The following is a 72089-nucleotide window of genomic DNA, read 5'->3' as shown; positions in this document are numbered from 1 at the left end:
ACTGATTTGGCTAAAAATATCATCAAGTTTAATTGTTTAATGTAAGTTCTAATATGTAAGTTTTAATATAAGTTTCTCCCAGCACTCCTCATTTTTTTTAGGCTTACGTTTTAGGCTTTTTGCCTGTAATTGACAGAGAGTTATCGAGACATGACAGGAAAAGCGGGTAGAGGATGACATGAAGCAAATGGGCTGCAGGTGAGAGTCAAACCAGCAGCCACTGCAGAGGACTGATAGTCTCAGTATTGATATTGAGTGTTGATTTTTGCTCTAATATGTTTTTATAACTTTTCATTATAACCCCTTGTTCATCCTGACTACAGTAGAGGGCACAAAATTGCTCCATTTTGTGCAGAAAAAGTGGTCTATTGTATGTGATCTAGTAGTAGCTGGTGATTTTTTTCCCAGGGGGAGCTATGTTGAAAATCAAGGAAAGTATCACATCAGTGTATTTTAGTATATGAAAAGACCTTTATTCGAGCTGAAAGTCTCTGGGAAGCTACAAAATGCTACAAACAACAAAAAATAATGGATCCACTCTTTAAAAAAGCAGTTAGCTCGAAGCAGTGATATTCACAACAGCTAAAGAGACAAAGGAGCGCCAACAGAAACAAAACACACGGTTAGATAAGCAGGTGATCTCTGTGTTGCGCAGAAACACCACAGAAAGGAAACCAATAAAAACAGACATCGTGCCAACTCTATCAGAGAGCTGTGTTGCAGAACTGTGAGCTTATTTTAACTCAACACTACAGGAAATAACAGAATCGCTTCTACTCCACTGGATCATGTTCATTCACATATTACTGCTGCAGCTGCGCTCGTCTCGTGATTCATTTGTCTGCTGCAGGCTGCAGCTCACAGATATCCAAGGAACGGAAAGTGGTTTCTTTAACTATGAACACGGCTTAATGTAATCAAAATGACATGTTGTGTTGTTCAGGCTCTGGGACACTGAATTCCTTGACAAATTGGAGCAGTCCTGTTAAACAGCAGCGCCACACATGTGGAAATGTTTGATAATGATGGAGCTCCAGCTGAAGCAGTTTGTCCTTCCGACAAATGAAGTTTGCAGTCGGAGTGGTTGAATAAAAGACAGAAGAAGAAAAAAGAGCGTCTCCTACTCGACCTTCTCCTCCTCAGAACATATTTAGACTGGCCCTCTGCTCCTGCTCTTCAGGATAAAATCATTTACAAGACAACAAAATGCCGCCGTCATCTAAAAATAAACTCTGAAGACAATCCCATTGTCAATATTCCCTAATAGGCTCTGTCAGTTAACGTGGAATAAGAGCTCTTCGTCCAAACAAACAGAGGACTTAAGCCTCTTAGCATGTTTGTCTCATTATTAGATTATTAAATGACTCACTGGAAGTATTTGAACTGATGAAATCTGGTAGAAAAGGACAATAATCTGTGTTTTTTGTCCGTATTTCTTTCCGCAGTCCATCCTTGTTTTAATCCTCCTCCTCCGTCATCCCTCACGCCTGAGCTGCTTCTGCATTCTCTGTTTGGCTCCAGGGTCTCACACGCTGAGGTCAAAGGTCAGCTGACCTGTAATTTTTCCTCTCTCTCATGCATGCTAATGAGTCCCCTCTCAATCTGCATTACTCTTCATCTCCCTGCTTCGCTCTGGCTGCAATGATATGAAGAACTTTTTATAAACGTTCTCATTTTTTCAGTGGGAGCTCGACTTCCTTTATAACCAGTGACGAGTCGGTGGCTGCTGGTAATTAAAGAATGTAAGAATTACATAATAAAGGCTGGTGCTGATTAAAAGCCAGACAATAAGGACAAAATCACCGAGGACAACTTCAGAGACCCGCACCACTGTCCTCTAATGAATGATCCAATCTGCAGGCAACTGCAACAACACATTAACCTCACAGTGAAGATACTGGAGGATGAAAATTTTATCTTATCACTGTAGATGTTTAAGATTGTAACATACATGATGTAACCATAGAACAAATTTAACACTACGATTTCTCATACAACAACATCTAGTCTTCTTTATTTAGTATTTTATTTCATTTAAATACAATTATTTGCCATGGACAGATGACAAAACATCAGAAAAACCAGCAGAATCCTTCCACATTGTCAAGAAACAGGAAAGGAAAAGGAAGAAAAAGTCCACTTAATCCACTTTTTCTCATTTCCGAACCTTTTTTATTTAGCAGTGGATGTATGATTAATCTTCATCAAAAGAAGATCTACGATGGTCTGTTCGTCCTCTCCACTTACCGCAGAACATCTCTGCAAGAGGTAAATTGTTGCCATGGTGACAAAATGCATAAACTAGAACAGAAAATGGGTTATCTCTGCAAAGTGAAACCAATATCAACCGACCATTTGGGCACATGAATCTGCTATAGGAGTTCATTCCATATGGATTTATATAACAGTAGAAGCTCGGGTGGGCCATATTCTGGAAAAATAAAAAAAAGTCAGCTCAATAAATTACACAAAAAGAACAGAAAATAAAAGTTATCGCTATTCAAACAACAGCTGTTAGAGTCATTTGTTTTATACAGTTGCAGTTCTGCAATAAAAAAAGAGAAAATAATGTTATCTGTTTCAATCTTTGTTATTTTATTTTTAAATTATCATTAGGAGCAGTTGGTTTTACATCTGGAACAAAACCATTATGAAGTGATGAAAGCAGGGTCTGTTTACATTTGTGAATGTGAAATTTGCAGAGTGAGGGTGATGAGCGACTGAATTATAATCATTTTCACCTCACTGACCAACAAAACACAACAGCACATCAGATACATCAATGTCTGCATTAGTGCACATTTTTTCTTTTGATAAAACTCCACTGAAATACATGAGGGTAAGGAAATAACAAAAATATCCAACCTAAATCTTCCCAACACTTGCTTTCAGGGTAAATGCAGTGTAGATTAACAATAACATATCTTTGACCTTATTAATAATGCAGTTTTATATGTTTTACAGCAGGGATCTTCAAGGTTTTTGAGGCTGTTGACCACTAATTTGATAGAGATATGGAGCAGGGACCCTCTAGTACGTATATTTGCAATGCATATTTTCAGGTCTTCTCTCGTTCGTGCATTCCTGTAGCTACTAATTCAGCAGCATGGCTAATGTTAGCTCGGTTAGCCTCATGGAGCTACAAAAGTCTGGAGTATTGTCGGCAGTTTTTGAGGTGGAGGTTATGTCTGGCTTGTAAAGGTACAACACATTTGGGAGAACAGTACAGCTAATCATCAAATATGTTTCAATAATATGTAGTTAACTAGTTCACTGTTATGGACACGTGCAGCACAGTGATTCAGTACGTTAGCTTGCTCATGACTCATATGTAGCTTTTTGTCAGTGTTGTGTAAATTAAATGCTTTGGGGTTTTTTTTTTTTTGTTTGTTTGCTTTTTTTTTTTACAAAATAGGCTGATTTGTCTTTGCTATGATGGATTCATGTTACTTTCAGACAATTTGGAGGACCACCAGTGTCGCAACTGATCAATCAGCCAGTACCGCCTGGTATTTATTAGTTGTCGTTCAGTGAAACCAGAAGCTTGAAGCAGCAAATGAACTCCTGTCCTCATGTGAAGGAGCTACACTTCATGTTCCACTTTTCTTAAATTATAATCAAGGCTGAGAGTCTGCAGCTGCACCAGTGGTTCTGTGAGGCACAGCTGTGCTCTGACCTGCAGCATGCTAACACAGTCACAATGACAAAGCTAACATGGCAATGATTAGCCACTATGTTTACTACGTTCACAATCTTAGTTTAGCATGTAGCGTGTTAACATTTGCTAATTAGCACTAAAAACACAAGTTTTGTGCGGCTGATGGGAGTGTCATTAGATTTACAACAAAATAAACTCAACATTTTCTCCACTGGATCTCTAGATGGCGCTTAAGCACATTTTGTCCACTGATCTGTTCTGAGGTCGTCAAAATTAGATCTGCACATGGTAATTAAAACTGCAATTTATACAAAGGTCTGCATACAAAATTATAGAAAAAAGGTACATTTTTGTTCCTAATTAAAAAGACTTTCTAGGCTACTTAGTGAACCACACATCTTTAACCTCTCAAGCTCCATGACATTGAATCATCATTGTTCTTTTGGTTAGGCAGAGTGTGTATAGGCCTTCTCTGTTTGGTTGTTAAAAGAACAAATGTTAAACTTATAATAGAGAAGAGATTGGTCCACTGAAAGGCCACCCTGTGCCCCCCCCCCCCCATGTCCACCAGTGCTGGCAATTTGGAAAATACCGGTTAAAGCTTCCATTGCCTGAGGCTGAGAACCATTTGGCCCCGGGCTAGTTGCAATGTGAAAAGCCCTAAAGGTTTGCATGTAATCCTCACATCCGATTGTCTTTTCATTTTTACCTCGTTTCAGTTTTCACAGATTGATGATTGATTTAAAAAAAAAAAAAAAAGGTAGAGGAGTTAACAGGAAATTGGAGCCTGATTATACTGTTTATTAAACGAGTGAAACTGAATGCAAAAATGCCATTTGCAGTACGACACTGTAGTTTAACAAACCCTGAAGGGTCGGGGTGCATTAATCTGTTACAAGAACCATTTTCTTAACCGTTCTTGTTGGACAGTAGGACCTTGTTCAGTGATCAGTGTCACCAGGACTTCAGTGGTTGCCTGTGATTCCATTTGCCCTCCTGAGAGGAGCTCAGGCTCAACTTTTTGTCGCTCTTCTGATTCAGATTTTTAGCAACGAATCCAAAGTTAGCAGGTAACGAACTTTGCTTCCTTCTTGACATATTGTCCTGACTTCAGGCTACTGTGTCTGCATTTTTTAAGTGTGATGATGATGATGTGACATGTCCATCTTCCCTGTGTCTCTCCAGGAGACAGTAGTAAGCACAGGGCAGCTGGATGATGTGACCAGCGTTTATAGTGCTGACATTTATTACTATTCAAAGTCACCTCATGTAAGTTTTATTAGCGATTGTGTCTGAGTCCACCTGGGTGTTCCTATCTGCCGCTCGGCTTCTCTCGGCTGGATGAGCCATCTCGAGTTTCTCACCGCGACCTGCGACAAAGAGACAAGTCATCTCTGCTGATCTCAGAGGAGATGTTTTGTGAATCACCGAACGAACGCCCTGCAAACTGTCACACCGTCTCTGTTCAAAGGCGACCGCCGTGTAAGTTATCAGCATTCAGCCTCCTGTCTCTGTTAGTGGGACCCGAATGTTCCTGCTTTTAAGACTAATTTCAAAGCTGTAGTCCCTGAAGGTGCCGGCTTGTTCAGGTAATTAGAAACAGACAGCTCGGCTTTGAGGATGTTAAGTGTGATGAGATTAAATACTCGTGAAATTTAGTTTTCAAGCACTGTTATGCGGCCAATCGGCCCGAATTCCAGAAAACTCTGCTCTTACTTTCTTTGTATTGTTGTAATTTTTATTAGATATAAGTCTTTGTATTCAGAGATCTGGAGGCATGGTGACATTCCTGTAATGACATTAGAATTTCATCATTTTAGGGGTATTTTAAGGCCATTTGGCCTTTGGTGTTTTCAACTTTTTTGAGGGCACACAACACTTCACCCACTGCATAATTTAGAACAGGGATCAGGGGCCATTTTTGTCTCCGAAAAAAAAAAAAAAAAATCCGGCAGCTACTGTTAAATTCTGTTTTTTCCCCTCAGTACTTCTTTTCTTTCTCAAATTTTTGAGGAGAAGAGGCTGTGCCAGAGACGCAGGCTGTTGTGCACATTTTAGTTGACGATATGTTAAAACATGATATTTGGTTCATTGGCATTTTCACAATTGGAGAATGTAAGAATTACTTTGGGCCACAACGATGATAAATTTAAATCAAAATGCTACAAAAGATGGCACCTTGGTAGCTCGTTTGGCAGAGTGTGGTCTGATATACAGAGGCTCATTCCACAAAAATGGCCATTGGTTCTATAGACCCTTTTACAGTTTGTGAACAATGAGAAAGCTGCACGAGCATTTTGGCAATGGAAGTATGGCGAACCACAACAGCTTGCAACATGAGCTCTTTTGATCACGTCCTCAGTCCAGTTAACACGTTTAACAGCTTGCAGCCGTAGACGCCACTGATTGCTCCAAGACGGTCATGATCCTGTCGGAATTCGGAAGTCGACCAGTGGAATATCGATTCTGAGGTATCATACACACAATGAACATTTAACTCAACCTTATCTGGATGAGACTGTGACTTCTGTTGTTGAAATGTGCGCAGGTGTTCGCTGATGTCGGCTGTAAAAGGGTCAATACCTGTAGCCCTTTGCTGTGTATCTTCTCTCCTCTGTATCTACAAGCTGTCCTGTCAAGTATTTCTGTGGGAGAATGAATGAATGAATGAGTGTCTGTTTGAGTAGTATCCAAATCAGGATCTATAAATTCTTGATGATTCTCTTCTGGCTAACTCAGTCTGGTCCTTAATGATGCAAACCAGTGCTGAATTATTATTTCCTGCTGGTTGATTCCCTGCTGTGACCTTGGCTTATTTTTTGACAGACTTGTTTTGTAATCCAGGGCACAAACACATAGCATCCAGGCTACTGAAAGTGCATGATTGCATTCACCCAGTGGGTGCTGAGGCAGCTTTGACCAACATTGCGTGTCATAACAACCAAGTGCAGTTGGACTGTTTTGATTGTGTGTCGCCTCTGAGCAGCCCTGCTGGGAGAGATCAGCCCTGACGGCCAGAGAGGCCGGGGGAGGGGGGGGGCAGCTCCCGACCTTTCAGCTGAATCTGTGCGACAGTCAAAGAGCACAGCAGAGGAGAGAGCCACACTCCAGCGTTAGCCACCTCTAATGCAAACTAAAGCTACAACCTGTGTAGCCGCCGGCAGGACTGAAGCTGCAGCATGGTTTGACCAGAGGAGGAGGGAAGATAAGGAGGCAATGACTTTTAAAAATGACCAAACAAGACATCACTTAGGGTGACAAAATAGTTTTTAAATTCAGACTGCATTTGTCCCACAGTGATCTGATTCTTAGGCTTATTTTATTGCTTTCTGGGGGGACTTTTATGCTGAAAACTGGCAGAAAAACACAACCAGAAATGGTTTAATCTCAAAAATGTATGACTGGCCTTATGGAAGGCTTTATGTCAACCTAAACGCAGACACCAGACAGGCCGAAAGGTGAAAAAAGAAGTTGATTTAAGAGGATTAACAGGAATGCTGAGAGGGAGGCTGGCAGGAAGGTTTGGTCGAGGTGTGGGGAAAGGTATCAGAGCATGGCAGAAGGAATCCTGGGACTGAGAGCTGGCCGGTGGGCTTCGTAAATTGGCAGGGCAGGTTGGCAGACAGGTATTCCTGAAGACAGGGAGAACAGGCCAACAAACTGACAGACAGGTAAGATGGGCAGGCCAGCCGAACTAGTTACTGAGTTAAAGAAGGGTGCGCACACAAATCATGAACGGCACAGGGATCCGGCTGTTGGTGCAGACATTTTGCAGGAAAGAGGTCATGGCTTGATGGCAGACAGGTGTGCTGATTGCAGATGACAGGCAGGTGTGCAGTGAGTGGTGAAAGGGAGAGAGAGAGAGAGAGAGAGGAGGGAAACAAGCAAAGTGACTAAACCAAACCACACCAAACACACCTCAGCCATACAAAATATTGAAAATAATTTGCATTTAGTATCACCTCCTGTGCAGTAACATTTGCTCCAGGAATGTGTCTCCTAATGACACTGACTTCATGTTTCATGGCTGGGACAAGTCACGCCAACTTTCATTTATACAGTCCAGTATTACGAATGTGCAACAAGTTAATGCAAATTCAGCCAATCCCTGTGAATTCTGTGTGACTTTGCAGTTTTGTCCAAATTCCACAACTTTTCCACAAATTTGACAAATGACCGTAGCTTCCCACGAGTTCCACCAATCACAGCAGTCCCCTGCACAATGAACCATCTCAGTGCTTTGTTTCATTTGTATATTTATTGTTTTTATCTTATAATTTACTGCTCTTTTGACTGAGTTTGAGCTCCAAAAAGATTTTGCTTCTAAGTGTAACACCATCCAGGAATAAATAAACCAGATTTTTTTTTTGTATTTTTTTTTTTATTTCTGAGTAAGGTTATTTAGAACACTCAGAACATGGTGTGCTTTTATTCTCCCTGGAACAAGTTTCGTTTGATTTTTAATGAATTACACAGAAAAATCTCAACTTTCTTTTGTAATTTTCACTTGGTCCTGCAATTTTGCAACATGCATTGCATTAGTAGAAACTGGGCTGTTATATGCAAGATAAATTGGATGAAATATTCAGGGTCTTCCTTAGGCAGGGAATTGTGTGCGTCTGAAGTCAGCTGTATGATGTGAATTGTAAACACTTCCAGCAGTGTGCATTGGGTCTATTCATAGGGTGCTTTTCATTATGCTGAATTATATCTCCTTGTCTCCTCTCTCCTCCATCGACCTGGAAGTCGTTTCTCCTCCACCATCACAAAGGATCTTCCATTTCCTTCAGTGCACCTGGAGGAGGTGAGGAGAGAGGAGAGAGGAGGCTCCCGGAGGAGCCCAGAGCGAGGATACACCGGTGTATCCTTTGTTGAAGTCTTTTATCAAAAGGAATGATGTTGATTGGACGGTTTCTGTGATTGTCATCCTGCATCATCAAAGAAAATCAAAGTCCACTGTCAAAGTCCAGTTTCTGCAGCACTTTGATGATTTTGATGTGAATATTTATGTTATTTGGTGTCACAAAGAGCTCATGAGGAAGCATCTTTCTGGTGTGTTCACAAACGGCTCAGGCAAACCCCACTGATTCTACCTTTAATGAGACACTCAACCGTGATATTCGAGATGCAGTTTTACTATTTCAAGCCACATCTTCAGGGGCTTGAACGTCACACAGGCTGGCCCCGATCAGAAAGCCCTCATTTTGATGATCAGACCTCTCAAACTGTTTGGTAGCCAGAGTAAATAAGGGATTCTGATTTAGCCAGCATATAAAGGAGACATTTCCATCCTGGGCTCCATATACAATAGCTCCTCTTTTATCCTCTTCACTTCCTCGCTGACCTCCCGATGGATGTCACATATGTAGGCTGAGGGAGACATTGTGGCTGAGTTATGTCCCTGTTTCCCGCTTCCTTCAGGTTGATTTAAGCCCCACGTCCTGTGAATCAGCCATAATGCACGGCCACTGTTTCTCAGATGTGTCACATCTCTATTCATGGGAGCGATTCGTAATGAGACTGCAGCGGAGACCTGAGAATCTATCACGGAGTATGGCTGCCCCGAGGGGAAGAGATTGGAGTGGACGGCGGACAGCGCGCTGCTCATATCGGGAGTTCACCATTATTCTCCAGGAGTGGGTGGCTCACGGCGAGCCGCTGCCACACGCCAACGCCGGCTAATCACTATGCTAAACGGCTCCAATAAGGTGCTGTCACTCGCCGACACCGAGCAACTTTAATGTCAGCACACAGCCTGGCAGACAAACCTCTGCCATCCACTCAACATTTAGACAGACAGTTGAATTCTGCAGGAGAGAGTTGATGGAGGACACAGCTGATGGATTCTGACACTGACTGGTGAAAGTTGTGTCGCCCTCTGAGTCAAACACCAGGATATTCTTTAGCATGTTTCTGCTCGTTCACCCCTAATTATTGTTGGAAAGTAACTCATTATTGAGTTGAATGTTCAAGTATTGTGAATATTGTTTTAGTCACAACCAGATGTGTGACCAAATCATTGTTTTGCAAGTTCCAAGCAAGTCCTAAACTTTGAGTTTTGAGTCCTAAACAAATCATAATAAGAAAGTGAGTCAGCATTCTAGGTCACTAAAAATGTAGCTCTTTAAAATCTCCTGCCAAGATGAAGATGGCACGTCTGATTATAACCACCTCCCTGTTCGAGGAGCTGCTTCTGTCTGGTTGCAGATGCAACCTGTCAAGATTTAGAAATCTGGTGCAGGACTTATTTATCCCTGCTGTCACTGTCTTTTTAAATAACTCAGTGTGGTCATCATATTGTATTTACTGTTTAATGTTTGTGTGGTTATGTGGTCGCAGTTGGCTGTACAACAAAATACCCCTTGCAATCGGCACACCTGGCATCAACTAGACACGGGTCAACAACTAAATCTACCCTGAATCAGTGCTCTGCTAGGAGAAGAAATCATTGTTCTGTTTGCTCTGCCACCAACCAAATCTGTGTTCCCTTATGCTTCTTAAAAACCCACCACTTGATGATGTTAAAAGAGACTTTCATGTCAAAAAAAAAAAAGAAAGTGGAATCTCACTCTGTTAGGTTATACTTAAAATGACAATTGCTTTCTGCTTGCAGTATCTATTTATTCTGTCTGAGTGTAGGTGTTTTTGTCCTTGTCTAAAAATAAAACAATATATTTTTTATTTTGCTTTCAGTGAATAAAATTGGACATAACAACACCATGGCACGTAATTGTTATCTTTAGTTGTAACAGGTCCACAGCACAAGACATACATAGCAGCCAGTGTCCGAACCGTCTGATTCTTGTCTGAAAAGCCGCCATAAATGTGGATGACAGGCAGCAAAAGGCTGCAGGTGGGAGTCAAACTCTTGGCTGCTGCAGAGGACTGACAGCCTTAATGTATGAGGTCCTTGCTCTACCAACTGTGCTACTAGGCCAGCATAAAGTTCAGATATTTGTCCGGGTATTTTATATTTATTTATTTATTCCAAGCACTCGTAAATCAGACTGCTGTGACAACATCTTGTAGTAACCTGGGGCCTGTACTACGAAGCAGGTTCAGCATCATCAGGGTATTTTTCTTGATGTGGCTTCACTAAATCTAAAAAATGCACTCAAGGATAAGCAGTTACACGAAGCTGGTTGTCAGCTCAGTAAATGAGCTCAGGCTTTCCAAATTTAGACCTGATCGCGTTCACGTAAATGAGGCGGGGTTTGCAGCATCTGACCAATCTCAACATGGATGAGTCTACTGGCCGCAGCATCTGAGCTGAACTTAAAACGTATCAAATGATATATTTCTGAGTGCAACCGTCCCTTCTTTACACGGATACATTCACTTAGGATAAATGACGTCAGAGCGCAGAATAAAACAGACTTAGGAGCGAATAAAAAATAAATATGAAAACATAATTCAAAGCGGTCTGTAGGCTTACTTCCTTATATTTTTCAACTAGTCTCAGTCTGTTACAGGATGATACTGGTAAATAAAAACAAAATGAACTAACACTTATCCCTCCTCCCTGTCATCTTGCCCGGCACTGTTTAATACATTTTCCAAGAGAATTGATTGATCTGTAGTTGGTGCTTTTATCAGAGTTTATCTTACCTTGAACATAACCTGCTGCAGAGCAGGTTGGTTGTTCACTGTAAGTTTCCATGGCGATGTACCCTGATAAGAAGAGCCGGCGTTGCAGGACCGAAAACCCAGAGATGTGATCCTGAAAGTTACCTCGCTAACCATAAATCTTTTATGCCTTTAATTTAAAGGACAGCTGAAGATATGACAGGAAAGGAGGAGACAGGCTGAGGGAATGGTGGGCAGTACAGGGCAGTAGGCGGGCGTCAAACCCACAGACGCTGCAGACGCTCTACCTACTGAGCCACCAGGACGTGTTACGTGTGCAAACAAAGTCACGGTTGATGGACAGTGTTTCCCAGATTAACTTTTTATATGAAGATGTTGACTATATTATCATCATCACCTCATTTCTGCTGTTTACATTCAACCTGATGCAAATTCAAAAAATGCACTACAGAATTATTTCCTGGGTGTATGTACATGAATTACTTTATATCTTGTTTTATATTTTATTCTACTCTGGATGCATTCATTTTCTGTTTTGTGCACACAAGCAGGAAGGAGCTACAACTCTCATTTTGTTGTGTAGCCCTCTATTGATGATAATAAATGACCGTGACACCTTGATATTTTCTACAAACATGTTTGCCCGGTGTAACCTTTGGGTATCTAAGAGATTAATGGGAGCAATAAAGTGTTTTAAATGTTCATCTGGTGCCTCGCAGAGATCTGGACAAGAAGTTGCAGAGCTGCTTAACCTGCACTACAGAACTTAAATGTCTGAGACAAGTACATTTGGAGGCTCATTTGCCCAGGGAGTGAAAACACTTATGGATAATGACACTTCTTGTTTCTGACCCCCTCCCCGCCCGCTCTGCTCCCCGCCACCCAAGTGCTGTTTGGTTGCCCTTTAACACCATCATTGACATGCATTGTATACAAATGAGAGCGCGCCCCTCCCGCAGGGCCAGTCTCAAAGGTTAGCAGCTGCACACCGCATGGCAGATGAGGGCTTCTAATGAGCAACAGAAACCCATTTGATTAGTGGGCTGAATTAGACCCTTGGTCTGTGCTACCCAGGGTGCAGAAACAACAGGAGTCACAGGTCAGTCGACTGTAGAAGAAGCACTGAGTTTTGGGATAAGATTGGACACCTGCTGGACTTCTTCTAATTGGGCTGAAAATGTGAGAGTTACAGGCCAGCGTGAAGGTTTAACGCTGACGCTGCCTTTTCTTAAATGTATCTATATGCAGTTAGTAACAGTTGTTAACTTGCATTAATTCTCATCTCAGTGTTGAAGCTAACGGACGTTCACTCACATACACAATGTTGGGCAAACAGAAGGAAAGACAGTGATGCAGTTGTTGAGGACTGTTTTCAGCAGTGGATGAACACATGCATCAAAATAAATGTGTGCATGTGTGATACTCAATACCTCTTTTGATATCACGGCAAAAAAGGAGAAAAAGTCCTAAGAATGCACATTTTTTTTCCACTTTATCAACCTGCACACAGTCCGGTTTTGTTAAGCTGGAAGACAAATATCTGGCAGGAAAATAAATACTGAACTGAACTCTCAGTGTTGAATGAGCACGTAGATACGGTTTTAATCATTTCTGTACTTTTGATACTATCAGATATTAGTATTGCGTATTGTCTTTAAACACGTGGTATTGAAAATTAGTGAGTTCTGGACAAGGCAACCAGTTCTGGAATGAGTTCTGAAAATCTGTACTCAAGTAGAAGAACTGTTACATTACTAAACGATTACTACAACTACAAGTAAAACTACTGGAATTAAAAAAAATACTCAAGTACTGTAAACAAGTAAGAATTCTTCTCAAAAACACACTTTTACTTTTTAACCACTGCACTCAACCAAATGGGTTTCTGTTTCTCCAAATCTTCAGTCTACATTTTAACCAACTTCTACAGTGATTGTTTTTCATCTGTGTTCCTGGTTTTCATTGACGTGTTTGTGATCAGATCGAGTTTTATTGGCTACAAAAATGCAGATGAAAGGTTTGCACATTATTTCAAATTGTAGGCATGCTCAGTACTCAGATTTTAGAAGTAACTAAGTAGATTCTATAGTGTAATGTGAAATTACAGACTTGAAAAATACTTGTAAAAATACAAGTACTCTGAAATGACTTTACAGTAATTTGAGCAGTTGTAGTTACTTCCACTGTTATCCATTGTCATCATACTTCAGTGACCTTTGTCGTGGATAGTTTCTGATGTGGTTGCAGTTTGGTGAGGTTTGTATTTAAGTAGATGTTGGCTTTTGGACTACGACAGCTGACATTTTTTTCTTCTGACTTTAACTTATTTCTAAGATTCTTTTTAGAATTACAACATTTTCTCTTAATGTTAACTCTAAATCTTGGTAGATAAAAGTTATTCATAAAGCATCTTAATCCTTGAAAGAGCTCCTAAAAGTTAAAAACCACAGTAGAGAGTAAAGAGAGTTCTTTACTTTATTTATATTGCGCTCCTCTTAACAGCGTTACAAAATGCTTTATAAAAAAAAACAGACATGGCAGATAAATCTCCCACCAAACACAAAATGCTATAACGCCAGAACTCAAAGTGAATCACAACATTTGATGACTTCAGTCACGACCTTCATCATCAGAGCGATCACACAAACAGTTACAGCACTTTCACAGTTCATTCATTTCCACTGGATGTCCACGCCTCGCAGGCTCACATAGCAGACACTTCTGGTTGATATCAAATATATGAAGTATTAAAAGTACCAATAAACTTAAGCAAGTCTGTGTTTTTTTCTGCATTTTTTTCTTTTTATGGATCTTTTTATGGATTTTTATTATTTGAGGTTCAGTTAAATGTTTTGTCCACTATTGTCTTCTGCACTGTGTCCTCTAACAGCAAATTTCTATTTATATTTTAATGCATCTTTGTCAAGTGTTCTTGTCGCTGCTGCACAGTGACAGTTGACTACATGAACACAGTCTGACATCTTTTTTTCTTTTAAATTCCGTCACAATAACATGAAGTTCATTACAGTAATTGATTTTGACCGTTAAGTGTGTGCTCTTTGGGCTTTGTGAGGGCAGAGAGAACATTGGTGGGAGAAAAACAGCACTGGATGTCTTAAATGCAGCTGTAATGAAACCTTGTTGTCTCCCCTTGGGGGTTAATTTATGTGACATAAGATGGTCACTGCTGGCAGCTCTGTCGCTGTCACCCACAGTGATTTCATTTGTGGCTGAAACATAATGGTGTTAATTGACTGTTATGCAATGTTGACACTGACAGTAGTGAACTGTAGGACTGTGTGTGTGTGTGTGTGTGTGTGTGTGTCCGCTGACAACAGTTTAAGCCAAATCTAATTCTCCAGTCCTGTTACCAGCTGTGTCTCACTGTGTCCGCTCCAGGCCTCCAGGTCTCTTTTTCTTCTGATGTCTTGTGCATCATCACGCATTACACATATTTTCATAACACACACACACCTAGTTTATCAGGTCCACAAACTAACATGAATTAATCTCTCACAGCAGCCCTGCATTAGTTTCTACCCTTCCTGAAGGTCCCAGTGTGTTGATTCAGCTCTGTAGCTGTAGTTTGTGATGCTGTTCAACATGATCTTGAGGGATGGTGTATAAATAGCGTGCTACTTTTAAGGACATTTTGCTTGTGTATGTATTTTAAGCTGTTTGTCTGTCATTGAAGTGAGGGATAATGAACAGTGAGCAGGTTGTTATTGTGAAATAAACCAGGCTGTTGCAGGTCTTGAATCATCCTTAGGGGGTTTATTTCACAATAATGACCTGTTCACTGTACATTATCCTGCGTATTACATAGCTACTTACCTAAAAATAATAATTTGATACAAAATATTAATGTTAAAATGATTTTAGAGATTTAAGAATGATTTTTTTTTTTGCTCCTCCAGAGTCTTTGATCAGAACTGTGTCCATAGCAATGATCTGTTCTTCATAACAATGTTCTGTTATACATGACAACGGTCTGAACGTAGTAAATGACCAATCAGAATAGAGTATTTAACAAAGCCATGTAATAATGCTGTTTGGTTGGTCATTGATGAGTTTTGGACACAGTAACAATAAAATGGATCACCAACAACAACTGTCACCTCTGGTTAGACAACTGCCAGTTGATTTGACATGTTTAAAGATATTTAGTTAGCACTACTGACCTGATGTTTTTGCTGTGCTTATTTAAAGCTTATTTCTGCACTAAAATATCTAAAAATGCTAAACATGTATAGTTTGTTGAGTTGGGTGCTTACACAAAATTTTTCACATAATGGTCAAATGATACAAAATGTGAGCTGACTTTTTTGCACACATCCACGTGGACGACCAGCTGTCATCATGTGTGTGAGATAATTACATACAGGTAGTGTTTTTTTTTTGGAAATCGTGTTGTTTTTGCTTTACTGCACCATTGTGACAAAAAGAGAGCTTAGCTAGAAGGCGAAGCTCTTGATCTATCGGTCAAACTTCGTTCCGACTCTCACCTGTGGTCATGAAGGGTGGGTCATGACCGAAAGAACGAGATCGTAGATGCAAGCAGCCGAAATGTGTTTTCTCAGGAGGGTGGCTGAGAAAATGAAACAAACCTGTCTTACTTTCCTCTGAGAGGTTAGCTCAAAGTCAGACTAAGCAAACTCTCTTAACTGCACAGACTTGTTGGAAATCATTTGTTTTAACCTGCTGAACGCCACCTGATCATGCGGATGTGCGCTTTATTGTGAGATTTGATTATTAGCAGAAGTGACACACCCCCAAATTGCCATATAAGTCTGTCTGCTCTGCTCTGATCACTGAGTAAACTGACTAAATGACATATTTTATGCATATTTCATATTATATTCAATGCATAACAATACAGAATAACTAATAAACTGTACAATGAACCCAAAAAGTGAAGTCAATGACTGCAGCAAGTTTGTGTAAGAAAAAGGAGCGATTCTTTCCTGTAAATCTTGAATCAGAGATGAGTTTTCGTGATATTTTTAGGAACTTTTTAAACAATTCTATCTGTATCTCTGTGATACATATTTAAAAGACTTCTTTGAGACTTGTTTTGGACCAAAAAAGAGTCTCAAAGGTGTTTTGGTGTGTTACTAATGACAAAATTCTTATTACTGCAGAATTTAACCATTTTGCTTGAGTTTACCTTTTGAATTCAAGAGGTGGGTAAAAAAAACTTAGAGGCCTCATTTAAACTAATTTGTCCCTTGAGTCAAATCCTTAGCTGGTGATGTGACTTGAATATGAGCGTGAGGGTCGTCAGGATGGAGACAATGCTTGCATTTTTAAAACACTTAGTGGGAATATATTAACTGGAGTGGACTCTACTGCGTGCTGCGGGTAAGTTCCATCAGCGCTGTCCTTGTTACCGGCTGATTCATGTGGCACAGTGCATCTGTGCCACTGGTTTGATCCGCCCTCCACACGGCTGCTTGTCTCACCAGCAACAGAGCATTTTGTCTCTTAATGAAGATTATGACCAGGTTACCCAAAATAATCTGCAGACCTTGTTCTGAGAAGTTTCATGTAGGAATTACTAGATAGAGAGGTGAACGTCCTCCCCTTCCATTGGACCATAATTGGACCTACCTTCAGAAAAACCTAAAGGTAGTTAATGACATGAGACAAATAACTTTTTGATCCCATCTGAATTGTGCCATGAATAACATGTTTGTCAAGTTCAAAGTCACTGTAGCCTCAAATTGTTGTAAAACTGTCAGATTGTAAAGATACGTAATTAGAAAGACTACACAGCTAGAAGTTGTGGAAATGATGTCATGACTTTCTTCCTCCAAAAACTTTAAAACGTTAGACGCTGAAGCTGTTTTTGTACCGGGATGTACAGTGGGTTTTTTCTTTTTTTAATTTCTTAACAGCTGATAAAAGGACCAGGAGTCGCTGATAAAACACTACAAGAGACAGTAATATGAGAGATTTTTAGTTCACGGAGCGGTTTCACACATAACTAAAATTAAACTACTAAAAACCTTCTACAAACTGTGATTTTACTGACTTTTAAAATTATCTTTTAAATTGATAAGCATCGTATGTGTTATTCATGACAAATTTCATACAGGAGGAAAAATGTATTTGTCTCTCACTGTTGACTACCATTCATATTCTTTTCCAAAGTAAGGTCCAGTGGGGTACACTGGAAGAGGAGGAACTGTCTCTGTAGTTTCATCTAGTTCCATTATATTGGAGAGAAGGCAGACATCTCTTAAATGCCAATATCTTAAACCTTGCAACTTGCATAGATAAATAGCACCACAGGAAAGAATAAAACTATGAAGGCTTCATTTTATTTTGGGGTTAACTGTCCCCTAAAGATTTGATATGCATCCTTAGCAAGAAACACTGATGTTCAATCAATCGTATTTTCATTTCTACATAGAAAAAGACTAGCACGTGACACCTGTTTAGTACCCAAAGCAATCACGGAGAACATGTGTCATCGATCTTCTCCAATCAGTGTTTCATCTTTAAAACAAAGAGTTTAACCAACAAAGGAGGGTGGTTACCCTTGATACTACACCAGGCAGTCCTTTGGCATGCACAGCATGGTGGATACTGTCAGCTTTTGATGGGTCTTGGCTAAGCCCGTCTTCGTGCGCGGGCCTGACCCTGTCTTCCACTTGCGGGCCCTCAGCTGGAGATGGAGGATGATAGATGATTTGTCATTGGGACGACGCTGTGGCGCGGCAGGACCATCCAGCTGGCCTCACTCCCACGGACACCGCTTTGTCACGGACGCAATGCTTGGCTGTTACCTCAAACCCTCCTCTGCTCAGGGCTGTGTGACAGCCCATTGTACTGAAAGGTGAGAAAAATGCTCTTTTACAAAGCTGTGATGCCACTGAGTGATGAGAATGAAAGCTCTTAGCTGATTTTAGCTTTCAGCCTTAAGAAGTGTTTAATTACAGAGAGGAACTCAACAGTGAAAGGAAAATTTCTAAACACTACTTAATGAAACAAATCATGCACAACAACACAATGGGCCTGAACCAGAGTGAAACCAGCTCTTTTTAGAAGCAAGAGAAGAACAAGGGGAGCGATGCTTTGGGGTAATAATTTATCACGCCAAACTGAATGATGATGAGGCTGCTTCAGGCAACAACAAGGGACAAAGTACAAATAAAAACTACAAAACTGAATAAACAAAGCCAAGTGCTGTCACCGAAGGTTACACCAGTGATCGCTTTCTTTTAGCTCCAGCAGCTCGAACATGTGAAGGGTGATGAAAAATTTCATTTGCCATCAATGTCTGAACTTTGAGAGACTGTAGAGGAAGTCATTTCATGCAGCCCAAACATGGTGAAGCTGAAAAACATGGGGCACAGACAAGATGCATCACACAGTAGAGACCAACAAAACATGTAAAGTAAAGTAAAAGTAGAGTGCCTGTACGGGTGTGTGTGGCTTCACCTGATCATAATGGAGGCGCTCTGCTGCGGGCACGCTGCAGCAGATGTGTCGCGCCTTATCAGCGCCTCACGGCCGGTTCACACTGCCTACTCGTATCTTTGTGTGATGGCTACCTTCGTTGAGCTGCTGCACCTCGCGTGGTGACTGCAGTGTCCACTAGGGCATTAATGCTCAAAGGTACATACAGGTGTTTTTCAGGAATGTCCCTGTATATCTCAGCGAGACAAAGCCAAGAAACATTGTGCACATGTTCCAACAGCATGGCTTCGTAGTAAAAGAGTTCAGGTACTAGACTGAGCTGCCTGCAGTCCAGACCTGTCTCAACAGAGACCCCGGAGTGTTGAGCACCTTAAGTCTTATATTGAGCAAGAATGAGAAAGAATTTCATTTTAGAAACTTGAGCAATTAGTGTCCTCATTTCCCAAACATTTACTTTTCTTTTAATAGCAGTCAGTATCATAGTGTCTCCTGTCCCAATGTGTTGCAGGCATCAAATTCAGAATGAGTGTGTTAATCAGTTTGAACATTAAATGTCTTGTCGTTTTACTGTATTCATTTGAATATAGGTCGAAAAAGCCTCCTGTCCATCATTCCTTGACACAGTTCAACACAGTACAGAGTCAGGACAGAGACAGTTAGACAGACAGAGAGTCTCAGCGTCTGCGGTGACTCAGAGGACCTGGTGATGTGCAGTAATGGCTCATGAATATCTTCCTAAACGTCTCAGCTGCTCACAGAGTCTGCTGCAGTACTGAGGTGGTTCACACAGGTGAGGAGGACAGCGAGGGCACCCTCATTACCCATTACCCATTCTGTCACCCGCTCCATCTCCCCCTCCCTCCCCCGCTCCTATCATTTATTTATCCACGTCAGCCCTCAATTACAGGCAGTGGTCTGGGGGCCCGAGAGCAGGCCTGGGTGACCTGGGGTTGGTCTGGCTAATGAACAACGGAGTGAGACCCCCCTCATGTTTATTTCCAGTGTTCACCCAGAGCAGGAGCCCCAGGGGGGGCACCGGACGGACGAGGCTGCTGAATTATAATCAGCACTTTGTAGTTTTAATTTGCCTCGCCTGCTCCCATTTTGCGGCCGTCCCTCAGCACGCGGATGGAAAGACGGAGGGAAGAAAGGGAGGCGTGCCATTGCAGGCAGACGTGATGGTGGTGCGACTCCCCCTGAAGGGAGAAGCGGGCAGATGGATCGGCTGTGAATCAAGTCCCTCCTCTGGAGGCTCCAGTTGTGCTGTAATGACGCCGGGCTCTGTCATGGCGGCCGATACGTTCACAGCAGCCCCGTCCTTAAATTAAATGTCTCACTCTGCATTTCAATTTGCGACTTGTACATCAGTCAGCTCCACTGCTGATGATTAAAACCCACAGTTCATTTTTAATTTGAGGATATCTTATTTAAGGAGCTATAGCGCGTCCCAAAATGAGTGCAGCGAGTTGAAATAGCAAGCTGGAGCAATAGACGGTATATTAAATAGTTTGAAATCCTATATAAGACACAGTCTGTGTTTGAAGTGAGTTATTTCTCCCTGTCCCTCCTCCCTAGACTGTAGGAGTCTCAGGCAGGCTGCAGGAACACTGCAGGAGTGCAAGATGAGTGCAACACCAGGAGGAAACAACTCACTTCAACCAGAGATCGTATATTAAACAGGATTACAACCTATTTAATATTGAGTCTGTGGCTCCAATTCGCTATTTGGACTACTGTACTCATTTTTGAAAGCACAACTGGCTCCTTTAATGATGCAATTCCAACTACTGATGTTTAAATGAGCTTGTTACTTTATGATCCAGCATCACCTGACCTGAACGGTGGCGCTGGACAGTTCAGCTGATGTGAGCTTGTTTTCCATCAGTTTAATATGAACTGTGTGTCATATAATCATTTATTAACTACTGTTGCAGCACTTTATAATTAATGTCAATAACAATGACAAAATTTGTGCCTTCAGTACCCATTATAAAATAAGTAAAAAAAAATTATATATTCTCAGAAATTTCTTGTAATAAAATTGTAGTCAGGAAAAAATACACACGAAAAATAGTAATAAAACACTAAGTCAGTTGATTGAGATGCACATGTATGACGTTTGCGCGAGGGACTGCTATGATTGGTGGAAATTTGCCGAAAATTTGCAGTGATTGGACAAAAGTGCAAGGTTGTGCAAAACTTGTGTTCATTTTTGCAACTGCAACATTGCAACTTCCTGGAGGGACTGAAGCTATACTAAAATAAAAGTACACTAAAATAATAACCTAGCTACACCAAAATAATATGATACGCCAACACAAAACAGCTGCTCCAAAATCTTTTAGACAGAAATCAGTCCACAGGTTGTTACACGCAGCTCAGAAAGTCAGGAAAGGTCTCAATTTTTACATTATGTTATAATCTGTTCCTGATACAAAGGCACTGATATGAATACATGTAAACTGTGTCAGATTCTTACATATTGCACATAATGATTAAATAAAGGATTAAATAAAGCTGATAAGGGATTATTTTGTATTAGGAGGCAGAACAATCTGTAATTTGAAAAATGAAATGATTATGGTGACATAGGACATAAAACTTAAATAATATAAATGTGACAGATTCCCCATGTAAATATGACATGACATGATGTGAACTCGACATGTGTATCTACAGTTTGTTCCCCGAGGCGTCTGGGAAAACGTGACTGAGCCAGCAGCTGTGTCAGAAACCATTCCTCAGCATGGCTCCTGCCTTTGAACGTGACCTCTCCATCTTCGCTGACCTCTGCAGAGTCTTCTGTGGTCATGTTGCAGTGGACGGAAGGTGACGGCAAGAGAGGCGGACGGAGGAGGAGGAGGACGGCGGATTGATGAGGACAGAGCGACTGGAAAACGATTTGGGCCAAAGATGCGGACGGCTGCAGCTCAGCCTCATCTGGGAAATATCATGAAGCAGCAGAGAAGAGAAATGATGCCAGAGGATTTTATTCCTGGAAAGTTTTTATTAACATCATGTTTTGTTTACATTCACATATTCATTTGCTTAAGCTGCTGTGTTTAGCAAAAAAGTGAAACTTAGCAGAATTTTCTATGCTGTTTTTTTCTGAATATATAATGAGATCCAGCTGTGAACATCATTTGTAGCAGCGCTGCTCTCTGCTTATGTCCCCAGCGAGATGTGTGGCTGCCAGTCAACTTCTCACTGCGTGTTCATCAAAGCTAACTGTGTACGACAGCTCAAACACCATTTTTCTTGTTCGTCTTCATCCTGTCAGTCTAGGCACACTGCACGCCGACGTCCTCAGTGTGATCGCAGTTGTGGGTACCAATTCCATTATGTTGACAGTCAAAGATATCAGTCTCTTTTCCGGTGCATCGCAGCTCATCCAGCAAGATCTTGCCATTCCCTACAGAAGGACAGCAGAGTCGAAATAAGACATACATTCATGCAGTTTACATTTTCCTGTGTGGTGAGTTGAGGATGGTGAGGAAACTGCAACTAACAATTAGTTTAAGTATCGACTAATCTACAGATTCTTTTTTCTATCTATAAGTCTATAACCTAGACTCTCACCACTGGTGGTAGACAAGCTCCTTCTAGTGGTACAGAGAGAAATATCAGAAGAATATAAGTAGAAAAAAAAATTTAAAAACATAATATTCCCACCATACTAATTAATTTTGAATGAAAATACATAAAATATGAGGTCACTGTAATGTGATGTTACAAGAGCATACAGCTTAACGTCTAGGATTGAAAAGTGAAGCCAAATCAAAAGTGCCAAAAACTGCAGTTCCTCAAATGGGCCCTTGAGGGTGCCTCCAAAGGTGAGTCAATCCCAATGGAGCACCATATTGACACATGTTAAACACTTTGTGAGTTTTTTTCCAACTTTGTCTTTATCAGTCATCAGACCCATGTGTGGCTGCAGCTCACTTTGTTTCGTTGCACTGTTTTTCTATTTTCTGTTTCTCACAGAACTATATTTGACCCTTCGCTAAGCCCTGCTCTCCTTAGTTACCGTTGCTACGCCTGTCAAGCCAATCTCATACTGCACACATGTCGCCTACTGTGATAATGGTGGCAGATTTAACATTGAAATAAGGAATAATTGTTGAAAAACTGCTATTCCACAGAGAAGTATACAAAAGCAGCTTTTCATTTCTAGCTGATGACTGTGGTTATTAGCAGCTAAAATGACGACTAATGCTGTAAGCTAATGATAATGCTAATGCTTGAACTCCTTGAGTCAGCTGAGAAGTCTGTCTCCAGCTGTGAAAGTCTATTTAATATGTAAAGTTACTCAAAGGCTATGTACATGCTAGAACGTTAAAGACCGAGGCTAAAGATAGTTCTCAGCATACATTGGTCAGATGGTGAAATATGACATGTATATGTATATGACAGAAGACAGAGATACACTAATCAACGTGGGGAAAGGAAGCGCAGGGACTCGATTAGTCCAGCAGACCTTAAGACGGTCACCCAGCCAGACCAGTCGGACCACTCGCCCCAAGAAGAGACCTGTGATAAGAGCTAAGCTAGCCTGCCCTAGACTTAAGTGAGCTAATTTGGTGCAAATGTAATGGTATCAAATAAGTTTAGCTGGAGTTAACATTACTGTGGCTAGTAAGCCAGTAGCTGGGCATGTTAACATTTGCAGTGTAATTTAGAGCAGATAAAGTTTGATTCATTCCCCAAATGTGTTTCACTTCTGAAAGATGACAAGAAAGACGGCACCATCCACACTCATGAAAAAGAGCATCAGTCTTCTTAGGGCCCCAAGCACACTGATTAACATGTAGAGAAAAGCAAAGTTTGACTCCTTAGTTATGGTTTATCCTCTATGATTGGTCAGTTACTGTCCGTAGGAGGGGCTTAGCAAAGGGTCAATTGTCCTGTAATTGGTCCAGAAGTTGAAACCACAACCAAAAAATGTTTTCACACTATAAACGAACCAAACCACTGTTCATTTTGATCTGAACTGAGACCACCTCTTTCATTTGGTTCAAGGTTCGGCTGTTTGAAAGGACCCTAAATGACTATTTATCTATCTGCCCAGCACACGACAACCTGATACCGCTGATGAGCACAGGTTTTGGTCTCTCATACAGGCACAGTGGTACCAAACACGATTGTGTTCTTGCCCATCAAAGGTCAGATATCTATTCTATTACTTTTGATGATTACAGTGTAATCAAAACTGATAGAAACAATGACCAAACCTGCAAAAATAAGATCATCAAACACCCAACAAGGCTGCTTTTTTAGCTCTTATCCTTTCATTTTTTTCAACACCATGAAAAGAACAAAGTCATAAACACAACAAAAGAGAGGAAGTGGTGTGGGGGTCAGAATCACAGAGTGCTGATGTAAAAATAAGATAAAATGGTTAAGGCTTTCGTCAAAGGGTGCAGAAAACATGACGTTATGGAATCAGCTGACTTCCTACCCGGGGCAGCAGTGAAGGTGTCAGTAGCGATGTTTAAACCCAGCATCTTACAGATCACCGTGCCGTCCACAGTGCCGAAGCTGTCGTCACACACGGTGCCCCAGGACCCGTCGTACTTCACCTCCACTCGCCCTCGGTTTGGCCCCGGCACAAGACGCACGTGCACTGTGGTGACACAGAAGAGCTGCTGGTTAAAGTTCCTAAGGGATCAAATTTAGTTCACCTCCACCGGTATTAGGATGATGCTGTAAATCTTCAAGATGTTTCAAACCAAAACTATCTGCATGGATTGGATACCACAAGAGCTAACAACCAAACTTTTACAGTAAGACAAAACTACACAAAACAGTTCTGTTCTCTTCCACTGAGGAAGAGCTTCCATGTCTTAAATTGGACTGGACTTCTCCTACTGATTAGAGAAGCTGCATTTTCCTGTGTGGTCACTAGATGGCACCCCAAACCTCTCTCTACAGAGGCCTGATAGTCAAAGCCTCTTCCCTTCTGGCTTTACTGGATTAACTAATTTCCAAAAACACAACTATCAGATATTCTTCTCTTGCACAATGTAGTGTGACGTATACGTGTTTTACAGTCCGTCAGTCACTTAGCTTCCAGTGTCAAGTCTGCAGCATATTCCAATACCAAGTAGGTAAAAACCTTTCGATTTGTGCACATTGTTGACAGTTTATCATTTGTTTTGTAAATAGTGTGTGCTGGTGTTTAGTTAGTATTTTTGATTGACATTTTTTACAGTGCTGACACAGAGCTGTGTGCACTAAACTGGCACAGATTCACAGAGGAGGAGAGAAATCCTCCCACAGATCATCACACAAAGCGTTGATCTTTTTTCACTTAACTGCAGCAGAAGAAGCTACGGCCCATTCATCCAGAAACACATAAAAATGTTGTGGCGATATTGTGAGATTTCTGAGTAAAAAGGGCTTCTGTGGCGCTGACCACCCTCCTCATAAACTTCACTGTAGTTTTATTCATGTTAGCAGCCAGCTAGGCTAGCTAACCTTGCTATTTAAAAACACCTATATGGTTATCAAAATTATCAAAAATGCTAACTAAACACTAATACACACTATATACAAAGTGAACGGTAAAATATCAACAATTTGTACAAATCAAACTATAAAAAGTGAAGAATTTTAATGACTTGGGGAAAAAAACACCTCCCACCTCCCATTAGTTCAGTTAGCGTGACTCAGCCCCAGTGTGCTGAGAGCCTAGCTTGAAAACTAAGCTAAACATGTTTTAAACAACTTATATATAAAATATATTTTAGCCACCTAAAGAAATTTATATCAGTTTAAGTGTAGCCTCTATTTAGAATATTTTCACTGCTTTACTTTGCTGTCAGAGAGACTTTTCTGATGGGGAACTGAAGACATCATCTCTGCTGTCTTCAAAGCCAAAAGATTTCTTGAACAAAATAGTAACTTTAACTCACACAACTCGCTGGACTACTACTGCCTCAATGTGTTAGTTTGTTTGTGTTGTTGTGCAACTTTGGTGTTTTAATATGTCAGTTTGCATTGGATCCTGCATTGTGTTAGGTAGAATTACCACAGCTTCAGTTCCCCATGGTTCTGATTCAAAGAGGCAGATTAAGTAGAGCAGAGAGGTTTTGTTGCACCAGTTTGAGTGGAACAAATGATACTGACCATGTTTTTTCACTAGTTCATTACATAATTTGCACTATTTTTGTAATAAATATCCAAGCATAACAATCCCCAGTTCAAACACAATATCAGGAAATGCTTAAATTACAATATTTAGAATTTAGATTAAAACTTTTTAGATGTGCACTAGTGTGTAAATAAGACCCTAAATTACACAATTAGAAGACTGGTGTGTATTTGGGTTTCCAGTTCCTTTAAAATCCCTTCAGGTTAAGGTATCAAGATGCTCAGAGTGGCACTTTGGAAGTTCGTTTGAGCTTGTATTAGTTTTTGAACATCTCAGCTGTGCAGTGCAGACTTACACTCCACATCTCCTTTCTCTCCTTTGGGACCTGGTGGTCCTGGCAGACCTGTGGAGGACAAACATATCAAAATACATCTTCTGACCAAACTCAAAGACACGAACTGATGAACGTGAACCATCAACTGAATATGTCAGACTGAATATATTACTGTCATTTTAATCACAACTGGATTCAAAAGGATCATTGTACCATTAAACTGGGTTTTTTTGGTCTTGTTCAACAAACGTGTCCCTCTATCTTTCTGGCTCAGTTTCACACAGAGTGAAATACAGACCTGCCATCTAGATCTCAGTGAAAAAAAGTCAAACTAACAGGTTAAAAAAGTTTAAAAAGTTTACTTTAGCTGTAACTTCAAAAGCAGTATATCACATATGGAGGAAATGATTCTAAATAAAGTTTCCTGTAACTTTAATGCAGGCTTACCTCCAGTTCCATTCAAACCAGGAAGTCCAATTGCACCTGGTGATAAAACGAGATCTCATTAGATTTTATGATTGACACCTGGACACCAAAGAACAAACATGAGTGGAGTAAATCTAGACGTTAAAGCTGCCATCATTTTTAGAGGCCAGGGGTCTCATTACAGAATTTTTTAGGATTATAGAAACATAACCCAGAACTGAACGGCAATCTTTTCTTGACCTTTACAGAAAGCCAACTGGCTGGTGACAAGTGAAGTGATATAGCTGTTGTCATGGATACCAGAAACCTTGGGTGCAGGCCTGACAGGACAATTTTCCTACAACTCCTTTTAGATCTTTATATTACAGAAGCAACAACTAAACTCATGGGTGCATCCTATATCTGGTCTCATACCTCGTATCTTAAGAAAACCAAATTGGACTGGAAGTTAGATCTAATTACAGGAAACGGGAAAGGAGACGGTTGACCAAGGTTCCAAAAGGGGTGGGACTTGGTCACAGATCTTGTCATTATGATGAATACATTTGGCTCCGGTTATAATGACAACTTAAAGTATCTACACTACAAAGCTCAGGACTTGTCCCCTGTATTCAAATACACTGGGGATGATTTTAAAATGACTTTCCCAACGCTATAGTGAAATACAGAACAGGCGCTCTGGGGTGTTATGTGGTATAAAAGGTTGAGGCCCATCTAGACCAAGAACTTCAACTAGAACAATAAAAATTGTTACAACCCGACTCAAGGAATGCAACAACAAGAAGGGGGAGGCCACACAAGGGGTTAAAGAAAAAAGAATAATTTATTATGCAACAAGTGGCCAAAAGAACTGGAGTCTCCCCAACCTAACTGCCTAGCAGAATCCACTAATTAACCTCAGCCCTAGTCTTCAGACAGGTACCAGTGGTGGGTTTTTACTCACTGTAGCCCAGCGGTACTGGAGAGCAACTGCATAAAACAGTGACTCCCCAAGAAACCCTGGATGTGATCCCGAGCCAGTTGCTCTAACCACTTTCCCCGCCACACTCTTGAAAGCACCCATCAACAGACTCTCTAACAGAGCCTGCTGCTGTGCCTAACAGAGGAGAACACCAGTCCAAATATAACACCACACCAACAATTTTATCACTAACTTTTTACCTCAAAACAATGAGCCCCAAAAAAAAAAAAAAAAATGGATTAGATCAAATCTCTCCAAACTAACAAAATACCACAGTCATGTGTGATACTCCACTCAAAAGTAGCACAAAAATCCATACTACCAAAATCTGGCTGGACGAGCCCCCATTTGTTACAACCCGACTCAAGGAATGCAACAACAAGAAGGGGGAGGCCACACAAGGGGTTAAAGAAAAAACAAGAATAATTTATTAACCTAAATCGACCATAGAATGTAACACAACCCACAAAGACCACCAGGTCGATGCCAGTTGGAGGAAGGGAGGGACAGAGTGAGCAGAGGGCCCAGCTTTTAAGCCCAGAGGCCCAGGTGAGCTCAATCGGCTGATTACCCTCCCATGTCAGCCAATGAGGAGCCTCTCCATTAGCACCTGGAGACAAGAGGGGAGGGGGAGGGGAGAAAGGGCAGACAGGAGGGAAAAACAAGCGCCTTTCCTGACTGGCACGTAACAAAATATATTGTTCTAACATTGTTCTAACTCAAGTGGATGGTGGTTTTGCAGCTTTGCAGTTGTGGAGTGGACAATATTTTCCATAGCTATAGTTCTTGGTGTGGACGGCCCTTTACGTTGCCAGTTCTAATTCATCCTTTGTCATCAAGTCTCCTAATGTTCTCTGTAGTGTTTCCCTGCATTTCTGGACTGTTTTTGGATTTCATGCGCTTTCCTTTCCTTTTGGGATTTGTTTTCCTTTTTGTCTGGTAAGTTTTTGTGCTTTTTTTTGCATCTTCATTAAACATCTGAACTGAACCTGCTCTCACTAGTCTTGGGTCTGTTCTCCTGCTCGAATATGTGACAGATACCCTGTATGATATACATATAATAAATACATTCCAGGGCTCATGATGTGCAGCTGACCTGGAGGTCCTGGTGGACCAATGGCTCCGCTGTCTCCTTTAGGTCCCACAGTCCCAACTCCCGGAGGTCCTGCAATCAAATCACAGGGGACAACAGTCAGTAAGTAAAACAACCAGCCCCTTCAAGATGAACTGGTTTGGTAACATTTCCAGAAAGTTCTGGGAAGGTTACTTTCCCCTTCATGTTCTATTACCAAAAAACATTTGCACGACTTTCCATAGAATAGAAACCTGTAAAGAATGTTCCGGAAATGTCATGGGAACATTATGTGTTAGCTGGGAAGGAACCTAATCAATGTAACAAATGAAATAAGATTTTCAGGATGTTTTTGTTTCCACATGTGGTCAGGTCATATCCAAACCCATACCTTGCACCCCAGGGTCTCCTTTCTCTCCCTTTGCACCTGGGCCTTGATCCCCTGGGGGTCCTGGGGGCCCAGGTGGACCACTGGAACCTGCATTCACACAAACACAATCAGAGTGTTAAGACATTTACATTCCACAAATGCAAGCTGTGCCATTTGTACCGTCTATCACGAGAAAGTGCAGCAGTGTGTCAGCAGAATTACAGTTGGCCAGAAGTTAAAGGAGGAAGAGAAACCGATAATTTCATAATAGCAAACCGCTGATACAGTTTTCCATCTGGAAGCTGAGTTGCTAACATGATGTGAAACCAGGGAAGGTCGTTTCAGATTTCTGCAAATATCATTTGGTATTACTGTGAGTCAGTCACTACACACAGTATGAGGAACGTATTTTCAGGATTTTTGCCTGAACACAGAAGCTCCCCTTCAGGACTGCCCTGTTTATAGTATGTATATGAAGACCCCTTTTAAAAACAGTAATTTATGTTCTAATGTATTTATCCTACAAATATACAAATTTATGCTAATTGAAAGACTAATGTCCAGTGTTCGCAGCGTCCAGCTCCATCCTGTCACAACTGCTCTGATCTTTTCCTCCCTCCACTATCTTTACAGGCTGGATCTGATTTTAACAGAGCTGCTCACGTCTCTGAAGCATGAAATTCACTCGTTCATGTAGAGAAATGCCTGCATTTTATTGGAAATTCACTTTAAATTAATTTGTTAATGACTCTGTCTTCAGAAGAGGGAGGGAGGGAGACAGCCGTTAAACATCTGTTCAGCCTCCTCCTGCTCTCTGTGCAGCCTGCTTAGTAAGTAAGCGGGGTAATACTTTATTTATGTGTGCCGTCCCCTCTCTCTCTACCCCCTTTCCTGTTTATCGTCAGCTGTCGTCTAAAATGTAAATAGAAATAAAATGTAATGATTTGCAAAACCTTTTCAACCTATATTCAATTGAATACAGCACAAATACAACATATTAAATGTTCTAACTGATAAAATTATCTGTTTTTTGTAAATATAGACTCATTCTGAATTTGATGCCGGCAACATGTTCCAAAAAAGTTGTGACAGGAGCATGTTTACCACTGTGATACATCACTCAGTAAGTGTTTGGGAACTGAAGACACTAATTGTTAAAGGTTTGAAAGTGAAATTCTTTCTCCTTCTTGCTTGATATACAACTTCAGCTGCTCAACAGTCCAGGGTCTCTGTTGTATTTTGTGCTTCATAATGCACCACACATTTTCAGGTCTGGACTGCAGGCAGGTCAGTCTACTACCTGAACTCTTTTATTACGAAGCCACGCTGTTGGAACGCATGCAGAATGTGTCTTGGCATTGTCTTGCTGAAATAAGCAGGGACGTCTCTGAAAAAGACATCTGTGTGGCAGCATGTCGCTCCAAAACTTGTATGTCCCTTTCAGTGTTTACCTGTGAAATACTGTGGAGTATCCCACAACTTTCACAGTCTTTTGTTTCCTCTGTCACAACTTTTTCTACTCAGAATGAGAAAAATTAAATAATTTATCAGTTTGAACAAAAAATATCATCTTTGTACTGTTTTCAATTGAATATAGGTTAAAAAGATTTTGCAAATCATTGCATTTTGTTTTTATTTATGTTTTATACAATTTTTTTGGAAATGTAGTTGTATAATATCGAGTCCAGCTTTGTCTGGATGTCACTGTTTGATTCAGTTTTGGAGTGCAGTGAGTTTCCTGACAGGATCTCAGTTAGTGTGGATGGGACACTTGTTTCTGTCGCAGCCCCATTTTGTGATTAAGAGATCCAAATATGTATTTAAAAAAACTAACCATTTAAGAATAACAACAAATACATTATTCCATAGATAATCATAATGAAACCATAAATCTGACCAGCAGCTCCTTGCTGTCCGGGGTCTCCCTTGATTCCCATGTCTCCCTTTGGTCCTGGAGGGCCGACAACACCGCTGTCACCTGGAGGGAAGCAAGTATTAATATGATGAGGAAATACAGACCTGCTCCATATGGAACAATCACACTGGAATAAATTGTCTATTTCTCTCAAATCGATTTCCTCTCTTAAATACATCAAGACTTCTTTGCTTTGCTTTATTTATAATATTACATAAACTTATTTAGAATAAAATTATTATGTCATTTATTTGCACAGGCTCATAGTAAGTCATAGCTGGTAACTTTTATTTTACTAAAGAAGGAAAGCAGAAATCAGTGAGTGTGTGCTGGTAGTGAATGCAAACAAAACAAAACCTGCATTATATACTATATCGCACAGTAAATGCACACAAACTCAAGCAATGGTTGCTAAAGATCATTATCATAAATTGTAAGTCTTATCGTGGCTTGTGGTTTTTTATTTTTTTATTTTTTGTCGGGGCGGTGGGGTCGGATGGGTCGGGTAGGGGGGTTGACCTATTGGAAACATCTGCTTCAGCCTCTGCGTGAGTAAAAGTCCAGCCCTGATAGAGACATCACGCAGAAAATGTCAGCTCGCTGACTAAGTTGCGAGGGCCTGTGAAATAATGGCTGCAGCCAATCCATCAGCCAGTTTTCATCAGCCGCCTGACAGGAGATGACAGGTCATCAACGCCGGGATCATCACCGGACCTGCAGCTGAAAGCTAATGTCTCCCGCCGCACACATATGCACCTTCACTAAATCGGCGGTAATGAAATGAACTTTTAACACTGAGAAACTTTTATTCTGGTGATGCTTTCTGGGTCAGAGGCTTGAGCGAGGCTCTGACACGCCCAGGGTTACAGATTTGATCCTCTCTCTGGACCACTCTGATATCAGATTATTGAATTTGGTTATAGTTACGATGCTTTTGAGAGAAAGGTAGCTGCGTTTATTCCTCCACTTGTTGTGCACCAACACCAACACTTGTTGTGTAATGTAGTGGATTTTATTCATATGCAACAAAGTCAGCATATTTTGGAGGTGGGGTGGATGAATGGATGGGTCAAACAAACATAGGACTTTTACTTTGCAACAACGTGTCCCATCTAAAACCAAAGTCACCACTGGCTTGTTGTAATATTAGTTGATAAGTTAACTTAAGTGACCTAACTCTAACTGTTAAGTTGCTCAAACCCTACCTAACACACTTACTTAAACACAAACCACAAACCATACAAACGTTTTCCTAATCCTAACCAAACTGTGACCATTTCACAACATTAGTCACCACAAGATCTTTTTTTTTGTTGTTGTGATGTAAGGTCCAAGAGGAAATGAAAGTTCAAAATAAGATCTTGTCTTGACTTATACTTCCAGAATTTGGCTCTTGAGAAACAGTCCTTGTCTTTGAGCCCAGGTTAACATCAGGAGTTTATTTTGCTTTTTAAGCTATAAAAGTGCAACATCACTGCTCATAAATGACTTACAGTTGGTAAAACCACCACACTGCTCATTTAATTTAACCTTCAACTTCTAATTTTATCTTTTAATTACTAAAGGAGACTCACCTTTGGGGCCTTTCTCTCCTGGAAGTCCCTTTTGCCCGTCTCTGCCCGGAGAACCAGGAAGTCCTGAGAACACACACACGCAAAAGAACTGCTGGTGATGATAAAATCTGTCCTTAAAAGCTTGTCTGGGCTGTTGCATTGGATTTTAAATACATCCTCATCACGGTAACAACCAGAAAATTCTCTTTGCAATTGAAGGTGTGTATCGAACCTGGTTTGAGGCTGATGTCTGTCAGTTTGCTCTGCAGGCTGTGGGTGCTGGTGTTGAGCAGGTTCAGGTCAGACCTCAGCCTGACCAGCTGACCCTCCTCTCCGCACAAGCTCTTGACCTGTTGTCATGGCGACCAACATGTGAAGTTAGAGCAACGCAGTAAACCATGCCTACTTTAAATGAATGAAAATTACCTTTAATGAGAGATGAATTACAGGTTTTGAATGAAAAAATAATTAAAAGTTCCTCGAACAAATGAAAAGTTAATTCACATTTATAAGAAATAAAAACACCTATGCTCTGTTCTGTTTGCTCGGGGATGTTCTGCTGATTCAGCCTTATCAGAAGCTTATTGAGGTTCATATTGGCTGATGTTAACATTTTTTTATATTTCTGTGTTTCTGACACTTCTGAGTCACTTCATTTATTTGATGACTCTTCTCTACTTCTCTACTCTTTACTACTCTCTTCTCGTCTCTACAGGAAGTGGTTTCTGATCTTCAGGAATAAGTAGAACTGATTCATTAATTCAAATAGATCTATAACTTTTTCATGCAATGCGTCACTTATAGTTTGCATCTTTATCTGTTTTAGTCGAGTCTAAAAGAAAATCGGTGACTCCAGAGGCAACAGTACCGCTTTTCATTATTAGTAAAATAGTCACAAAATGTATGTATGGATGTAGGCCTACTGGATATTTAAAACGTAAACTGAATCTAACCTGAAAGAAAACCAAACGTGACCAAAGCTGTATGCAGTGTGTTCAGTGAAAGGTAAGACATAAACACAGAGAGGACCTGGCTCTGCAGGGCCCATAAGTGGCCCTTCAGGTTCTTGGTTTCTTGAGTGTTGTTCTGGACGAGAACTTGGAGGTTGTCATCATCCTGGTCTCCGCCCAAAGAAGTGTGACCGGACGTCTGTGACTGCGCCCTGGGGTTAGACAGTGAAGACTGCAACGAGAAAACTGAGACCGAGAGGAAAAAATAACATCAGTGATGTAATTTACTTCACATTTTTAAAGAACATAATGATGCACAAGAAGTGGTACCTTTATAAAGGAGAAAGGCATTAAGGATGGTCTGCAGGATGAGGTAAACAACAATCACATTAAAGCACCACTGTCTCCTGGGCCTCACCGGCTTCAGATCTGTAACACAAACCAGAGAGTGATGATCAGTGTCCTGCAGCAAACTTACAGCCTGGTCAGAAGTCATTTCAGGAGACAAAAAGTCGCCCGGCTCATCCAGCTGATACAAGCGCTTTTATAAATGTGCAAAGCTCCGAGCGTGAAACATTTGGACGACCAGTGGAAAATGTCAGCTGTCAATCACAGAGAAAACCTGCGGGGAGACGGAGATGAGTTTCTTTTTGTTGGCAGAAAAGTCAAGAAAGTGACACCAGACCAAACTGGTTCTGACTGAGAGGTAAACTACTGTCCCCTCTGAAGGTCTCACAGCTGCATGTGTGAGGATGTGAGCCGGCAGGAGCCCACAGCTTAGAATGTAGAATGTAATAAAGCATAAGTGGTTAGTGAGGAGAGTTTTTTTTTTGCATTTAATATTAAAATGGCAATTAGAGTAGATGAGATGTTTCCATATTTTAAGATGCTGCAAAAACATAATGTTATAATATCTTTAGGAGCTGTAGCAGATAGAATAAAAAACTGGTATGGAAAATGTATTAAATTAAAATACAAGTAAGTTTTAATTGGGAAATATGAGAAAACATCCTATACAAACCTTCTACAAACCTTGAGATTGAAAAATAAGTAGGGATTTTGAAACAGAAAAACTGAGTTCAGAAAATTTGTCTCCTTAAAACAATGAAAATGCAACAGTATTTTTATGTTAATTCTCAGGAAAGAGTGCAGAATAGTTTGCCCCTCTGGCATGAACTTGTGTAAATCTCTGGCATAAACCAATATTCATCGGTTTTCTTTCATGCATTTATCTTTTGCCCTGCCCGTAAAAGAAAATAGGCATGGCAGATTTTACAAAATGCATGTCTCTTTCCATAAACTTTCTGTGAATTCTTCTTAGTCCGGTTTGGTGTTGTTCAGGTGGACCTTTGTAGGGCTTATCCAGGCTGTACTTTACGGAAGAATTGTGATGAAAATCGGGAGAGGGCAGTGAAAAATGGGAGTTTCATCACAAACTTGTCAGGGAATTTGCACCCACATCAATACACTGGGGCTGCTCTCATTAATCTAAGTACTGAAGATGCATCTTCCATTTCATTCATATAAAAGAAAATGTGTTTTTAATGTTTCAGATATATTTTGCCGTGGCTGTGGTTGTAAGAGTTAATGAATACACCTGTTTCACAGCAGCCATTTTGATGTGAAATCAGAGGGGAAACAGGTACTGAATAAGGATCAGTTCCATTCAGGTCAGACAGAGTCAGGCTAAATAATCCTTCACTTTAAAATGTCGTTGGGGTAACTTTGATTTCAGGAGACATTTGCAGCCTCATGTTGCAGCTCCGTCTGTCTGACAGGGAGGATGAAACATTGCTACCACCTGCTGGTCACGGCTGCCGTTTCATTCACTCTCCAGTTCAACAGCGGCGAGACTGACGTGAATGAATACAAGCAATATGAGATATTTGTACAATTGAACAGACAAGTCTGCTTTTAACACCAGACCTGAGAAATCTATTCAGTCAGAATAACATTAATTGCTTTTACATTGCAGCTAATTTGCTGGTGTTCCTCTGGGCTGCTGTGTGAGAACATTTCCTGGATTACATGGATTTATTTTTAATTCCACAGCAGAATCTCTGCCCTCCACAGACACGTTCTTTGTTTTGTGTTCATCAGCTTCTCATTGTCTCTGCCAGAAATTAAGGACAGGTTTGTGTCTAAAACAGATCTCACCAGAGCTAAAACACACTGAACACTGGACTTACATGTATGTTTTTTAAATTTTGTAAACTGATATGTTAGTGTTGTGTCTACACTTTCCTTTGCTGCCCACAACTCATCAGTTAATGCAGTTTTTCATGTAATTATCTAATTAGTTTAGTTAGTCTGTATGTCAAAGTATTGTTAAAAAAAAACTACCAAAACATCATGGACTTTTACCAAAATAGAAGAACGATGATGACACAGTTTTACTGCTGAAAATCTAACAGAAGAGTCGCACCAGAAAACCAGAAATCTGTTTTTCATGACTTTTCATGTGTCATCTGGTTGTAAGTGACAACACTGAGAATTTAAACTCACTTTGTAATTTATTTCCTCTGTTTGGATGAAAATCAATTTCTTTATACTGAAAAAAGGAAACCTTTTCTTTCTTTAAGGTTTTTGTAATGTGTATTTGTGAGTTTTTTTCTAACATCACTACCACACACTGAGGTTTTATAACCACAAACACGCACAGTCTGACACTGTCAAAACAGAAAAGAGCAGAAGCTCTGATTGGCCAGAACCCCACCAGCATAAAGCAGCTGACCAATCAGAGCTCCAGAACTGTTCTGTGGCATCAAGGAGAGCTTAAAAATGGAAACAGAAAACAGGAACTAGAAGGAAACAAAAGAATTGTGAAACTGGATGTGACAGACAAATCTGTAATTATTAGGTGGCACCCTCCGTCTTCTTCATACTAAACAGCTGTTTTTCATTCTGTGATTAAATTAATTTACTTTTTTATATTTATATCATTTTTTTCAAATTCTCTTGTTCATATTTTCTTTTTGCTCAGTTGGATGGTGTTCCTGCTGTGGTTTTATAAACTCAGCTGCCTTTCTCACAGCTGCTTTCCTGATTTAAGACCTATTAGCAAGGGGACAGAATTTCTAGGGGGCCTCGTGTTACTTGCACAGGATAAGTGAAGTCTGTATTTCCCTCAAATTTGCTGCCATTTTATTGTAGGCTCTGAGTAATGTACATTTCCTGAATGGCAACAGCAAAGACTTTTATGACTTTACACCCAAAGTGCTGTTTATAATTGCCGACACAGCCTCCGTAATTCTCAACCCAGACAGAGGCATTAAAAAAAAAAGGTGCTGAAAACAAAAAATCTTGCAAAACAAATCCCAGAGATGTTGATTCACACAGGACTTATATTATCACATTAACTTTGGCAAAATGTGGTGGTTAATTTATGGTGAAATCTTTACTTTACAAATTAATCACCCGGGACTAAAGGGATAGTACACCCAAAAATGAAAGTCATAATCAGTCCTAATCTACTCATCCTCATGCTGATTGAACGTCGTGTTTATTTTTTTTTGTTAACAGAACACTGCTGGAGTTTTACAAGGAAAACAGCGCTGCAGAATCTCCCAAACAATTTAAGTGAATTGCGACCAGTTTTTAAAATGCCTCCACTTGCACACACACACACACACACACACACACACTCGGCTAAGGATCAACAGAAGTGTTTCGCAAACTTTTTACACCATGTACCACCTCAGAAAATGTTGAGCTCTCCAAATATCACCTTGGTTTGCTCCGTTTGGTGCCAGCAGTTGGTGTGGAGCATCTCAGTGTGGACTAAAAAACTAAACCTCACCTTCACTTGGCATGAGGGTGAGTAGATTATGACTGAACTATCCCTTTAAGATTACAGACGATCTCCGCGGTTGTTACAATTAGGCAACACAAGTCCCATACACTTGTTTCAATCACAGTTGGTAATAACGTGTTTGATTCTGCTGTTTCAAATAATGGAGTACCTCAGGGATCTGTTCTCGGCCCCTTCTTATTTCCATTTAAATTGTTTCACTGGGGGCCTTTTTGATTATTATTTTTAAATGTATCTTTTTTGTTTTTGTGTGGATGACGTTAAGCCATCCTATTTAAAGAGCTGGATGACCCAAAATGTTCAAATTAGATTAAAACAGAGAGGTTTTTAATATTAGCACAGAGACTGCTAAAAAACATGCAAAAGTTTCTGCAGCATTTAACCTCTTATATTGAAAACTTGTTCAATCATGTTTCTTTCCAGTTAAGAAATATTTCCAGAATTAGAAAGCTGTTGTCATGTGAAAGTAGCGACAAATTAACACATGCTTTTGTGTCATTGCAAATACATTACTGTAACTCGTGATGTTTATACCAAGGAGCTGTAGCTGGTCTGCAGATAGTTCCAAAGTTACAGCCTATAAGATACTATAGAGACTCTGTTTGCTTCGAAAGGTTTCATACTTTCCATCTTAACACTCACCGTCAGGCTGGAGACTGTAGAGGTCACTCCTGCTGAGTGACATGTCAAACAGCGGGTTGTTTTGGGTGTAAGTCACTCGATTGCGATCGTCCACTGATGTCTCCATGCTCTCCAGAGTCCAGAGAGTCCCCTTCTCTTTTGTACTTCAGGAACTCTTATAACACTCAGAGGCTACTGTCGGGTGTTTTCTCAGATTGCAACAGGGCATTTTCATGAAACATGGAGATGCACTCGAGTAGAGGAAGGAACTGTGTCTGATTTGTAGCTGATGTGGCCAAAATCCAGCAGTGACACACCCATGCAGAATGAGGAAGTTTTACCAAGGATGCAAGAATGCCTCATAAAACAAAGATATATAAAGTTTAAATAACAATAACTGGTGACATTTTCTAGTCAGTTTGTTCTGTTGTTGCTGTTGTTGAAGCAACTGAACAGGATCACGTTAAAATGTACAGCAGAGGAGAAAGGGGCACGCTGAGACCTGGTCAGTCACTTACACAATGAACCGCACACGCACAATACAGAACAAATTACTGCAGTGCAACATTAATTACCTTGATTACTTTCCGTTACTTTTGGATTACCTCAATATAAAATATGGTGAAACTGTTTAGCCTAATATTGTGTTTTTAGGGTAAATAATGATTATTTTCAGTTGCTTGAGTATTTTCTCAGTCAGATCAAAACTCAAGACGACGTCCCCAAATGTCTTGTTTTGTCCACAACTCAAAAATATTCAGTTTACTGTCAGAAAGGTGTAAAGAAACCAGAAAATTGTGCAAGCTGAAATCAGAGAATTTTGACTTTTTTTTAATATATATATTAAAAATGTACTCAGTTAATTGATTAATTAATCCTGTCATAATCTTATCAGTTAAAAAACAGATCCAAACATGTGCAGCACACATTCATTCAAGTCTGTCCTGTAAAGATTGTTTACATTATGCACTCTGGACAGTAGTAAATGATTCTTTATTCTGAAAATGTAATCCCTCTAATAATACCCCATATTACTAAATATATCTGCAGGGGTGGAAATCACTAATTACAAATACTCAAATTACTGTAATTAAGTAGTTTTTTTTTTACTTGCAGTTTTATAAGTAGATTTTCAAGTCTATCTAAGTAGATTACATCTTGTAATGCATAATTAAGTATGAGTAAAAGTACACTTTTAAAATCATAGCTGAGTACTGAGTACTCAAGTTAAGTTGAATTAATATCCAAACCTTTTAATCTGCATTTCAGTAGCCAATCAGGTGATCTGATCACAAACAGGCCGATAAAACATTGATATACAAATGAAAAACAAATCAAAATGCTGCAGTAGCACATTTGGTTGTTAATGATCAATCATTAATCGATTAATCACCATCAAGAATCTAACCAATTAAAGTCATTTGTTGGATAAGAAAAACTTCGACTTAAAATGACAAGAAAAAAAACATGTTTTGTTTCTTAAAATTATTAATGATTAATCTGTTGTTAGCGGGTTCAACACACAAAATTTGCACCCTTTGGAAAGATGACTGTGACATCTGAGTAGTTTTTGCAGCAAATAATTTGTGCTTTTGCTTGAGTACATTTCTAACACCAGTACTTTTACTTGTAATTGAGTGATATTTTAGCAATGTAACAGTACCTGTACTTGAGTACAGATTTTCAGTAATCCTGTATATCTGTAATCTGATTATGTCTTTATTAAATCTGTAACTGTAATGGAATACAGTACCTTTTTTGTATCCAGATTATGTTGTTTTGTTACATGTAATCCATTACTCCCCAAATATGTCCTAAGACTTGTGCACATGGACAAGGTTTTTTTTTTCCAATCAATCAATCAATTTGTATGAGTTTTCTGATTTCTTTCATTTAGGGAATAAAAACTGCTCAGGTGTGGTTTGGGAAGGATTGTGGTTACAACTGAAAAAAACAAAATGAAAAAATGTTGACTTCTAAAACTGGAAACAGCATGAAAAAAAACTTTGTTGCTGATAATTTACAGTGTCTCAAAGGAAATAATTAAAATGTTGATTTAAAAAGAATAGTTATATTAAATGGAAAATACTTTTTTATTTCATAGTTTTCTTTCAGATGAAATGTGCTGTGATGCAGTTTGGGATTCTAATTTTTGCTTCCTGACGTTGCTTCCTCCCCTTTCGTGCCTCTACAGTAAATTTCCACTTGTCTCAGCTTTAATTTCTCGTTTTGTTTCTTCTTTTTCATTTTCTTGCAGTCAACCTTTGACCTCGCCACCGTCTATTTCTGATGCAGGAATCAAAACTAACTCTGGTGTGAAGGTTGAAGACGATCCGGTGGAAACAGCTCTGAATCTTCGTCATCGTTCCCAGAATCTGGATACTATTCTGACCTAGTGCTATGAAAAAAACAAAACAAAACAGAAACTTCACTCTGGTTTCCAGTTAAACACCAGTCATCAGTTACTGTGCCGTGGTCAGCATCAGGTCGAGTTCCTCACAGGTGTTACGTGAAACATTTTAACATTTGCTTTAGTTTTACTTTTTAATGTTTTTGTGATGTTAACTAATAATGTCAGAGCATTATTAAATTTATTTTTATGGTTCATTCTTTCAACAACGGTGAGAGTTCACATTTACTCAGGCAACAAACCTGCTGACATGGCAAACTGTGTTACTGACAATTGTCCACCTTTAAAGTTGGACTAATCTATATTTTTATATTAACAATGGTCACATGACACAACAGACTGATATTAAGTGTGTAATGATAAGCTCACTCACAATAACACCAGGAAAAAAGTAAACAATCCAATATTTATCACAATATTGAAAAGACAGAGAAAAATTCTCTCTCTCTCTCTCTCTCTCTCTCTCTCTTTCTTTTTAAGTTATTAAAACAGATATAATACAATTAAAATAATAATAATAATAAAATATATTAAAAAAACACAACACCAGAATCACACTAAAAACAAAACAAATACACAAACAAAACACAAACACGTAACATATATCATCACAACCAAAACATCAAAACAGGTCTAACAATCAAAGTAACAAAGTAGCAAAATTAAATTAATATAATTGCATTATTATATAAAAGATATACCTTAAAATTTACCCTTGAAATTCTTTTATCAGCTTTCAACTTACATTAACCTTTCAAAATGTCTTTTTTTTTGCAACATAAAAAAGTGATGTTTAATAAACCCTCTAAATCCTCACCAGCAGCTTTAAAAATAAATCTTTTCCCCTAACAGAATAACCACATTGATAATCAAACCATCTGACTCTGAAATATCCCCCGATATCTCCTCTGAGATATTAGAGGATTATTTTTGTCTAGTTGGGCAAACAGCTTCATTGCATAACACATTATTTGAAGTCCCCTCAAAAAGGCAGAGACAACATAACACCAGAATACACGCCACTGACTCAGATTTCCTGAAACAAAAATAAAACTTATCTAACCAGGAAATACCCAGCATGCAAGTTTTAATTTGTTCATTTTAGATAAAACAGTAATAAACAGGTTTTACCTTTGCTCCCATATGACAATCGTAAGTGTCTAGACGGATAAATGAGATAAGTCAGGGGAAAAAAAAAGTAGATATAATTTTTTAAGGGACTTGTCTTTTTATGAAAAACCTGTGTTTATTATTTAATATCAAAATGGCTGCTGCAAAATACAAAAACAATGCAGCAGTCAGATGTAGGCCTTTTATATGATGAAGTAAGAATAATAAAATAAGATAATTAATCATTTATTATAGCCAATTTTTTTTAAATTGGTGTATTTGGGCAACACTTGGAAGCTAACCTACTCTAACTAAACTACAATTTTATCTTTAAATACAGATGTTGATCTGTTTGTTCACAGATGTTTGGCTCTGTTCTGTCCAAGTGTCCTTGTAACTCACGACGGCAGCCAGGAAATTTCAAATGTAACGCAAAAGGCCAAAAATTAAAAATCTAGCAAAGACAGTTGCTTGAAATTAAACCATTATCAGACCTTTATTCTGAAAGGGATCTTTGGTAATGATAATGAACTGTGTCATTTATATTAAACTGTATATTTATTCACTCAGTGCGCTACATCCATGATGTTTATGTTGTTCTTCTTCTTTTCTTTTGCTGCTACATTACATCCTGTATGCAGCCTGCATGGTGCACTGTAATACATCAAGTTTTGGACATCGCTAATGAAATATTAGCTCACGATTCATCACAGAAAGGGTGACCAGCAGTAGAAGTGTCCCATGGAGAGCACTTCTAACCATTCCTTTATTATATCATTTGAGTCTGGCCCACAGCAGCCCGATCAATTTCTTATGTGGCCCCCATGAAAAATAATTACCCTCCCTTGTCCCAAACACAAAGGACACCAATGAGAAACTTGCATAAAAGTGGAAATGAGAAGTAAAGCCACAATAAAACTTGACAAATAAATGAGAAACTTTGTGTGATGCAGACAAAATGTAAATCGCCCTGCAGATAAAAATTAGGAAATCTTTAAATTGTTAGGCATGTTGCAGGTGCAAAATAAGAAAATCTGGATTTTCTAAATTCAGTAAAAGCAGCTGGAACCTGCAGGTAATCCAGTCACTTTAAATAAATAACTGATGAAAATATTTGATTTATTTAGCTGTATGCTGTGTCGTCCTGTGAGAATATTAAGAATATACTTGGTCATGAAAGTTTTTTCTGTGTTACAGGGTTGAGGTGGGTGTTTTATTTTTACATGCGTTTATCCGATTAACCACTAGATGTCGCTCTCATATAATTTTCTCTCACTGAAATGTTTCAGTGTATTTATAGTAGAAGTGATGATGTGAAGTGATGATGAGTTCACAGACTCTCATTGTCACCGTTGCTGCTGTAGACACAATAAAACTTATTTTTTCTTATTCTACTTTTTCTTACTTCGCCTCACAGCTTTTATTCAGTAATTATGAATCAGTCATTTGTGTAAAAGTTTCTAAATGTTCCTGACAGCTGCTTTCATTTTAGGCTCCTTTTTAAATTCAATTTTCAGCCGTTTTGTCACCGATTCAGCAGCAAAAAAAAAGTCAGTCAGAAAGAAGAGATTCCACCAAAATGGTATGAAACCTACTGGTGATTCTGGTGGGTTTCAGTTTATATAACAAATATTAAAACGGGGGAGAGAAGTCAGATTTTGGTCCACGGTTTATTCCGCACATGTCCTCGGGTTAGTTCATTTTTAAACTTTATAAACTCTCATTTATACTCGACAGCAGCTCATTTTAAAGCTTTTCTCTCCAGGGAAGATTAAGACCTGCAGCTTCTTGAGTCTCTCTGAAGAAACAGCAGAAATTTTAAGTCTTAAAGCTCCTGTCGGGTCCACTGTCACAGTTCAGGTGTGATTATAGAAGAATTAACGGCTCATCAATTCATAATTTTGACGTTTTGAAAAACAAAAAGTTTCCTCCTAGCTGGAAGAGCTGCGATATTCATTTTATTATTAGAAGACAATATAAAAATGTATATTAAATTAAGATGCGTTTCTTTTAACCTGCAGCTGTAACATTTATTATTTCATGATAATGAAACTATTAAAAACGTTTCTTTCTTTCTTGATTTCGTTTGACATCATGTCCCACAATGCCTCTGTCCTGACAGACAGCATAACGAAGTCTGTATTTATTTTAAGAGACTACATGATTTTATTTTGAAATTTTTGTGTCTTCTGATCTTTCAGGTGTCTCCCTTTATTTCTTCAGTATAATCTTAAATGTGTGTGTGTGTGTGTGTGTGTGTGTGTGTGTGTGTGTGTGTGTGTGTGTGTGTGTTTATGTGGGAAAGTTACGTTATTAAAGGTGAAACCACCGGGATTTTGATAAAGATTTCCAAAAATTATTTTAAAAAGTATTTACACATGAGTTGGTAATTCCCTGTTCATTAGTTAAAATAGTAATGAACACGTGTTAACAGCTAATTAACCGTTAATTAACGTGAATTGTCATTTTGTTCATGTTAAAGGCAAAATTCACAACATTTTCTCTAAAAGAACACCAACGTAAAGACTCATATAAACATGATCTCCTCCCATCATCACTTCGGACCCTCTGTCGGTCTGTGCTGGTGTCCGTATCTGCAGAGAGCCTGCAGCCTGCAGCCTGGACGGTCTTTTTTATCCTCATTATTCTGCTCCTCTGGACGCAAAACGTCAGTATTTGACGTACTGGAACAATCAGCTATCTTTCTGGTGTGTTTAAGAACAGCTCGGACATCTCATGCCGGTTCTAGCTTTAACTAAGGTGTTAATTTATGCAGCGTTTAATGGTTTTATGAAGACACCAGGAACATTAGTGAAAATATGCACAGATTTATTGGCCAAACATCAGTATGGACTGGTAAAATGACTACAGTCAGCCTATCTGCAAATTAGATATTTACTGATGGCAGTGACAGCAGCAGCTAACATACACAGCTGCCATGTTTTATTATAAGAATGATTTCTTTGTTTGACACAAAAAGGAGAAATAAAGCAACAACAAAATACAAAAAACAAAAACATATATCAGCCTAGAATTTAGCAATGTGAGTCCCTGGTTAATTAACAGTTAACTAATGAATCTAATACTCATTTACTACTAGTGTTCATGTTAACTAAGGTGTACATTTATACATTAATTAAGAGTTTATAAAGATAACATTAGTTAACACAGTAATAAGCATTAACTAACAGTTTATTAATGCAATAAAAAGCATCAGATAACCGGCAACAAATGTGTCTTGTTAGTATTTATTGATAGTTCACGTGTGAATTGAGATACTTACCTTTATTGCTTTGCTATCATTAGACAGCAGCAAAGGAGACAGAAAATAGGAAAATCTTATAAATAAGAAAGGAATAAATAATAAATAAGTGAACAAACAACATAAACAAGGGAACATGTAAGCAATAGAAACAATATAAAGACGAAATAACACAACACACAACAGCTGGATTAACAGCATTCCACAAAGTAAATACAGTGATGCACAGTGAATTAATGAGGGATTATTGATATTGTATAGTTAGTACAGATCAATATTACAGTGAATTTGTTTCTTTTGGTGTGTTTGGTCTTTTGGGAGCATGTCGCTGTTCAGGCTACAGATCGCAGAAACAATATAATTCACCGCAGGATTCATACAACCGAGTCTACATCAGTTAATCATAAACAAACCGGGAGATAAACAGATAAACAATAAACAAAAACCTTCTGCTTCTCTTCTGTAAAACACACTCAGCGGACACTTCATCAGGTTGTTTTTCACTATTTTTTTAGTTTTATACGCAACATTTTACGACCAGCATTGGTCGAATTATTATTCTGAAAAATAACCGTGGATTTCTCTGTAAGACAGCACGTGTTTGTTTGTTGTTGGTGTGAGAAACGCACTCAGGCCTGCAGATTCACGCAAAAAAAATAAAAGAACACATACAACAAAGGCCTCAATATGAATTAGGGCCAATTAAGTTGTTTTCTCTATGTTCCACTTTTCTATTCACACCGTGAAAACGCTCCTCTGCAGCCGCTGCGTCTCTCTGTCTGTCTGTGCGTCTGTTCTGTTGCATTTATTTCTTCTATCGGGCCTCTTTGCGCGCACCGTGATGAAGTGTTTGGCGCGCTGACGCTGACAGGAGGCTTTGAGGCGTTTTTCTGCCGCAGTCAGGTGATGAACGTCCGGCTGATCAGGCGGAATACCGAGTAATTAAAACCTATAAATTATCCGCCGGCAGCCTCTCTCTCTCGCGCGGAGAGATAAGAGCGCGCGCTCCCAGAAAGAATAGCGGCTGACAATGGAGGCTGCACCTCAGAGAGGAGGAGAGGACAGAGGGGGGGGTGCGTCAAAGCTGGAGGTGCATGAAGATGTAGGAGGAGGTGAACAGTTTAGTTTGGATAAAGCAGAAGAAATAAGGAGATGGTGTGCGGAGCTGTGGGCCCATTCTCCATCATGACACTGTGTGTGTGTGTGTGTGTGTGTGTGTGTGTGTGTGTGTTGGGTGCGCGCGCATGTGTGTATGAGAGAAGCCCAAATTGCCCTGTAGGTGAGAGAGGGGCATCTTGTCACATGGGTGAGTTGTCACGCTGCGTATATCTCCAACACCAGAGGGCGCTATCCAAGGAAATCCAACTGTATGATCAGCTCACCGTTCTGAGGAATGACACTGAAATATAAACGAAATGTCCAGAATCAAGTCGAATTGAAAATAAAAAAGTCAGAATATCAATAATGAAGTCAAAACGTTGAGACTAAAATTGAAATGTTGACCATAAAATCAAACGATTGAGAATAAAGTTGAAACGTCGAAAATAAAATCGAAATGTGGACAAGAAATTGAAACATTTAGAAAAAATGTGAAGTCGAGAATAAAATCAAAATGTCATTAATAAAGTAGAAGCGGCATTGATAAAGTCTAAATGTCGAGATTACAGTGAAATGTTGCATCCGGTCACAGGGGTAAGTTGTCATGCTGGTTGTGTCTCCACCACCAGAGGGCGCTGTCTCAATAATCTCACAGCTGCATGAGGAATTCACTGATCTGCAGGAATTTTGCTCTTGACCTGCAGAATATGTTGCTTTAATCAGAGGTGAGAACAATTTTGATGTTTTTCAACTATAATAAAAAAAAAAAAAACTGACGTGCATGATTTATGTACTTTGGTAAGTAACTATGTTTAATTACTTCGACACTGGGCAGAACAGGAAGTGTTTATTTTGATACTTTTATCTGAGCGCTGTGGTAAAGCTAGCTTGTGGTACAGCCAGCAGTAATAAATTACCTCAGAGCTTTCTGGGAAATTTTTTGAGACAACTTTGGTATTTCAACCTCATGGTTGACATTTCAACTTTATTGGCCACATTTTGATTTTATTGTCAACATTTCAACTTCATTCTCAACGTTTTAATTTTATTCACTTTATTATCATCATTTCAACTTTATTCTTGACATTTCAATATTATTAACATTTCAGTTTTATTATTGACATTTTTCGGTTTATTATCATCCTTTCAGCTCTGTTAGCTTTATTTAGACTTTATTATCATTTTGACTTTATTCTAAATATTTCAACTTTATTATCGACATTTTGATTTCTTTCTGGGCATTTCAACTTTGTTACTGACCTTTTGACTTTATTATCAACACTTCGGTCTTATTCTCCACATTGATGTTATAACATAACATATCATAAAACAAAAATGTTGAACATTTCAATGATATTATCAACATTTCAACTTCATTCTCGACATTTCTACTTAATTAGCAACATTTTCACTTTATTCTTGACATTTCAACTTCATTCTTAAAATTTCAACTTAACATTCCAACTTTAGTATCAACATTTTAACTTTCCGTCTTTCTTTATTTTTTAAGCGTTTTTGGACTTTTTGCCTTTGTTAGATAGGACAGCTGAAGAGCAGACAGGAAAGGGGGTGAAGAGAGATGGGATGACATGCAGCGAGGGGCCACAGGCAGGAGTCGAACCAGCAGCCGCTGCAGGGAACTGATAGCCTCCATACGTGAGGCGGACGCTCTACCAACTGAGATAAATGGCCGCCAACATTTTAACTTTATTATTGATGTTTTTGACTTTGTTATCAACATTTTGACTTTATTCTCAACATTTTGACCTTATTATCGACATAACTGTTATTCTCAATATTTCAACTTTATTATCGACATATCGACTTTATTCTCAACATTACGACAGTATACAAAAATCACTGTTACCCAGCTGCAGCCCTACAGAAAGCAACACTGGCAGCTGCTAAAGTTGGTGGTTGCTATGCAACATGTAAACAACAGTGTGTATGTTGATATAATGCTTCACATGGTATTAGCAGTAGTAATTAAATTATTATAAATGGTGTTGTAACAAAATGGTTGAAATACACTATAATAACAACAATAATAAAATATGTTATTGTAGGAACAAACAAATGGAGAAAAATAAAGTAGGAATTCCAAAAGGGAAGTCTGTTAAAATAATAATAATAAAATAAAAAACAAAAGACCCTGGACATAATGCTAAGAGCAATGAGGCAGGTAAAACTGAATATAAAAGTAAATAAATAAAGTTTTTCTTAAATGTTGAAAAATATATTGTGACAGTTTACCAGGTGATGGGGTAACTTGTCACAAATGCACATTCAGTACTTTACCATTTATAAGTGAGCGAAGTAAAAAAAAATACATTTTTGTACAAGGATTTATTATATAATTTTAATATGGAAAATGAGCGAGATGTACTGAAGGCAGGAAATTAACGTGCAATCAGAAAGTGTTACAAGATGCCCCGGTCTCCCCTACACCACTGAAAGCACTAAAAAGCACCATTCTGTAAGATTTTTTGGACACTTCAGTTGATGAAAGTCATTTCACTGAAAAAATTGTGAATAAACGTGTAAATTTTGTTGTTTTACGCACAAAATCCGTCTGTTCCTCAGTGTCCGTCCAGTTCAAAGTCAACCATGTGGAGAAACCCACCAGCAGACAGCCTCGGTGACGGTGTGTGTGTGTGTGTGTGTGTGTGTGTGATTCGGTATAAGATGTAACAGATACACCGTATCCAGGCTGAAGGCGCGCTCGGAGCAGTGATAATCTCTTGTTTGGTTTCTCTGCTCGCTGCTCCACAGCTCCCCTTTTGGCTCAGAGACGCCTGACATTATTGGACATCGTCACCCCATGTCCAAAAGTGTCCCGGCAGCTGATTGGCCCGCTGCGCTTTGGATGTTATTCATGCGCCTCCGCTTGGCGTGTGTGCGTGAGTGAGAGCGTGTGAGTGTGTGATGTGAGGACTTTGTGAAGATCTGACTGTCATACAGCGGTGAGAAGCTCCGGGTGTGTGAGAGGAGCGCGCAGCAGCCACAGTCAGTCTGAGTCCATCACCGACCATGACGCGCCGGAGCGCCTTTACGCAGGCAGGATGTCCACAGTTTGAGAGTAACCCCGCCGTCCAGCAGCACTCCGGAGACAAACTCACCATGTTTTAGTGCTTCTGGTGTCACATTCTGGATACAAACACAGAGCCACAGAGTGGGAGTGGATCGAGAGCGCAGAGTTGTTCAGAGAAGCAGCAGCAGCGATGGAGGAGCAGCGGGATGTGAACAGCACGGACAGCAGCGAGCCAGAGAGTGTGTCCCCGGCTCCCAGCCTGCCCTCTCCGCCCATCCTGCCGCTGCAGGTGGCCCAGCAGGCCCACAGAACCACCAACTTCTTCATCGACAACATCCTGCGGCCAGACTTCGGCTGTAAGAAGGAGCTCGGCCTGGGCGCGCGGGAGAGGGCGCACACCTCCGGCCGGGAGCGCGTGCACCCGGCGGTGAGCAGGCCGAGCCTCCCCGGGACGCCGTGCCAGGACTCCAACTGCAGCACAGACAGCACGGCGTCCTCCGCCTCCTCCGCCTCTTTAGCGAGTCCCAAAAAGAGCAACAACAGCGGCCGAGAAGGAGCCGCGACGGCCGCCGTCTCTTCCGGGGTAGCGGGAGGAGTGAAAGCCGAGGAGAGGACAGGCGGCGGGGCCGCGGAGAACAACTCCTCCTCGCTGATGGTGCTGAACGGCACCGGGGCCGCTACACCGGAGAGCCAGCCGCTCCTCTGGCCCGCCTGGGTCTACTGCACCCGGTACTCGGACAGGCCCTCATCTGGTAAGGCAAAAGTTTAATGAAGAAAAACAACCAAAGGACGAATAATAAATAAAATAAAATAATAATAACAGTACTACTACTACTACTACTACTACTACTACTACTAAGAATAATAATAATAATGATAATAATAATAATAATAATAATAATAATAATAATAATAATAATAATAAAAAACTTAAACCCACTTTATTTTTACTAAATACATTTTAATCCTTTTTCTGAAAATAAGTTAGATGTATTTCACGTGAAGAAATTCAAGAGTCAAGAGTTTTTTGTTGACAGGAAATCGTGTTTTTAGTTTTTTAGATATTTTTAGTAGGCCCATATATCCATATATCCTTAAAAACCTAAATTAATTTTTTAAATTTATCTTAACCCCACAAACATGTTTAACTTCTGCTGTTTTAAAGGAAGTGTGGACTAAATTAACATTTGTTTATGTTTTCAAGTCAGAGTTGAGCGTCATTTTGATTTCTTCTCCAAATCATTTCAGTGTTTAAATTCCCACTGGTCTGTCATTAAGTACAATATTATATCCATTACAAATCAAATATATCACACACTCCGTCAGTCCCGTTAGCGAGAATTTAATGAAATTAAACAACGAGTAGTTTATATTTTACTTTTTTTTTAAATTGTATTTTATTTTATTTGTTACGTTTACTTATCATTGTGTCGCTTTATTTGTCGTCGAAAAATATATTTTTGGTAAAATAAAGGTTCAGTAAAATGAATATAAAATCGTTTTGATTCGACCAGATAATCAGAGCCTCTTAACATTTAACAAAACAACCGTAACGCCTGATTTTTCATTTATAATTAATAACAGTGACACAAAAATGTCACAATAAAACATCAACTTGTATGTGTATTTCGCCTCCTGTGAATTTATATTATTTTCTAGCGTATATTTTCTTTTTAACTGCAGCAGTGTGTTTGCAAAATATAAAAATAACATTAGGCTAATATAAAACAAAGTACATTTTATTTATGTTATAAGTTGCATTTTTTTTTTTCTTTTGCAGCTGCAGATATTTCGCCATTTTTGTGCAACCTGCAGACTGAATCAGACGCCTTTCCCTCAGTTTTATTTTTATTTATTTTATCAGTAAATAAGATTAGATGGGACTTTCCAACATTATTCCCGAAGGAAATTCCCACTGAGATCAAAAATCTCCTGTAAAAAGGAGACCCGGCGAGTGAAGCAGAAAATAAAACACGATAAACAAAAACGTAATGTGCAAAAATCCACAATAAAACAACAACAGCGTTTCAAAAACACCATCTTTATGATTTGATGGCGCCTTTAAATTCCTCGGTGTTTATAAACCTGTTTAACTTTATGTCTCTTTGTTCGGTTGAATAACTTCCTTCTTCTTTTATGTCACAATATGTCTCATTGTTACATTTACATAAGCAGCCTATAGGATTATGATTGTACACATGACAGACAGCGTTACAAGCTGCACAAGCGGTGTGTGTGTGTGTGTGTGTGTGCGTGTGTGTGCGTGTGTGTGCGTGCGTGCGTGTGTGTGACACGTGTTTTGGTTCAGTGGATCGACAGCAGACATTTTTCTGTCGATATAAAGTCATTTTTTTTGCTCCTCTGTGTGTGAATCAGTGTGTTTGAGGTGTAAATATGAGACCTGCTGCTGCTGCTCTCCGTCAAACATGCGGGAATCAAACACAACATGGAATTAAAGGTAAATAATAATAAATAATAAATAATAATGAGCTTCAGCCCCCCCTCTCCTGCTTCATACATACAGGAGACATTTTGAATTCATTAACCGCCTGTTTGACTTCAGACCAAATCACTCTCACTTTCATCCAAACGTGTGAAATCACCTCCAGAACCGGAAGAAATTCACTCGATTTATCTTAAATTAACTCCTGAGCTCATGGAAAATATGTGCTTATGTTTTAGCAAATTAATTTGGAAAGCTAGTCTATAAATAAATATACATGTGTCATAATAAATAACACACAGGGTTCAATTCTGAACTGATAACCTACATATTCTGTAATAAGATCAAGACATAATCTTATTTATTTATAATTTTATTTACCCAGAAGTATCATATAGTTTAAGAAACGCTTTTTAATGCGAGCAGCGTAAATAAAAACACATAATTACAGACAAATACACAGACGGAGATAAAATACAGCAAACACACAGCGGGGATTCACATTTCAAACAGAGAAATAGTTAATAATCATATAAATCTGTGTTGTTTCATCTTGAACGCGCTGTTTGTGAGCTCACTGTGGTCTGTGTCAGTTTCTCTTCTTTATTTAGATCCACAGCAGTGTTCAGTATTCTGAGCTCCAAATAAAAACAGTAACAAACATTTATTTATTGCACTTTAGCGATGAGAAATTAAATTAAAAAAAAAAAAAAAACACAGCTCGTTAATTTAGGATCAGTCTGGCTGATATTTAACTTTCACCTTATTATTAACGTTTTTTTATTTGCTTGATTTTTTTTTTTTTTACACTATTATTATACCCGTTCGTGGAAAAATAAGTGTGTGTTTGTGTGTGTGTCTGTGCGTGTGTCACACTGCTGCATCCATCCATGCAGTCATAACAAGGCGTGTGTTAACGGGCTGCTGCTCAGAGCATCACTGCATTATTATTATTATTATTATTATCATTATTATTATTATTATTATTATTATTATTATTATTATTATTATTATTATTATTATTATTATCAGTAGTAGTAGTAGTAGTAGTAGTAGTATTAGACTGTTTTATTGCGGCTAACCAGGACGTTACAGTTTATACTGACCCATAACGACAAGTACAACTAGTGCTATTGTTATTAATATTATTGTAGTTATAACAATCATGATTATAATAATGATTCCATCCGTTTAATTATTCTAATTATTATAATAACGTTGCCATTTCAAATGTGTGTGTGTGTGTGTGTGTGTGTGTGTGTGTGTGTGTGTGTGTGTGTGTGTTTGTGTCCACTGCATGCAAGCTGATGTTGGTCGATTAACTGATTCATTTCTAGATAGTTTTCTTTTGAATCAATATTTATTTCCATCATTTTGTCGTAACTTAAACAACACTCTGAGTTCAACTGGAAACAAATGACCTGAACATTTTATTCTAAGATATATATTTTTTATTATTATTATATATAAATATTATTGTAAGGGTCACATTTTTAAGTAAGATCAGGCGAGGACAGTCACCAGCATGAACAAAAAACACATTTTGTCATAACATGAACGGTATATAATAAGACGTTTCCATATTAAGAACACACTCCCATCCACCACCCCACCCCGAGGGCAACAGAAATACACAAACAAAAAGGCAGAAAAGAAATAAACTGTGCAGGTGAGATTAAAAAAAAAAAAAAAAACCTCTGGGGTTTATAAAAGGAGTCTCACCTCATTGCCTACGTGAGCAAATACAAAAGTCATGTGATCCATAAAGCCAACAAGCAACCAGAGGATCAAATATAAAGTAATAATAATAATAATAATAAATAACATGAATAAAATGTAAAATAATGTCCATAATATTTACAATAAACATCAACTCAAATTGTCTCAGGGGACGTTAAAATCTTCACGACACCGAGCCTCGAGTCAGGTCAGAAGAAACTCTCCAAAAAACGATTTCAACGAAAAGAAAGAAAATAGATTAATAATCAATATTTATCAGGATATTTATGTCACTCTCTCGTGTCTCTTCGCTCCACTGCAGCCCTGAGAAAGAAAGAGAGAAAAAAGTAAGAATCTATCGATTATTAATCAGGATTTTTATAGCCTGTTATATGAATATGTATGTAATGAATGTGTTGAATATTGATGAGGAGAGTCATATTGCTCTCTGGTGACTTTTTGTGTTGAATACTGATTATCAATCATTCATGGGGGTATTAATATTGATTATTGATAAGGATATGCACATTGCTCTGTGGTGTCTCCTCGCTGTCACTGCAGACCCGTGAAAAGATGAATGAACTGAATGTATTAATTATTGATCAGGATCATTAATATTTCTTTCTAGCATCTTTTTTTGTATTGATAAGGATATGAGCTCTGTGGTGTCTCTATTCTTCTGTATTGATTATTGATTATCAGTGAGGATATTCACATTGCTCTGTGGTGTCTCTTCGGTCTCACTGCAGGCCCGTGAAAAGAAAGAAAAAAAGATGATTGATTATAGATTATTGATGAGTATTTTCATATTTCTGTCTGGTGTATCTTTGTATTGAATGTTTTGATTATTGGTTATCGATGGTGATGTTCACAGTGCTCTGTGACGTCTCTTCCTCACTGCAGGCCCAAGAAAAGAAACAATTACGAAAGACATTTATTGATTATTAATGAGGATATCAAGTCTTTTTATATTACATTTATTGATTATTGATCAGGATATTCATATTGCTCTGTGGTGTCTCCTCGCTCTTACTGCAGGCCACCAGAAACAAAGAAAATAGACTAAACTATCAAATGCATTTATTTATGATGATATTCATATTACAGCTCTAGTGTCTCTCTGTATTGAATGTATTGATTAATGATCAGGATATTTATGTTGCTCTCTGGTATCTTTTTGTATTGATTATTGATAGGATATTCATATTGCTCTGTGGTGTCTCCTCGCTCTTACTGCAGGCCCAAGAAAAGAAAGAAAATAGTAAAATGTATTGATTTTTGATCAGAATTTTCATGTTGCTCTGCAGTGTCTCTTTTTGTAGTGAGTGCCTTGATTATTTATTATCAATCAGGATATTTATATTGCTCTGTGGTGTCTCTTCGCTCTTACTGCAGGCCCAAGGACACGGAAACTGAAAAAGTCGAAAAGCGGCAAAGAGGACAAGCGGCCGCGCACCGCCTTCACGGCGGAGCAGCTGCAGAGACTGAAGACGGAGTTCCAGGTGAACCGATACATCACCGAGCAGCGGAGACAGTCTCTGGCCCAGGAGCTCAACCTCAACGAGTCCCAGATCAAGATCTGGTTCCAGAACAAGCGCGCCAAGATCAAGAAGGCGAGCGGCTTCAAGAACGGGCTGGCGCTGCAGCTGATGGCGCAGGGACTGTACAACCATTCCACCACCACCATCCAGGAGGACAAGGAGGACAGCGACTGAGCTGGACGGGAGGACACACAGGACTCTGGACACTGTAAATATATTATATCTAATTTAATGATGAGGATGAGGAGGCCTTCTTCACCTCCTCCTCCTCCTCCTCTTCACGGCAGAACAGACTGCAGCAGCGGCTCCACCCGCGAACCACCGCAAAACCAAAGATTTTATCGGAACACAGAGCCTGGACAGTCTCAGAGACAATAAAGAGAAAAAAAGTCCCCACATTTAGCGTCTTTCTGTTTCTCCCCTGAGCTCAGAGTGAGATGGACCCCCCTCATCCTCCTCTTCCTCTTTCTCTTCCTCCTCCTCCTCCTCCTGCTCCTCCACCCGCAGCCATAATAAGCGCGCGCACACCGGCTGATGTTTCTGGGCAGTTTCACTTCACTTCCCTCCAGCTCGGACGGTGCACAGCAGCATCAAACACCACCCAAACTCCACCCAAACACCGCGAGAACAGCCCTCACTAGACTTTTGTTTTATTGTTTTATTTCTGGACCAACTGAACTGTAATAATCCTGCAAAACATTTCACACAGATGCCACATTTAAAGTGCCAAACAGAATCAATACAGTGATGACACTTTAAAATCCCTTCAGGAGTATTACAGAAACACTGTCATGTCTGAGTGACTATTCATAAATTGAGAATTTGAACAATTTAAAACGACTTTTCATTCTACAATTAAAAATGTGCGTTTGATCAGAGCTGTATGTCTTGATTACAGATGCAAAACGTTTCAATTTGACAAATTTTCGCCAACAAATAAATTGAACAATGTTCAGTTTGGTAAAATGAACTTTCAGTTTACTGTTATAGATTATACTAGAAGTATACTACTATATTACTGCAGTAAATTGAAAGTTCAAATTACTAAATTAAACATTCAATTTACTACAGATAGTAAAGTTTAGAGGGAGTTTGTAATTAAAACTGTTCATGAGATCAGAACTGATGCAAAAAAAAAAATTCAATTTTGACAATTTCTGGCCTACAAATAAGCTACAAAGAAAATTAAGGATCCTGTATTTTAGACCAGAATCTCACTCTTGGTAAGGTGGGGAAGGCATTGAAATAAAATTTCAAACATACAGAAAACATAATGGAAAAATTCAAATGTGAAGAATCCAAATATTTACAAAGAAAAATGTTGGACTTAAAGGCCTCACAGAGACTGTAAGTCCTCATAATTAGTGTGACAGGAATAATTCAATGATACAAGACATTCATAAAAAATAATAATGTTCAATTCACTATATTTAATACACTATAGTATTCTACTATAGTCTATTAGTAAACTGAGGAGTATATTATGATAGTAAACTACTAAACTATGAGAGTAAACTGAATATTCAATTCACTATAGTAAATTGACTAAATAATTCTACTATAATACAGTAGAAAACTGAATAAATTGAATGTTTAAAATAGTAAATTGAACATTCAATTAACACTCATAGTGTACTAGTACACTACTGTAGTGAACTGACTGTAGTTTTCATAGTATTCTACAGTAGTATACTATTATACTACAAGGGTAAATTGAATGTTCAATTTACTATCACAAATTGACTATAGTATTGTACTATATTGTAGAAAACTGAGTAACCTGAACAAATTCACTCAAGTATTGTGGTATACTACTACAGTGAACTGACTGTAATATATGAAAATTTCCTCCTTGTGAGTCTAATAATGGAATTTCTGATTTTATTCTACAATTTGTATCGTATAGACAAAGAGAGTAAATTGAATGTTCAATTTACGATAGTCAGCTGATGAGAATATTCTACTACAGCCACATATGATTGTTATAAATTGAGTGAACTGAACATTCAATTCACTCTCATAGTATAGCAGTATACTATTAGAGTAATTTGGCTATGTATTCTATAATATAGATATATATAAAATGTATATACTATAGCCAAATTACTACTAATTATTTAAGAGGTAAAACTACTATAGTAGCAAACAATTTAGAAAATTGAACATTCATTTTGCAACAGTATAGTAGCATACTACTAGTAAACTGTCTGTAGTATTCTACTATAGTATAGTAATAAAGTAATCTACAACCGTAGTAAATTAAAGGGTCGGTTTAGTAAACTGAACCTTTGATTTACTCTAGTGTAGAGGCATTTAAAAGGAGTTTACATTTAAATTAAAATGCACATGGTATCAAAATTGTACGTGTTGAATCAAGATGCAAAATATTTAAATTTGACCATTTCTGACCAACAAATAAATTAAATACATAAAGGATTCTGAAGGGATTGTCCCACGAGAATCTCACTCCTGATAATGTGGGAAATGCTTGAAAGATTAAAAAAAAAAAAAAAAAAACATCTGGAAGAGACATAAATACAAAAAGACAGTTGAAATCCTCCAAAATAAGATATATCACTATAATTTCCTGTCTGTATGGAACTAAATAACCTCCTGATTTTATTTATGGCATCTCTATAATTTTTTTGTCATGTTTCCATTTGGACCTGGAGTGTGTTTGTACTGTGACTCTATAACATTTCTACATTTTGACTGTGGTGTTTGTATAATCAGTATTATCTTTACTGCAGTTCTCACAGAGGATATACAGAAGACTTACAGTATATACTGTATATACACACCAGACCTCTGATGGAGGATTTGGTCCTTCTGCTGTTGTTGCCTTTATTTTGTCCTGCAGACACAAACAGCATCAGAATATCTGTGTGAGGAAGAGGAGCGAGGGAGGAGGAGGAGGAGGAGAAGGGGGGGGGGGGGGGGGTATATATTATGTACATTTAAACCATGTTTCCAAATAAACACTTTTTTATTGGAAAAAAGAAAAAAAAAATCCTCAGGAAACACACTGACCCATTTTTTCTGTGGTGGGTGACACCTAATATTCAATTAATAAATGGAGGTGTGTGTGTGTGTGTGTGTGTGTGTGTGTGTGTGTGAGGAGGAGGAGGGGGGTCGCAGCTCATTGGTTCAAGTGAGTGGGGACAACTGAATCCATATTCATAGGTCTTTGGGAAGGAGGTGAATTTACACTGCGAGACGCGCCGCTATCAGCGCTGTTCAAAGCGTTGCAGAGCATGAAATTGCCTCTCCGTCTCTGTGTTCACTCATTTCATCAGGAGCGGCCCTCCGCGGGCCCCAAACACAAATACAGCGGTGTCGGAGCTGCAGGAGAGGGAATCTGCCTTTGTGTCTGCGTGTGTTTGTGAGACGTTCACGGACAGGAGGCGGCAGACAGGTCAAGGCCGTGTCCGCGGCCTGCTCGCACCTGGTAGTAACGTGCGATCGGATTTCTACACAAAGAAAGAAATAACTTAATATATAATGTTTGCCGAATTTAAAAGAAGGCACGAAAAATTAAAAATCTGTAGTATATGTTTTTTCAGAAAGTGTATTAGGTTTCTCCTGGCTCAAAAATTCATAAATTGTACGATTTTTAAAGGGAGTCTGGGGATTTTTTTTTTCCACAAGCGACAAATAAGTAGCCAATTTACTGCATTTGTAAAATTTGGCATGCTACCCGTCTACAAATCTTATCTTCAACATGACGTAAAATATACAATAACCTATTAAGATACGAGAAGAGTAAAAGTCAGCCCGTATTTACAGTTTATTCAATATTTTAAACAACACAAACGAATATTAACGCAAAAATCATTTTCTGTCTTGCAGAACATTCAGTTAAACGTTGACCCGCCTTGTCGGATGATCCTGATAAAACTCAATTATCTCTCAAAAATCATTATGCATTAATGCCACTAAACGCAAATAATAATTCAAACTATCTGTCAACCAAGTTCTGGTTTTGTTTTTTCAAAGATTTGTAGTAAATCATGATTTTTAACATGCAGTTATTTGAAATATTTTAAATACACATTGACATTTTTTTGTCATTTGGACAAAATAACAAGAAAGAAATAGTGAGTGATTTCATGTTTTACAAAATAAATCAATAAAAAATACATCATATAACCAGCTAAAATGTATTTAATCTAATTGTTTATTTTAAAATGCAAAAGCTTGGATGTAGTTATAAAAAAAATCTCAAAATGAAACAAAACTCCACCCAAATGAATCCCTCACTTTTTTCTTTTCACATTTATCATCTGTTTTTGTTCAATGTTCTATTGCAATGATTGAAAATTGATCATCTTCCAGACAATTGTTTACTCCAGAGACTGTTCACATCTTGTTATTTAACTTTTTACACCAGTTAAATTAATAAACAACAGACAAAAACTATAATCCACAAATTTAACCAGACCAAAGAAAGAAAAGATCAGAAAACGTGAGGATGCAGTGGGATTTGGGTATCTGTTTATTGCAAATGTTGGGCTAAAATTAAGGTAACATGTTATTCTATTGAATCTGTGGAGAAAATCTCAATCCATTTTTTTCAGTGTGTGTGATCTGTGATAATGAAGGCTAAACTTCTTAAATTCAAATTAGCTGTTTTTAACCAGATGAATTTATTGCTCTCATTCTTTCACTCAGATAAATTACAGGAGGAGGCTTCAGAACCTCATGTCTTTATACTTTTGAGCAGATAATTTATTTGCTGACACTGTGTGTGTGTGTGTGTGTGTGTGTGTGTGTGTGTGTGTGTGTGTGTGTGTGTGTGTGCGTGCGTGTGTGTGTGTGTGAGTGTGTGAGAGAGAGAGAGAGGTGAGCAGATGTGATCTTAAACTGCCAATAAAGGAAAAAAAGAGATGTGTGGAATAGAGAGAAATGCCCTCCGGTTCCTTTGAGACATGAATGAATCATCACTCCATTTTGCTCCAACTATTCCCCTCTTTAAGTTGATGTCATGCAACAGACTGTAAAAACTTTATTTGTATTTCCAAAGTGACAATGAACAAATATTTGTACAAGGAAAGTATATTTCTTCTGCAGAAAAAAGTTTGAAAAATCAGTTCTTACCAGCACAGACAGATAGATAGATAGATAGACAGATAGATAGATAGATAGATAGATAGATAGATAGATAGATAGATAGATAGATAGATAGATAGATAGATAGATAGATAGATAGATTAGATGCAGTACATTCATGTGATCACATTTCCTTCTATATGATGTAGGCTATAGAGGTGCACAGAGACGTCATTATCTGTATCTGTATCTGTTCAACCAACAAAACTATGTGTCTCTGTGTTCAGACAGAGGACCAGAGGTGGGCGTGGTTTATTGCAGAAGTCATGTTTAATCTAGCAAATGTTTTATTTTCATATTTACACGTTTACATTTCCTCATACTGTATTATCTTTCTTTTATTTACTTTTTTTTTAAGCGAAATTACATTTTATGAACTGTCTGAAGCTCAACACCACCTCCCCTTTTAACTCTTAAAATCAGAAACAGAAGAAAAAAAGGTTTGCACTGGAAGCAGAAATTTTTACAAAAGATATAGAAATGTATTAAAACATAATACTCATTAGATCAGTGATTGATAACTGTAGATGCAATTCCCATCACATAAAAACGTGTTTGGATTAAGGCACAGTAGGCTGGTCTTTATTTTTGTTGGCCTTGAGCCTGAAAAATACACAAAGAGATACTGAGCTGCAACAATTAATTGATAATCGATCAATTATTAAATTAATCACTAACTATTGAGTAATCTTTTAAGGAAAAAAAGTCAAAATTCTCTGATTTCAGCCTCTGAATCTGAATATCTTTGGGTTGTGGACAAAACAAGACATGTGAGGACGTCATCTTTGGCTTCAGAAAACACTGATCAACATTTTTCACCATTTTCTGACATTTTAAAGACTAAACAACTAATTAGTCAAGAAAATAAACAACAGATTAACAATTAAAAATAATAATTCGTTGCAGCCCTAATGACATATACAAGTTATTTTTTTTATTTGAATAATTTCCCCCTAACCTGCTGTTAGAATAGACTTAAAGGCATAATATGTAACATTTACCAAAAAACAAATGCATAAATTCATAAACATTATCCCTTTCAATAATCATGTATGACTCAGTGTCAGAGGGTGTTGAGACCCTGCAGCCCTCTGCCTGTACGTCCTTCTTTCTCTTCATGTTGCTGCTCAGGATGCTTTTCTAACTAAAAATGTCCTGGGAATGAAACTGAACAATAAACAGTCTTCCTGGTGTGTTTACGAACAGCTCGGACAAATCCTACTGATTCTACCTTCAAGTTAGTTTGAAAACACCTGCAGGTTTCTATATTTTTGAGAGTCTGTGTTTACCTAAAATAAACTTGACCTACTAGAGTAGTTTAGGTTGATAATATCTCTAAAAAACACAAACTTTATTATCCTCCAGAGTGAAGACAAGGACTTTTACAACAGCTTCTGTTTGACGCCCCACTGTTAGGCCCAAATTTGAACAGCTGAAAATAAGCCAAGAGTTTTTTAAAAAACGTGCTGGTGTCCTGTGTGAAGCTGCTCAGAGCGAGAGCCGTGTTGCAGCAGCAGCAGCAGCCGTCCGCTGTGTAATTATTCTGGACCAAATTACTTATCGAGTGAGCATCTTCCTGATGATGAAACCCGGCTATTTCCTCCCGCAGCCTGGAGGTCATCTGTCATCCCCAGCTTCATACTTCTTCCCCTTATAGGAAGAGTTTGTCTCTTCTATAATCGCTCTGGAGCCTGTCCAAAGAAAGTATCCATCCCATCCCCATCCCCCTCCTCTCCTCTTCCCTCCTCTCCTCTTAAAAAGAAAATAGAGGGTAACAGTAGGCTGAGATCAATTTGTCAAATTCAAAGGTAAATGTTGTGACAGGCTGACTGGATCTTTGCCTCTACCTGTTTTGTGCTGTTGGCCTCAGATTTGCAGGGAAGGGGAAGGAGGAGGCCTCTGTAATTATCCAATAGAAACACAGAGATGGGATAATATAATTTATTCACATGCTTCAGTCCTGCATAATTGCATAATAAAAGATGTGTGTGTGCATGTGTGTGAAATCACAGAGTGTGATGCAAATTTCAAAACAATTAGACAAATTAACATTTCCCTACCAATTACACAGGGCTGTATATAGCCTATACGTGAGTGTGTGTGTGAGTGTGAGAGTGTGTGTGCAGCACTGTACTGTGTGTTGCACATGTGAAGCAGAGGGACTGCAGAGTACAGACAGCGGACACGCAGCCGGCCCTGCGGCTACAAAGCAGCTTTAATTTACATGCAAATGAAGGTAATAAACAGAGAGAGTCACTGCTGCTGCTGCTGTCGTCCTCCTGCTGATGAAGAACTGTGTGGACGTACAGTATCAGAAACAACACCGAGTTATCCACCAAAAATAAAAACATAAAAGAAGCTCTGATTTGACTTTGCTCGCCCTGCGTGGGTCAGTGATTTTTAGGTTTACAGAGCAGGAAGGAGGATGCAACAACAGCACATTTCCCACTATTTTCGGGCACTGACATTGCAAACATGCACATCCAAACATTTTGAAAATTTATTTAATCGCTATTTTCTAGTGTGTCTAGGCTCAAATAACAAAATATAATGGCTTATTTTAAATATAACATGTATTTTCCAAGTTACACTCTGTATTTCCTGGCATACATGTATAAATTTAAACATATCCCCATTTTTTAATATAGTTAAAGCCACTACAAGGAGTTTTAAAGGAACTAAATTTAGTTCTGATGCCACTATATGAGCTACATAAGCAAATGAGATGATCAGCGAGAAGATTTGCTATTATACAGTTATTCTTTGTCAGAGTCTTTGTAAAACCAGATGAAACCAGCCTGTGTTTACATTTTCAGAGACAAAGTTACAGCAAGTAATACCTTAGCAAGTTACAAAGAGCCTGGGATGTATTTGTATTTAGATAATTTTATATTTTGTGGTTATTCAGGGTGAAATACTACCAATTTTATCCAAAAGGGGCTCCAAAATTAACAAAATATTAAAGTTCCTTATAGTAGCTTTAATGTGCTTAACTTTTATAAACAGTTAATTCATTATATTCTTTAATGCATGGTTCAAGTTTTTAAACAATGAAAAAGAACTTAACAGTAGTTATTAACATATGTTTTAAATGCTGGAAACAAATCCATCAACATTAATAAACAAAACATTTTATTACTGTTTTTATACCATCTTCCCTGTGGTTCCCCTACATGAGCAACATCCTATCAGCAGTGGAAGCTGAGAAAATAGGAAAATATTGTGAGAATTTTGGCCAGTGGCCGTGCAAAACTATGTGTACACTGGTGAATTAAACAGTATTGCACCTTTAAGAGGAAAATAAACGGTCATAGTGTTGATTATCTGTAGAGTACGGGCCTCAAAACATATACCTCTGTTTTATACCCTTATCTGAGTGATAGGACATTTAATTATCAAAGCTGTGGAAAATTCATTTCATCATTTTTCAACAAAAATATGTAAAAATTTCAAGAAACATTTTTCTAAATCAAAATCACCCCCAAAAAATAACAACACTAACATCATGGTCAGTGTCTTTGTCCCTGTACGGCGCCATTTTGGATTCCTGATACAGTGATGAGAATAATTTTGAATGTTGTCATGAAGTCACATGACCTGAGTACTTGACCCACCCTCCCCCATCAGTGTTTCTCATGATATAAAGAGCACAGCCTGTCAAACAGTAACCCCTCGCTATGTTTTTTTTTTTCTCCAAATCAGAAAAACAAGCCCAATGTTTGTAAGTGAGCAACACTGTAAATATAAAATATTAGATCTAACTTCAAAAAGTTTGGTCTTGCTTAAAAGTTTAAGTTTACTGAATTTGAAAAGAAAAAGTTGAGGCAATTTTGTCACAATTCAAAACAAATAAACCATTCTGGTTGAATAAACTTGATATTAATTCAGTTTTTGACTATTTGAGAAAACGTTTGATTTTCTCATCTGATGGATTTAGTTTAGTTTAGTTTAGTTCTGTCATTTTAAAACTTACAACTTATATATATATGCAAATAAATCAAATTGAATCAAGGTGAGTTATACTGACCAAAAAGCTGCAAAGACTTATGCATAAAACTGCACTGACATATATGTGATGGTAAAAAAGTCTCAAACAAAAATTCTCCTACACACTAGTTCTTATATCTCCTTTTTAAAATTTGGTTGTCCTCTTTAAATCTATTCAGTCTATTACACATTTTCATTTCCTTTTCAAGACTTTTCCTCAGATGAACTCCTGTAACTGTTGTCTATCTTTGTTTTACATTTCTTCTAATGTTTGTTTACTGTCTCACTCTTATTTTAAACAATCTCTAGATGTCCATAAGACGAGCCAGAATCAAGAGAATCTGAAATGAACTGTGTAACGGATGGAGTGTCAGTGAACTGGAGTGATGAGCTCCCTGCCTCGAGTGTCTCTGAGGAGTCTCGCTGCTGCATTCAGCACCAACTGTGGTCGGGCACAGAGCGCACAGGGAGGATCAGGCTCTGTTGGCTCACTTTGGGATTTGCTTTAAAGCAACGTATGGCCAATATTTTGTGCTTAGATTAAAGAGTTATAAAGCAATATAAATGCATATTAGAGCTTATAGCTATAATTATACAGTGCTATAAACAGATTATAATGCATGAGTATGATTAGAATGCATTAAAGTCACACTTAATACTGTAGTAAAGAATTATGAATGTTTATGAGTGCTTAATAAGAGCTATAAGCAGAATATAATGCATTATAAAGATGTTAATAATGAATTATATAATATTTATTATTAATGTAAATCATTGTGAGTAGTAGAGTTCTTATAACTATATTTATACAGTGCTATAAGCAGGTTATAATGCATAAGTATGTGTATAATTCCTTATATACATATTTGTTAATCTTATAAGGCATTATGAATAATAATGAGTATTTCTAGGCCTGTATAATCCATAAACAGATTATAACACATTATAAGTATGTTTATTATGCATTGTAGACTTACCTATAATTGTTATAAAGCATTCTAAATATTTGACTGCTTATAACTATGAGTATACAGTTCTATAAACAGATTACAATGCAATATAAGTATTTTATAATGCATTATAGACAAACTTAATATTGTTGTAAATCATTATGAATATTTATTAGTGCTTATAATTTTAATTATGCCTATTTAGTTCTATAAATGGATCATATTATAAAGCATGGCAGATATGTTTATAATGCATTATAGACATACTTTTAACTGTTATAAACATTATAAATAGTTGAGTGTTATCAGTTAAATTATACAGTGCTATAAGCAGATTATAATGCATAAGTATGTTTATAAAACATTATAGTCACACTTCATATTGTTACAAAACACTATGACTATTTTGAGTGGTTATTGCTACAATGATACAGTGCTATAAGCAGGTTATAATGCATTATAACAATGTTTATAATGCATTGTAGAAATACTTAGAGAATAATTTTGTGCTAAAATTCTTTATATTGAGATTAAAGAGACTGAAACGATTGAATTGAAAATATTCCCAACAGAATCTCGTTCTTATCTGAGTTAAAAAAGAAGCCCTTGAGAGAAAGTGAGAGCATGTGTACTGAGGAGCTACACAACCAACAACGAACACAGTCATACAGACAACATGTGCAGAACTGATCACTTACAGCATGAAACTGATCAATCAATCTGCAGCACACAGTATTTTATCATATCATAAGAGGACGACAGTGATCATTGACTCCATTTCTGCTATTTCTGGACGGTTACGTCGAGAATATCTGGACCAAGAAACAGAAACCCTCTCTGTTCACATCCTGCACCCAATAACTCATCTGTTGTTGCTCTTTGATCCCCACACAGACATGCACACACACACACACACACACACGTACACATGCATGGGGGAGACGGGCAACGAGACAGTCGGGTACACAAACACAAGCAGAGGCTTTACATGCATACAGGCTTGTATACATGTGTTCCATATGCACACAGACAAACACACACACAGTGGCTGACAGTGGTGGTGGGTGGTGCAGACTAAAACTCCACATGCCTCCCTCTGTCTACCAGCCTGTCAACAAGTGAGCTGTGAGGGCCAGCAGAGCAGTTGTGGCACAAATGGCCGCCGTTGTTTTATCATGGGTGAGTAACAAAAGTGGCATTGAGATGTACAGGCCTCCCACACTGCTGCTAAACAGTGTGTGTGTGTGTGTGTGTGTGTGTGTGTGTGTGTGTGTGTGTGTGTGTGTGTATGTGCGTGTATGTGTGTACTGTGTGTGTGTGTGTGTCACTAAGCTGTGTAAATCATACATGGATTAACTGGTAGATGGTTTGATATGTGTGTGTCCATCTGTCTGCCTGTCTGTTAGACAGCATGTATTTGGGGAGGATTATAGTGATATATCATTTATTAACGATAAGATATTTTTCATCCATTAAACAGGCTGGAAAAACTTGAATTGTATGTTAGGTTTTTAAAAAATCTATTCATTTAATTGCTCAGTACTGTTTTTAGTGAGTTAATAATGTCTCCAGTGTCATGTGTCACAGAGTGGTGCCTCAGTCTGCTTTTTAAGAGCTGATAACAAGAAAAGAATTTTACTTTCATGCCTATAATGCATTATAAACGTCGTTATTGTGCATTATCATCTGCTTATAGCACTGTATAATATAGTTATAAGTACCCAAATATTCATAATGCTTTATGACAATAGGTTGGACTACAATGCATTATAAACATACTTATAATGCATTATAACCTGCTTATAGCACTGTATAATTACAGTTGGAAGCACTCATAAATATTCATAATGATTTATAACAATATGCATTATAATGCTTATTGCACATGAGCAATTGTAAGCACATAATGCATCATAAAATACTTCTAATACATTATAATCTGCTTATAGCACTGTAACATTGCAGTTAGAAGACCTCATACATATTTATGCTTTATAACAATAACATGCATGTCTATAATATTCATAATGCTTTATAAAAAATAATCAAAGGTATTTCAAACTTACTTTTAAATTGTTATAATCTGCTTATAGCACTGTATAACACACATAACACATGATGTAGCAATCTATAATGACTTAAGTTCAAGTGTCATAAGACCTCTTAATCGCTGGTCACACTGCCATTTTTTGCAACACATAGCGTATTATAATTGTCATACATACATAGGATCATTTTAGAATGCACTAGAGTCACTGTTATACTGTGTTATAATGTGGCATAAGCTGTTAACAGTAAAAGAATTTGGTAACACTTTCTGTGACACTCATGTCTTTAATGCTCCATAAATATATTTGCAACACATTATAATCTGCTCACAGCTTTATGAAATTATAGTTATAAGCACTCTTAAGTATAAATAATTCATCATTACAATAATTATAACACATTATAAAGCATGTATAACCTATAAGGTCAATTATGATAATATCTTGCTTGTCACTCACTGACTTTACATTTTTGCCACCATCAGTAGTATTTTAATTCTTTTTGTATCAGATATAAACCTTTTATAATTCATTATAATCCCTGTTATAATGCATTATAATGTGATTATAAATAACTCTAAGTGAATTTGAGTGAAGTGAAATCACCCCCCAGTTTTCTCCGTTGTTGAGTGGTGGCTCAGTTTGCCTTTTAGCAGAGATGGTTTAGTTCTCCATGATGATGTAGAAGGTTCTTCAGACGTTCATTCAGTACAAAAACAAAGCAGATAAATAACCAGGTTTAAAGATGATAAAAGCAGTTTCATGCTACAGATCTCACTAACTGTCTCAGTCTCCACTGAGCCACACTGGCTGAACCCCACAGCAGAGACACTCTGGTGTTTTTGGGGGGTATTAAAGCGGCCCGGCCCACCTCCTCTCAGCCCCCGTTTCCTCTCAGACGAACCATGCAAACAGGATTAGCTCATCCTCAGATGAGAGCACTTCCAGAGGCCTGGCGTTACGTGGGTCGATTCAACGGGACCGCCATTCAAAGGGCTGAGATGGGCACCCCCGCTGAGGCGACGCCATTTTGATTCAAGGCAGCAGGTAGGTGAGCGTTGGCTAAAACCCTCCGTCTGCCAGTTGTGCCTCTGATTCGGTTTTTGGATCACGTCACACGCAGAGGTGGACATAACTCACTACAGTTACTCAATTACGATTTTACACCTGAATCTGAGTACGTTATTTGGGAAAACACAAATAATGTGTCAGGTCCATGATCACCTCAGCAGTTACACCTTAATCAATCACCAATTTAATGCAACAAAATATGGATATTTTTTATTTACTTCTATATCTTTACTGTAAAGTTTGTGTTTCCAGTGCAAAACAGAAACTTGAGATTCATAAAACCTGCAAACGTTTCAGATTTTTCAACATCCCCCAGTTAAAGGGGAGGTCATGGTGGCTTCAGACCGCTCATAAAACTTAGTTTAATTAAAAATAAAAAGAGAATGATGGATGAAAAGTACAGCATGATGTGGATGTGGAAATATATTTCATGAGTAATTACATGCCTGTATTAAATCATTTTGATACTTTGGATGAACAACAATTTCATTGCCAATAAATATTAGGTTAGAAAATAAAACATTTGCCCAATTTAATGTGACTCCCACTATAAACCACGCCCACTTCTGTTCTTCTATCCAAATACAGATACAGAGATGGATAATTCAAACAGTTACAGATACAGATAATGACATCTCTGTGCACCTCTAATATTGTTATAGGTTGAGAAAGTATAAAGCAAATAAAATATTTCCACCTTTACCAGCTGCAAACGTTATCCTGAAATAATGAGTACTTTTACTTTTGCTGCTGTTTGATGCTAATACTTCTGTACTTTTACTTAAGTAACCAGGTATCACCATGGTATTACAGCTTATATCGAAGTTAAAGATTTCAGTCCTTCTTCCACCACCAGTCACGTGTTCTGTGGTGATACTGACCGCAAATGATTTCACAAAGCTGTTGCATCAATGCTGAAACTCACAGATACACACACTCAGCGTATCTTGTTTGACGGATTTTTATTTGCTGAGACATTTCAGGCATGAGGCTCCTCCTCAGACTTCTGATAAATACAGATTGTCGCCATCTTAAATACCTATAATCCGTTGTAAACAGTTTTGAAAAAAATATACTTTTCACAGTAGCCATATGTGAAAAGTGTGTACGTATATGTATGTGTCATTAATTTAGCTGTTCGAGGCACCTCTGCCTAATTATTTATTACTGTGGAGAAAGAAGTGACACCAAAAGAACTCTCGGGAATGAAGAACAGAACATATAAAAGACGTCACTGTCACGCTGCGTTCACATGAATCCAGAAAGACGACAGACGAACACGTCCTGGACGGCAAAACAAAATGCGCAGGACATTTTTAAATATTGAAATTGAGGGTGATGTTTGGGATGGAGCACCAGAAGGAATGAAATCTTGCTCAGTCCAAGCCAGGCTCCAAGTAATCCAATTTAAAGTAATCCACAGATTGCATTATTCTAAGATCAAACTGCACAAACATGTTTTCCAGATCTCTCACCTGATGCAGATGTAAGGGTGTGGAGGATACTTTTCTTGCACTTGATCCCATCACTTTTGTTTTATTTAAAATCACTGTACATAAAGTGTTGGGAACAAAAACACGTGTGACGACATGTTGCTATGGTGATGTCGTATTGTTTACAAAGTATGGAACAAAATATATCAAATAAAAATATTTGGCATCTATTATTTTAGGAAATTATTTAGTAGTAGTTGTAGTTTTATCCTTGTGTGAGGGAGTTCTGTAACATCGAGTCTGTACATATTGCAGAGGACGGCAAAACTTAAAATACTGAATAAACTTTATTATTCAGTTGTCCTTTTTTTTGTCCACTAAAGTGATATCTGGTTTGAGAACTGTCTGCCTAAATCCATGTGAATGCAGCATAACAGACGTGACACAGGATGTTCATTGTAATGACGAGGATTAGAGCCACATGTGAAAATTTATTTTGAGTTCTGAGTTTAAAGTCAGTACTCTGGTTGGGGTTTTTTTTGTTTGTTTGTTTTATTTTTTCCTTTCTTCTCTTCTCTGTTTAACTTTTTATGTGTTTCGTGACCTGAGCTGGGTGAGGATATGAGGGTTTGGTGTTGTTCAGAAGATGCTCTGTTTCATTTTGCACCGCCTGTATGTACTTTAATAATTGTTGAAAGGCTCTAAAATTCAATAAAAATAAATATCAGTATTCTGACTTTATTCTCAGAACTTAAAACTTAGAACTCAAATACATTTTTCATGTGTGGCCCTTACCCTCTCCTGTAGGTGGGGGCCAAAGAGCCCAGAGTGGGTAAATGTCACAACAGAAACGTCCTTTCAGTGACTTTAAAGTTTTCCCTTAAATTGATGTGAAACTGCTCAGAGTTTTGAGAACATTCTTGTGAAGCGTATCATTTACAAACCATTCTTGGAAACACAGATTACCAAAAAACAAAGACATACTGTAGTCGTAATCGTCAGTGTCAATGAGCTTTAAACACTTTGGTCTGTACGTTTTGTCACTGATGTTTCTACGATCTTTAATTACACGCGGCTCCAGATTCACAACATCCCACCATCCAAAATACACTCCCACTTCAATCCTGGAGACACAAAGAACACCAAAAAACACACCAGCATTTTATTTGTTTTCCGAGCAGCGCCGTAAAACTGTCTCTGCTGAGCGGTCCAGTATGAAAGGTTAAAGAAGTAATAAAAGTGACAGCGCTGGCATTTCCCCAAATCATCTGTTTGCAATCGCCTCCACCGAAGATTGTCAAACAAAATGGCAGCAGCAGAGCTCGCTGTACTGTACGAGTGTCTGAAGCAAAATGGCTTTTTACTCCAGTACAAACACAGCAGGAATTCATCTGGTTTTATATCTTAATATGATAAAAAGAGATGAAAAACACAATGTACTGTAATAAAAGTCTTATGAGACATTATCATATCAAAGCGCTACACTTTTATTAAGACAACAGCCGAGGTCTTTTCTTTACTCTCTCTGCAGACACACATGGTAAAAATGACTGGTTTTGTAATGGACTTTGGTTAGAATCAATTACTAAATACATTTAATCACTTATAATAACGTGTTCTTTATATTATACAGAAAATGCTTAGAATGTGGGACTTATTTTACCTGAAAAAAATTTATTATTATAATATAATCAAACAGCAAATACAGACATAATATCTAAATTTACAGGCAATTTGAGCAATAAAAGAAATGGTATCAATATAAAGATTAACTATATTTAAATTTCTACAAGTTGTACAAGATTGAATTTGATTATATGTATAAGCACTGATATTCATAATGCTTTACAACAATATTACGTCTATAATGCATTATAAAATACTTAGAATTCATTATTATCTCTTTAGAGCAGTGTGTAATTATGATAATAAGCATGTATGCATTTCTAATGGTTTATAGCAATCATAAGAATGGCTACAATGCCTCATAAAATACTTACAATGCATCATAATCTGCTCATAGCACTGTACAATTGTAGTTATAAGCACTCATAATTATTTATAATGCTTTATAAGAATATTAAGTATGTGTATGATGCATTATAAAAGACTTCTAATGCATTATAATCTCCTTACAGCAGTAGAATTGTAGTTATAAGAACTCATAAATATTCATAATACTTCATAAGAATATTAAGGATGTCTATAATGCATTAGTAATAATAATAATAATGCATTATAATCTCCATATAGCACTATATGATTATAGTTATAATAGGTCTAATTATAGTTATAAGTAGTAATAAATATCCATAATGATTTAAGATAATATTGATTTTGTCTATGATGCATTATAAAATACTTATATTGCATTATAATCTGTTTATAGAACTGTATAATCACAGCTATAAGCACTCAAATATGTATAATGCTTGTCATTCATATGCGTGTCTATAATGCATTATAAACATACTTATAGTGCGTTTCAAAAGTTAAATTACATTCAAATTTAAGTTTTGTTACATTCAAGTTTAAGTTCAGTTTGAATTTGAGTACAAGAATATTTCTCTGTGCTTTGCCCATTATGTATATGAGCCTTAATGATTACATTTGTCTTCATACGGATCATTTTTTGTTTGTGTGAAAGCCCTGCTCTTCTGTATCATATGCTGCATAAATATGTATGAGTGACTGGGGGGGAGGTTTTCCTTCCATCGCCGCCGCCGCCGCAGAGCAGCAGACATTTATAGAGGTGTCAGAGACAGATAATCGAGGCGAGGGCTTCTCCGCATGAAATGAAAATAGTGTTGCAGGAGCCTGTGTGCACCTCCTCTGGGCAATAATAGACTCGCACCGTGTTGTGATATTGAATCTTATCATATTGTTGGCTGATAAAAGGTTGCATAGTGTTTACAGTGCAGCAGAGACGGACAGTAGCTCCGCTGCAGCTGTTATTACTGAGCTACAGGACGCAGGGCTGCTATCAGCAACATGTAAATAACAATGTTTTACACCAGAATACACACACACACACACACACACACACACACACACACACACACACACACACACACACACACACACACAGTGGTAAAATGTTT

At 38.3% G+C, this 72089-nt stretch overlaps 2 protein-coding genes across 2 annotated transcripts; one reads left to right on the top strand and one right to left on the bottom strand.

Annotated features, from left to right (window-relative positions):
- Nucleotides 1-21644: 21644 nt before the first annotated feature.
- On the bottom strand, nt 21645-37990 carry marco (macrophage receptor with collagenous structure). The gene is made up of 12 exons (XM_084725460.1): nt 37798-37990; nt 33675-33773; nt 33424-33590; nt 32627-32744; nt 32416-32478; nt 30824-30904; nt 28948-29034; nt 28581-28649; nt 26545-26580; nt 26119-26166; nt 24129-24293; nt 21645-22082 (listed from the first exon to the last, which is right to left on the bottom strand). The coding sequence occupies exons 1-12, from the start codon at nt 37901-37903 to the stop codon at nt 21952-21954; spliced, it is 1170 nt and encodes a 389-aa protein (XP_084581586.1). The 5' UTR covers nt 37904-37990; the 3' UTR covers nt 21645-21951.
- A 10502-nt stretch (nt 37991-48492) lies between these two features.
- On the top strand, nt 48493-56274 carry en1a (engrailed homeobox 1a). The gene is made up of 2 exons (XM_084725459.1): nt 48493-49439; nt 54245-56274. The coding sequence occupies exons 1-2, from the start codon at nt 48878-48880 to the stop codon at nt 54562-54564; spliced, it is 882 nt and encodes a 293-aa protein (XP_084581585.1). The 5' UTR covers nt 48493-48877; the 3' UTR covers nt 54565-56274.
- Nucleotides 56275-72089: the final 15815 nt, after the last annotated feature.

The sequence above is a fragment of the Lutjanus erythropterus genome, chromosome 8 (genome assembly GCF_056507025.1).
Source record: "Lutjanus erythropterus isolate fLutEry1 chromosome 8, fLutEry1.hap2, whole genome shotgun sequence".
Classification (NCBI taxonomy): domain Eukaryota; kingdom Metazoa; phylum Chordata; class Actinopteri; order Lutjaniformes; family Lutjanidae; genus Lutjanus; species Lutjanus erythropterus.
The sequence above is the reverse complement of the archived record's forward strand: the minus strand, read 5'-3'. Positions and strand labels throughout refer to the sequence as shown.

Excerpts from the sequence above, each read along its gene's own strand:
- marco (XM_084725460.1), bottom strand. The coding sequence starts at position 37,903 with ATGGAGACATCAGTGGACGATCGCAATCGAGTGACTTACACCCAAAAC. Across the intron at positions 32,745-33,423 it reads TATGGGCCCTGCAGAGCCAG|GTCAAGAGCTTGTGCGGAGA; the intron begins GTCCTCTCTGTG and ends CCATGACAACAG. Across the intron at positions 26,581-28,580 it reads TGGTCCACCAGGACCTCCAG|GTGCAATTGGACTTCCTGGT; the intron begins GTCAGCTGCACA and ends TTTTATCACCAG.
- en1a (XM_084725459.1), top strand. The coding sequence starts at position 48,878 with ATGGAGGAGCAGCGGGATGTGAACAGCACGGACAGCAGCGAGCCAGAG. Across the intron at positions 49,440-54,244 it reads CTCGGACAGGCCCTCATCTG|GCCCAAGGACACGGAAACTG; the intron begins GTAAGGCAAAAG and ends CTCTTACTGCAG.